Source organism: Juglans microcarpa x Juglans regia, chromosome 8D (genome assembly GCF_004785595.1).
Source record: "Juglans microcarpa x Juglans regia isolate MS1-56 chromosome 8D, Jm3101_v1.0, whole genome shotgun sequence".
Lineage (NCBI taxonomy): Eukaryota > Viridiplantae > Streptophyta > Magnoliopsida > Fagales > Juglandaceae > Juglans > Juglans microcarpa x Juglans regia.
In genome coordinates, this window is record NC_054608.1 from 12599285 (window position 1) to 12658286 (window position 59002).

Sequence of the window (59002 nt, forward strand, 5' to 3'; positions counted from 1 at the left end):
TTTCCTTCTTTGCATGTCTGACATCTTCATTTCCTTTCTGCTATTTTCCTTCCCCTTTTATCCTTTCCTAGCTTTTCTTCTGACATCCTCCCTTTTATTGTCCCCTCATTATCTCCCTTTACTCTCTCTCTCTCTCTCTCTCTCTCTCTCTCTCTCTCTGTGTTGTCTCCTAGTGTGGTCTTTAGGTGGGCTGGGCTTGGTCTTGGACTTGAATATTTTATCCCCTTCATATCTAATCCAGTAAAAGCAACTTCATCATCACCTACCGAAAGATGTATACTTTGTTATTAGAAGGATCAAAGCAATGATACCCTTTGTGCTTTGAGCTGTAAGCAAGAAATAAACAAGATTTTGAACGGCAAGTCAATTTATGAAGTGTATAGGGTCGAAGGAAAGGATAGCAGCGGCAACCAAAACTTTCGAAAAGAGAATAACCTACAGCTTTGGTATGAAGTCTTTTGAAGGGATTGGTATTGTGGAGGATAGGCTTAGGGCCTATTTAAGGTTGCGTTAGGATTCTTAAAAAGTGCTTAAATAACTTTAAAATTTCTTTAATAGAAACATTAGGCTGTTTGGATGTCACATATTAAAATACTTTTTAATCTCAAATAAGCTAAAAATTAAATTTGAGGAAAAGCATCATTTTGATACTTTTATGATATTTTTCCTCAAACGTGTTTTTCCGGATGATGTGGAAGGTAATTCAAATTTTAAAAAGATTGTCAATGGGCAAAAATACCGATACAACTTTCAGATAATTACAACTTTCAAAGATATGATCACAAATTTTAAAAAATCAAATAATCGTCATTTCTACTTCAGGAATCACTTTTTTAATTTGTTTCCAAACAAATATAACATGTTTGAAAGTGTTTTAAACATATTGTTACCAAACAATAAATAAATTTTTTATATTAAAACTTACTACTTAAGCTCTAAGTTATAAGCCCTAAAGATATAGTATATGTTTGGAGTTGTGATGGAAAATATTGCTTTAACTTAAGGCTTATAGCTTAGAGCTTAACGTAATAAGCTCTACTACTAAAAAGCTATTTACTGTTTGGGATTCATATGTCTAAAGCACTTTCAAACATATTAGATTTGTTTGAAAACAAATTAAAAAATCACTTTTTGAGTTAGCAATGACATAAAAGGGCATATCTTTGATAGAAATCAAATCTTATAATCAAATAACAATGAAAATAGGCTAACAGATCTTTCAGTAATAAAATCAAAATGCTCAACAAGAAATGGTTAATAGAAATCTGTTCATACTTTTCAGCTAACTATTTTGATCAAAATGCCTAACAAAAAATGGGTAGCTAACTCGTAAGTTTTTATAACTATGCAGACTTCTAAAGGGAGGAGGTAACCTATAAATAGCTAACCCATAAGTAACTAACCCATTGATCTGGAGACTTCGAGGAGTAGATCGCATTGAGAAAGACATCTGAAGGAAGGAGGAGATCAGAAGAGAGGAGGAGATTGCTTTGACTCAGCAGACTTATGAAGAGAATAGGATACGTGAAGTCAGAAAAATATTGATGGGCAAAGCTATCATTATGTTAAAACGATGAGGTTCATTTTGTCCATTAATAGCACGTTAAAATAAGGACTGTTGATGTTGTGTTTTGCAGCTTGAGCAACTCCGCTATGGGCGATCCGTTCGTGTGAATATAGGGAAATGAGGGCTCGGGGTGGTGAAGGAGACCTCTGATGCCTAAATTAGTTGGGATTCTCAGTCTATGATTTAAGGGAGCTCAAATGAAAGAAGTACTTAGAGAGTTTTATGCCCCTGCCGGGGGGGGGGTATATATCTGGTAGGGGTGGTCCTCTGGCAAGCTGATCGTGGTGATGTTGCTCTGTACTCAAGTTGTGCCATCTTCCAATGTTCTGCCATGCGACAGGCCATTCATGCTTGATCGTGGTGACCGCTGACAGTTCAAGATTCATGTATGGCATGTCCATCTCCGTCTTTCATTAAATAAGGTGTGGCCTCGGTCTGGCGCACCCACCTTCCAGGTCTGTCTAGCCATCGGTGCCCAGGGACTAGGGTTCTCCCTGACCCTGTGCATATGGGTTGTCGGCCAATAGAGGTGTTAGGCCTTCTGACTCAGGTCCATGTCTTGAGTGTGCTACTTTGCTGCTTCTTTCTGGGCTTCTTGGGCTAACCTCGCCCTTCTTGGCTCGACCCGACATATCCTATTCTTTCATACTGATTCTGCTGGACTGTCCTTAGACCCATCAATGCCTCGTGGGCTATGCCCATGTGGTTTGGCCTGACACTGAGAACAACCTCCACCACAGGGACCACTTTCTCTGAAGTGCGTCTGACAAAAAGCATCATTTTGTTGAAACAAGGTTTTTCTGCTTTTTCTTGGTTTAAAAGTACTTTGATGTAAAACTACCAATCTGGCAAATTTTGTCACTCAAGTACTTTAGACTTTCTTATCACACTTTTTAGGCCTCCCACCGCAATCCTAAACAGGCCCATAAGCTATATTTCTCACTGCAATCTCAAACATGCACTTAGGCAAGTGATTAGTAAGTTAAATTGATGTGACAAAGGCATCATCAACTCAAAACCTTAAAGGTAGCCTAGATTGAGCAAGAAGGGTAAGGCCAGTTTCGAGAATATAACGCAATTTTCTTTTGGCAACACTATTCTGCTACGATATATAAGGAAATGATTTCTTGTGCATAATGCCATGTTAAGTGAGAAAGTGCTAAAATTGGTTAGATGTGTACTCCCTTCACCATCAGTTTGAATATGCTTGGTCTTAGTGGTGAATGCATTTTCAGTTAGGCATTTAAGTTTGACAAGACTTTCATTGATGTGTAAGAGGAAATTCCACGTGAAATGAGAAAAGTCATTAATGAAAATGACATAGTAATGGCAACCATTAATAGAGGGGATTGGTACTGTTAAGACTTCTGAGTGTATGAGGTCTAAAGGATGTAGAGATATGCAAGAAGAGTGAGGCAAAAGGGTGTTTCTTGCTTTTACCAAGTTGGCATAATTCACATAGTATTTTTCCTTTTATTATGACTCAAGAGAGGCAAAGAATGCATCTTTATTACAGATTGAAGATAACATTTGAAGCATATATGCACTTAGAAAGAGAAGTTCTAATGCCTTGCAAAGCAATAGAAGAGGAGATACCTTTTTTTGTTTTAAGAGAAGTTGTCATATATGCACTCGATATAAACCATTCTTACTCTTGCCCTCCAAGAGCAAGGTTTCCGTTTGCATGTCCTTCACAAGAAAGTAGTTGGTAGCTAGAACAAAACAACAATTGTTATCTTCATAGAATTATTGTTTGGACAATAATTATTAGAAGTAGATGGTCAATGAAGAATATCTTTCAATTTGAACTGAAAATTGGAGGCTGTAAAGAGATATGAACCAATGTTTGCTATGGGAAGACCTTCACCGTTGCTAGCAGCCACAAAGTCTGCACCATGGAAGGGATTCTTGTCATCCAAATTGCTTGCAACAAGGGTGACATGACTATTAGTCCCATTGTCATCATACTAGGCGGGGCCATCATGAGCAATATTAGATTGAGCAACCATTGCTGCCAATTGTGTCGGTAGATGTCTACCTTGAAAAGCATAGTCCATGCGATGAAACAATCAAGAGCTTGATAGTTTTTCCTCCCAAAAATCTTGCAAAGGTGTTTGATGAGTAGTTGGAAGCATTTGTGGGAGGCTTTTTCTACTAGGCTAGGCGTGGCAAAACTTGTGCTGAGTTACTTGGGGCTTGGGATAAAATTGCAAGTGACCAGGCTTAAAAACAAACATGGCAAAATTATTAGATGGGACACTCTTTTGTTGATGTTCCAACAGAGTTTCGTGACTGAGTAATTCAGCCTGGAAGTCACCAAAAGTGAAGTTTTCGTCTCGGTTTGCAAAGAAAATGTCATGATAAAGGAATTGAAGGAAGAGTTTAAGCCACTGATAATGAAAGGTATAAGATCCTCATTATCAATGGGCTTGCCTACTGAGACCAATGCTCGGCAATTTGCAAATATTTGTAGTAGGACTTGAAGCCTTGGTGAACCATTTGTTATTGCCGCTTCAAATGGGTGATCTGGGAACTAGACTAAGATGTAAAATGACTCGCCAGAGATGACCAGACCTGTTTGAGAATGTTGAATCTATAAATGGTGGAGAGAACCTTCACAAAAAGAGTGGCATTAAGCCAACTAAGAAGGTCTTGGCCCTTCTCATTCTAGAGAATATATTCAGGATTAAGAATGTTAGTACGAACAAACTTGGATGGGCAGGTTTTGAAACCATCCACGATGCCAAAGAGTCATTGCTATGAAGGATCGGAAGGAATTGTGACAGCCCAAGTAGGTAGTTATTATCATCAAGTTTGAAGGAGATGAGTTGGTGATTTTTGGGAAGGAAAAAGGAGTGGAAGACATGGCAAAGTGTAAATGTAAAAGTTTGGTTAGGACTAGGTGCCTAAGTTAATAAGGTTGTATAGAATTAAGTGATTAAAATGATAGAGTCTATCCTATCATTAAGTTGGTAATTTTGTATGAATGAAAATTATTTATTAACTTTATCTATAACAATATTAAGTTTATCTAGGAGGTATTAGAGGTTGTTTAGATAAGTCATAAGTGAGAAAATCGAGTCCAAAGGAATCTGTACTTATCCAGAGAAGAGGTTGATCTGAAATCTGTTACTGCAGTGAAGAGTTATCGTGAAATGTTAGCATTCTGTTAGGAGACAACTTCGCGACCGACAGCAGAGTCCTACTGCAGATCAAATTCTTACCAGACTCATTCTGTCAGTAGAGTCATACTGCAGATCAAACTTCTATCAGATTTGTTCCGTCAGCAAAATCCTATTGCAATTGGAATTGATTTTCATATTGTTTATTTAAGGGATCCTATTGGTTAGAAGCAGTAGAGATTCAGATCTCTGCATATTTTCTAGAGCACTTTCCAGTGCATATTGTGGTGAGAAAATTAATTAGAGAATTTTTATACTGTTTCTCTTAGAGAGTGGTACTTGAGTGTCTTGAGAATTTTCTCAGTGTTTTATCTCTCTTTTTGAGCGCGTACATACTCCATGTTGGAGAATTGATTGGTCGAGTTTTACCCATTGGAGTTCTAGGAAAAAAACAATGTTTGAAGATCATCAGAGGTTATGGTTGCTATTGCAGTAGAAGACAAATAAGTCATTTGTCTGGTCAAGTAAGAGTGTCAATTAACAAAGGTTTTGTAATTGAACTTTACTTGTAATTGATTTTCAAATAATAAAATTGATTTTTCTGGGTTTGGCTGCTCTGTAGGATTTTACCTTTAAAGAGTTTTTTAAAGGGTTTCCATTCGATACCAATCTTGGTGTTACGCATTTCGTTTATTTTATATTATTGCTTAGTTAATAAATTAATTGCATGATCGACGACTAACCAATTTGTTGAGTGAATTGATAGATATTTCCGCTGCGTTACAGATGTACTTGGGTAATTTCATAAAGGAATGAGTGGTAGAGGAAGGAGTGGTGGGGTTGAGGGCGATATAGTTAGAAACAGTTGCAACCATGGAGAAGGGGCGGTAGCCTTAGGAGATGTTTGAGGAATGAGATGAGATAAAATTTTGTGAATAGTAGTAACATGGTTTGTGAATACCTGTGAGATAATTTAAGTTAGGCCTTGTTTGGTCACACAGTTTAGATGAGATGAGACATTTTGAATAGTAGTGAGATGAGATGAGATGATTTGTAAAAAAATTTGTGTTTGGATAATGAGATGAGATGAAATAGTTTTTTCTTTTTGAAATTTGATAAAGGTATGGGTCCAACCAATGACTAAAAATTATTTTATAATTATTGAGTAATAGTTATGAATATATTAATAAAAAACTAATATTTATAATTAATTAAAAAATATACCATAAATAAATTTATATCTCAAAATATATATTTTTTAATCGGAATTACTCTATATTCCAACCAAAAATTAAAATGGTGGGTTTTGGCAGAAGAGATAGGCGTGAACAGGGAGGAAGAACAATCTCGAAATGGGATGAGAAAAAAGGAAAAGTGCATTGTTTACATAACTTTTTACTGTTTATGTGAGTTTTGTACTGTTTATTTTATTGTTTATGTCAGTTTTGTACTGTTTGTTATACTGTTTATGTTAGTTTTTGTACTATTCACTTAACTTTTTACTGTTTATATCAGTTATTAATTTCAAAACGCCAATGAAGGCTAAAACGTAGAGATAAAATAAAAACATCACACTGGCCGTTTGGATACCCATATGAGACTTAATGTTTTATGGGAGTTAGAGAAATGAGAGAAAAAAATAAAATAAAAATATTATAAAGTTAAAATATTGTTAGAATATAATTTTTAATATTATTTTTAATTTGATATTTGAAAAATGTTGAATTATTTTTTATTTTTTGTTTGAAAGTTTGAAAAAATTGTAATGATTAGTTTGAAAAAAATTGTAATTATTAGTTTGAAAGTGTTTGTATTTAATTGATATTTAAGAAAGAAATGACTTGAGATGAAATGAGACGGAGTCGGATGAGATCGAAACTATTTCCAAACATCCCCTAATGGCCCTGGTACTAATAAAGAAAATGATTTTGGAAAGTTGGAGCAATTGTAGAGAATGAAAGTTTATTTCGTATATATTATTTTGAGAAATGATATCTGTAATCGTGAGTATGCAAGTGCCGTGCAGTCGTAAAAAAAATGAATAAATATGAAACTCACATAAAAATAAATTAATTTTTTAATGGTGAACCCTAATCTTTTTCAAAGTGACTGCATGGCATTTGCACATTTCATGACTGTATGTAGTATTACACTATTATTTTACACTCAATGCTAAGGCATATATATGAGACAAAAGTACATAAAGATTCCATGATTTATGGGATAACTAAATAAATGTAAACAGAGTATAGAAGGAAATGTAGTGCAGAAGGAAGCAAGCAATGTCACCTGAGGTGATTTCTACAACTGATTTGCTGATTGTGTGTTTACTCTATGCTGGAAATCCTTGCAAACTCCTGTTTGAATCTGTTTGGATATCGAAAGTATTTCATTTCATCTTGTCATTATAATATTTTTAATTTTTTCACACAAAATATAATAAATAATTCAATTTTTTTAAATCTTAAAATAATAATAATATTAAAAAATATTATTTTAATAATATTTTATTAAACTTTCAATTTTCATCTAAAACTATTTCATCTCATCTCAATATCCTAACCGCACCTAAATCGAGTTCCATGTCTAGAGTTGTTATGATCATAAAAGTTAAAAGATTTCTCAAATTAATATCTTAAAATTTTTAGGACTTATGGTTTGGTTGAATTTTAACGATTAGTATTGGAATAGAGAGTTTAAGTTACGTAGAGAAGAAATATAAACTAGCTAGCTTAAAATGTTTTAGTAGTACCAGCTTTTAAATGGTTGAATTAAAATGTTGTGGTGAGTCTTTTTAAGTGGGATTTCCAATATATGGAAAATTATATATATAAGATTTTCATCCTATTTTTATTTTATTAAAGTGACATTATTTATCAATATTTAAAATGAAAAATTAAATTCTCAAATCAATAAGTAGAATACACATAATAAAATATTTATATAATATAATTTAATAATTTAAAAATTAATATTTAAAATTTTAAATTAAATCTTACTATTTAAATAATATGAATAGTTTATTATACAGACTTACTTAAATAAAATAATTCATTTAAAAGTATCTCTTCAGACAAAAAAAAAAAAAAAAAAAATCATTTATATAAATTATATTATTTATTTATTTATTATATTTTTTTAACCTACTTAAATATTTTTTTATTTCAATATATTAATAGTGAATGAAATGATTATGATTCATGTTGACGTAAAATAATTGCCTATCAGTTCTCTTTTATCCTCCCCCACCCCGATGATCCGATCCTTCCCTTACCCTCCCCCTCATTTTTCTACCAGCGAGTCCCAGACCCCCCCTCTCTGCCGCCAAGCCGCTGCTCGCTATCGACTCCGACGTCTCCGGTCGCCGCTCACCGACAGGTTGAGCTGTTCTTGGAGATCGTTTTGAGCACACTGAAGCAATGTGGAAGAACGTGTTGGTTCTGGGTCTTACTCTTTTAGTTCTATTTGGAGGTTTCTCATTAGTTTATACTACTACTGCAAGTGGGGGAGGTTAAATTCCGTGAGTGTTTATGAAATGGTCGTGATCACTCAAAGCATTGAAAGCAACGACCAAAACAGGTATAGATATCCGGAAGCAGCTACACTTTCTTTGTTATATGTTCTGGGTTGTTGTCTTAATGGAGGGGTTCATGGAGATGTATTCTGAAATTGTGCGCTCTGGGACTTGTGTGTGCAGCGATTTCGGACAGTCCGATAATGAAGTTTGAGGGTGCGTATACTGTGGAGACGGACGGCGTCCGGCGACGTAGGCGTTAAGATAAATGGGGGGTCTAAGAATTATCTTGATCCTATTTATAGTCTTTGGTTACCAATACTGCAACACTCAACAGTTATTTAGATCCTCTCGAGATCCTAGAATAGAGTGAGCATCATTATTAGTTATACTCTTTCGTTATCAGTACCTCAACACTCAATAGCTCAGTTAGATCCTCTCGAAATTCTTAGAGGTAGAGCCCTGATGGCTGCTGGGTTTTGAGAAGTAGAAATTAATATTTGGAGTTTGGAACAAATATATGCTGCAAGTTAGACATTTGGATGGGATGGGTACGTATCTTCTCTCTCTCTTTTCTTTGAGCAATATTAGTTAGAGTTTTTGAAACATTATGGCAGATGTTGGAAATAATCCCATTCCCAAGTTGGAGATTGGATTTCTCATGAAAATTGGAATGGCCTTGAGGAAATTTTGTGCAGTATTTAAGATTTTGAATTGAGTATTACATACTTCCTCTTGTGAATTGCAAAACTACAAATGAGAATTCCATTATATTATTTTTTGATAAGTAACATTCCATTATAATTTACTGTTCACAAAACCACACCAGCAGAAAGTGGGAATTGTTCAAATTCCTTCATTGTGTTCTTTTCGATTGAGCACGATCAGGTAAGAGATCCCTGGTGATATCTTCGATGAGCCCACTGAAAACATGCTTTTCCACATCCCTGATAACATCGCCCTTTTCTAGCAAAGCGAACACCATGTCATTCCATCCCACGTCCCACATACAATTCACGTCAGGATCACCATTGTGGACGTCGATCTCAAGCATTTTAGGTAAATAATCTTCGATGTCAGCTTTGGGGTTCCCATTCCTTCCATATAATTTCAACGTCTCACAATCCTTATGCAACTGCTTGATCAAACCCTCCAAAGATTTTACTTTTGTGGCATGGATTGATAACTTCATGCAAGGATTAACGGTGAGCTCTTGTCGTCTTCCTTTGCGTCTCATTAATTCATACCCGCAATCTAATATGAGCTTGCTATCTTCGTCTTGATAGTCGTGAGTGCCACTTGCATGAAGAACATCAAAAGGAATGTTTAGCTTGAAAAGTGCCTCTGCTGTGTTGAGGAATAGTTCACTTGTTATCAGTATCTGCTTTAGGAAGTTTTCACTTTCTGTTAATGGCTCATGCATTCCTGATTTGGGAACTTTATGGTGATCTAGTAGTGAGGCGTAAGAGATGTCTCTGCTCTCTCCAATGGTTCCTGCAACATATAACACTAACTCTAAGTAGGAAACTCATCATTTTCTTTTCATGAATGCATGATGTGATGGTAGTTTATACACATTATGTATCTTGTTCCTGTTATTGTTTAAAGTAAGGATGTATAATGATTTTAGAAGTTGGCATGGCTTGAATATTATAGTATTATGTATGCTTTATGTGCTTATGCAATGGAAACTGTGTTTTTCTTTTCTATTTGTGGAGTGGAGTAAGGCGTTCCAGAAACATAATGATTGATGTTGCTCTGAGCTGATCTCTTGTTAAACCTTAACAAGGAAATTAGAAAGATTTGGTGGCTCTACATTGCAAAATTGTGCTGGAGAATGAACAAGAAATTATTAAAATGGGGAGAGGCGATCAACATTATGCTAACTATTTACTTTGCTCTGGGTGGATATGAAGGGCAAAGATTTCTACTTCTTGAAGGGCGATGCTTAATTAAAGTGTAAGATTTCACTTACCAGAAATTGAATTTGTTGTAAATTTGCAACCCTTGAGTCCATCTCCATCAAAAGCAGGCGCACGATCTTCCTGATCATAACTAATTTTTGAGAGCATGTTTTGACTCTGCATAAGACTCAATGAAACTTATGTGAGCTCGCTACTGAATTTCACAGGGGATGGCAAAGAAGTAGGTTGTAGTTTGAATAATAGATACATGTGTGGTTTACATGAAATTGAAGTTTGAGAACTTAATCATGTATTAACACTTACGCTTCCTTTTGGAGGTAGAACTGGTTCTTCTAGGCTTTGGCATCCATCTTCTGGAGGGCTGTACAATGGGAAAGCTTTTTCAGCTTCTTTCATTAGTTGTGCCACATTCAATGGTTGGATGCTTGATGCTGATTTGTTGGATTTGACAATATGTGATTCTGCTTCTTTAGACATGTTGGCTCTAACTTGTTCAACTCCTATATAATCACTGAATTTGTCATTCCTTCTTGGTTTCACTTCTTGCAAAATGGAGCTCTGATGTTTTGATGACCTTACAAAGTTTTGTAGTGTTCCATTTCTCCGGGTTGCTACTTCATCAATCTTTCTTGGGGTCTCACTTTTATGTGCTTTGGTATTTTTTTCCTTCTGTGTGGCTGGTACGTAAACAGGTTTTCCCTCCATAAATGGTGGAATGCGAGCTTTTTCCCTTACCAGTTGAGATTCTGGATCTGTTGGAGAAAACTTCTTTTCTGAGTTCCTATTCTCTAAAGCTTTCATGTGGAAGTTTAAGTCAGGAGAACTTTCTTCGGCAACCAGATCTTCACGGTGCCTGCCATTTGGAAATCCTTCGGACTGCGCCGCATGAATAGCTTCTGTAGAGCCTTTCTTACTTGATGTGGCCTGGTTCATATGTTGGTGTTTCTTTTGCAAATTTGTCACATCAGACGGGGGTTTTGCTGAAGTCTTAAATATCAGTCCTCTTCCTCTTTGTTTACTCATCTGCAATTTTTGGTTTGTACTCTGCTGTTCTCTCTCTTCTCCCTGATTCTTTTCTCCTTGTTGCTCTGGTTTCTGGAGAATATACGATTGTTGTAATCCGGGACTGTTCTGAGACTTTTCTTGGTTGTTTGAGAGAAGAAGCTTGTTCACATATCTCTTTTCTGGTTGAAGCGTGGATTCTTTGTACCCTGTTTTTCCTTGCAGTATTACTGCAGCTTCTGATCTTTTAAGTGCCTGTGCTTCCATCTGCCGCATCTCTTGCCTTGAAACTGGTTCCTTGGTTTTGCCCATTCCTGTGCCTTTCTGTTCCCTGTTCTTTATGTCATCCTGTTTTCTCTCTTTGTCCTGAATATTCTTTTGACTTCGGGCATTCTGATTTAACTGGGCTATCTTGTTTTGCTGCTTTTCAGTTTTTAGGGTGGCCTTCTCTGAGCTTGTCCCTTGTTGAATTTGTTCCAAGTCTTTCTGCAGTGAGTTCTCATTATGAATAATCGCCTCAATGCTGGAATTTCGTGTAGGCAGGTTTTTCCCTCCTCTAGACACAAAGGTTGGGTCCAGCATCGCATGATTCCTTTTAGCGTCCATCACTTTTTGTCTTTTGGGAGGTTCAAGATTAGTAGTATCTTTGGTCTTCAGTATTGCATTCTTCGTGTTTCCACGTGCCGTGTGCTGTAAGGGCACCCCTTCTGTTTTTTGCTTGGGATTCGAATCTGTTTTTCTGGTGATTTTTGTGTCTCCTTGATGTGGAATATCATCAAGCCCCATTAATTTTGCAATCACACTTGAAATCCTCCCCTTTTCTGGTTTGGATTGAGATGAACTTGAGTGATTCTTCTGTTGTGGGAATGCACTAAGAATCTTTATATCAGGGCCATAGCTAGCTGATTGCTTTTGAGAAGCAGATTTAAAAGTAATTAGTGCTTGACTTTCAAGGTTGTAGTTAGTAGCTTCTGTAGCGTAAGTCAGAGCTTTCAGCCTTTGCTTGACAGTATTCCTTTCGACTTCTTGGATGTTAGGAGAATGCCTTGAGGACTTGTCAAAGGAGAACCTTGGTCGGTCAAGCTGCTTCTGCTCAGCTACTCTGCTAATGTTGTCTTCATTGTCTTCATCCTCCTCCAGCAATACAATCCGATTTTTCCTGTTTGGGTTGACCATGTGTTCGGAAGCTGCTTGCAAGTTTACTAGCATCCGCAAAGACTCTTCCAAATCCATAGCCCCTTTTAACAGTTCCTTCCCAATTTCTATTGAATATCTATCAAAATTAAGGCCACCAGAGCAGGCTTTTAGAATCTGGTTTAGCTTCTGTGCCCCTTTCGATATTTCTTCAATATGGAGGTGAGAAAGAGTAGGGAAGCAATTACTGGAAGGCCTTTGTCTATCTGCATTGCTTCTCTCAATCTTGCCAATGTCTCTGGATCTCCTACCAATTTGGTGCAGAAAACCCAACATGGGATTATTGCCAGAGGCATCTGTTTGTAGAATTCTTCCATTCTCAATGGCAAAAGTGAGAGCCATGGACAGATTCCCTATTTGTTCTGAGCTCTGACCTCTTGCATAAGGAACAATCTGTTTTGAAGCTTCTTCAATGATGGAAAATCTATTGCTTCCACTAGATCTATTATGTATGTTTGTTGCTCTGGCACCATTCTGCAGAAAATCAACAATTGACTAAAGGAAGTTCCCGCTCTGCGACAATTATTACAAACAGATTGCACCGAAGTTAGGCATTATAACTTACAGTTTCAAGTGTTTTCATATCCCTGGATCCTTTATGGGTCTGCTTGGAGTAAGCATAAGCATCTGTACATACACAAGATAGAGTATAATTTTCAGCTTTGATTGATTAACTCAAGGTTCTATTGGCTAGCCAATGCTCGTATATTTGTGCAATCTAGTCCGATTATCCAGCCGTGTCTGAACTCTAAGCGGCATTGTGTTGATGACTATCGGCAATGGGGGGATCTCAACTGTAGAAAGTCTTTCTTTCTTTTTAGATTTTGGAGTTTCCCTAGTATTTTGTGTGTCTGTTGAAGGACTGATGTCTCCGTAGTGCACATGTGCATGCAATATACTGTTACACCCAGTTCTGTTTTGAAGAAAGAGAAGCAACCTCCCCTCTCCCCTCTTAGGGTGAAAAACTCTAATTCATAGGGTGAAAAACTCTAATTAATTATGGAGGGAGGAATCAGAGAAATTTTCATCCTATGGTCAATCGCTATGGATAATGCCCTTTCTCCACTATCTTCAATTCATTAAGTTGAAACATCTACTTTGTTTTCAAATATTAGCATCCAGTTAGTTAAATAGTCAGGATACTTTGATATTTAAACATCTCCACTATTTTCACACAATTTTATCAAAATTCTTGTTAATTGAAGCTAAGAATAAAAGTTTTTTGCACATGGGTACATGGTTTAACTTAATGGTATCCAATGGATGACTAGTCTGTATAATTTTATATTTCTTGTCTATAATTCTTTCAATCAGAATCATCTGAAAGAAAAAGAACTACTTCTTGTGGCCGGTAAATAATCTTTTATGGAACGTTTCATAAGTCATCGTGTATAGATGAGTAAAGTAAGTAGATATTGCTTTATCATTTTGTTTATTTCTTACTGAATCTGCAAGGTGCTTTATCTGATATTGATTTTTAGTTTCAAATGCTAGTTTAAACTTCTCATAAGCTACTGGTAAAACCTGCTCTTGTTATTGCTCTAGTTCATCAAATTATTAGCATCATACTTCATAAAGAATGTAAGAACTTTGTTCACAACTTCAGAAAGAAGACAGTACTTTGAAGATTGTGTTTCATTTTCTTTGCTTGCTTGAAGCAATTTAAATGCCTAAACTTGCCTGGACATAAAGATTATGTCTAAATGCAAACACTATACATACCTATAGCCTTTGGTTTTGAACGATTTGAGCTTTGAGATGTGGCTATTCGTTCCTTGCGTAGCCGGAGATCATCCAGCAGCTTCTGTGCAAAATCCGATCTCTTCGCCATATTGCTCTTGCAATTGGATGTCTCAGTGCAGCACACTTTTGGCAGCAAAAATAAAAGAATGTATGTACATTGCAGGCTATTTGTTTTGCAGAAAAGGGGAGGAATGTTGTGTTTCTTTGGTTTTTTTAGTTGGAAGGACTCTTTCAGAGTTGGGTGGTGGGAGGGGAAGTCCAGTCCAAAGCCAATCCAAGAGCACTTTGAAAATCTATCCTGAAAGGTTGACGTGAACGTTAGATCTCTCTCTCTCACATCTGGGTGTCCTTGCTTGTATTATAATCCAAGCAATGGCAGAGGTGCCAAAGGGCTTATATTCCAAGCTTCTTTGTGAGCAACTTTGTTCTTTGTTCTTTTCTATATTTTATGAACGTACTCATCACTATTTGCTATTTTCCTGAAAGGTATGCACATTTGTTGCCGCACAACTACATACTTGATGATGATTCTGAGGAGAATTAGAAATGTAGTTTGTTGGAAAGAAATCTAAGGTCGTTGTAAATTGGCATACATCGATGAAGTTGGGATGTATAATTTGGAGTTGGTGGAATGTCTTCCAAAGTTCCTGTCAGGAAATTCATCATACGACTTGTGGACTTTGTGAGAGAGAGAGAGAGAGAGAGAGAGAGAGAGAGAGAGCTTCTTTGCGTGAATGAATCAATTTGTATAAATTCTAGAAACTTTACTGTCCAGTGGCCTCCAGTTAAAAAAATAAAATAACAAGGATTGCCTAGATGATAGAGCTTTTATTATGGTTAAGTCGTCGATACATAAATATTCTTAACTCATTTTATCATTATAATTTTTTTAAATTCTCATATAAAATATATTAAATAATTTAATTTTTTTTAAATTTTAAAACAATAATATTATTAAAAAATAATATTTTGTTTAATTTATCTAAAATTATTTTATCTTACTATCCAAACGAATCCTAAATTTGTTTGCAAGCCTATTTATGGACCCTCTAAATTATTATTGGTGTAAAAGCTTAAACTTTATAGATTAGTTTTCATGAAAGAAGTATTCATGTTTGGATAGTACCGGCCACCCGTGAGCGTACCCTAATGCATTTTAAAAAACAATTTTTTTTTAATTTTTTTAATATTTTTTTAATATTCTTAACCATTAAGAAAAAAAATTAAAAAAATATTCTATTTTACTAATAGCCACTTCCTTAATTATTAAATAAAAAAAAATTAAAATACTCAAATAATAAATTTAAACAATAACTTTGAGAGACTTCTATAGCATTTTTCATTCGTGTTTTGATACTTTTTGTTAATATAATAAGTCTCACAGTAATTGAGCAATCTAGGACAATCTTCTCTTGACCGATCTGATCTGACCTGACCTTCACTTCCCTTCAAGAAGGAACTTTCTTTTAGAAATAGAAACTATCTTCTTCTCAAGAGCACCTTGAATTCAATCTAAGCTTATAAATACTATAATTTATCTATTTAAACTAGATAACATAGAGCGAGAGATACATGAATACCTGAAAATAAATGATATTTATAGTTATAGAATGTAAAAGCACTGAGCATTCTTTTTGAAAAAAATGAATAAATATAAAATTTATATAAAAAATTAATTTTGTAATGATGAATTTTACTTTTTTTATAAGAAGTGTGCGAGCTTATATAATCTATAATTGTTTCTAATATTACTGGATTATATATCTCCTAAATTCATGTATCTTTGTTTTATTTTAGATTGCTGAATGTGGATAAAATCTGAATCTTAATCCCAAAAAAAAAAAAAAAAGTAATCCTGAAAATGTACGTTGGATACCATTATGTAACTCATCTTACCAGGCAGGTGTTGTCTGAGTGAGCACCAACTCTCTTCAATGATCATGTACTGTTAATTATAGATTACAAATCATGAGGATTTCAACCTTTTCAAGTACATTAAAGACATCTGTATTAAAGTTTTAGAATTTTCATTCATCAAGTGTTGAGTGTTCATTGATTATCCATTGTTTCAAGTACGAACAGATAGAATTTTGGATAATTAGGTCTAACATTATTTTCAAATGAGTCATCACGACATGACAGATATTATATATATATACATATATATATATTAACTGTTTATAATTAGGGGAATAGTTCGTGCGCCTTTTTGCAATGTTTTCCAACCTTCGACTACCACACGCGTGAACAGCCTTGTTTGAATATTGAGTTAAGATAAATTAAATTTTTTATAAATAATAATAAATTAAAATAATAGAGTGAATTTTATAGAATCTATCTAATATGAGTTTAGATATGTTTAGATATTAAGATGAGTTTATATGTATTTATAGGAAGTTAAAAAAATTATGGATCTGCGTGTAAATAGGTGTTAAGTTGAAAAAAATTATAGGTCTTACATGTAAAGAGGTGTTAAGTTAAAAAAAATTGTGGGTCTCACGTGTAAAGAGGTTTTGAATTGATATGAGTTTAGTAATTTGAGAATTAAATATTTGGATGTCAAACTCAGTTTAAAATTAGACTGATCTTAATTCAGTTTAAATTCCAAACGGGACTCAGAGCATAAGGGGCATGATGACTTGATGTCATCTTCACCTTCCTTCGGCTTATCACCAGCAGTCTGCTTAGGGTTCCAGACTCAACGGTGGCAACTAAACACGAGGGTTGCGCTTATTGAGGGACTTAACCCAACATCTTACTACACGAGCTGACGACAGGCATGCACCACCTGCGTCCGCGTTCTCGAAGGCACCCCTTTCTTTCAAGAGGATTCGCGGCATATCAAGCCTCGGTAAGGTTCTTCGCTTTGCATCGAATTAAACCACATGCTCCACAGCTTGTGCGGGCCCCTGTCAATTCCTTTGAGTTTCATTCTTGCGAACGTACTCCCCAGGTAGGATACTTAACGCGTTAGCTACAACACTACACGGGTCGATACGTACAATGCCTAGTCTCCATCGAGGCTAGGACTACTGGGGTATCTAATCCCATTCGCTCTCCTAACTTTCGTCTCTCAGTGTCAGTGTCGGCCCAGCAGAGTGATTTCGCCGTTGGTGTTCTTTTCGATCTCTACTCATTTCACCGCTCTACCGGAAATTCCCTCTGCCCCTACCGTACTCTAGTTTGGTAGTTTCCACTGCCTGTCTAGGGATGAGCCCTGGGATTTGACGGCGGACTTAAAAAGCCACCTACAGACGTTTTATGCCCAATCATTTCGGATAACGCTTGCATCCTCTGTATTACTGAGGCTGCTGGCACAGAGTTATTCGATACTTATTCCCCAAATACTGTCATTGCTTCTTCTCCGGGAAAAGAAGTTCATGACCCGTAGGCCTTCTATCTCCAAGAGTATCTCAACTACTCTCAAACACTCTCACTACTATTATTTACTTTATTATTACTTTTTACCTACTTTTTCTACTATTCATTATTTTTCACCTACTTTTTATTACTATTCAATATTCTATTATTATTTATTATTATTTTTTTATTACTATTCACAAATATTCTTAATACTTTTTAAATATTCTCACTACCTAAACGTTAAACTCCTCACCTCCGAATCTTCTAGATCTCGATCTCACCGCCTAGTCCGTCGTTGTGTGTGGCCTATGCACGACTCCACCGCATGCAAGGGACCTGCCAGCTTGGGTCGTTTGGTTCTATCTATCTTTCTATGTTTTAGCTTTTCTTAATCAAGGATCTCAAAGAAAATGAAAATGGCGTAAATATCTTCGTCAACAATTCCGTAATAGACAATTGCAGTGCTTCCTTTGCGGATTTGGATCACAACTGTATTTAATAAATTCAGCAGTTAGATTTTACAAGCTTTATTATGGCTGTCCGTTCCTTGACTGAACAAGAGCTCGAGTCTAATTTATTGGTTTTATTGCTATTTACTTCTAGAGAAATGATAGTTACAGTCGTGAGTGCATAAGTATTATGTAATTATTTTGAAAAAAATAAATAAATACAGAGCACTCATAAAAAAATAATAATTTTTTAATAATAAACTTCATTCTTTTTCAAAACAACTATACAATACTTATGCACTATACGTTACATGCAGATTACTCTTATTTTTATTTGTAGTATTTGTATGCACTCCATAGAGTTTTGTCGAGGTCTCTCACCCTCATTTCTTGTATTATCTTTTTTAATTTTACTATGGAAAAAAAAGGCAATAACTAAAATAAACCAACAAAAAGTAAAAATAAATGATTGGCATTATCCTTTTACTCGCAGTAGCCTCATCGTTACATAGAGCATCAAGTTTGGCAACCAAATTTCAATCAATCAATAAAGATTATTTTGAAATTTTCTTCCCCATCTCATCACTCACTATGGTTACATAATAAATATGTACATGTGTAATTTTCTCATTGGTTGTAGTTTTGTACAGATACATACATAAGACCTCATTTGTTTTCACAAATAAGATGAGAAGAATTGAGATTAAAGTTAAAAATTAAATAAAATATTATTAGAATATATTTTTTTAATAATATTTTTGTTTTAAGATTTAAAAAAATTGTAATAATTAGATGAGATGAGTTAAGAGAAGTTGTAAAAAGAAACGAGACTTGTTCCATGGTTAGTCATTGTAAATGATTAAAGAAGAATAGGAAGTAGTGGTTTCTCTCTTATGTTGTATGGTATCAGAATGAATACCTTAAGAGGGTCCATTACAATGACTTCTCCTGCTTCCGTAATATGGATGATTTTGCCAACTAGGGGTGTTCATCCGAATTCTGATCCGGGAACCTGGATTTCAAATCCAGGCTGGAATCTGGATGGATCCGGGTTTTTGAAACCCGGAAATCCGGGTTTCGGGTTGTATTCAAATTATTATTTTCTTAAGTAAAAGTCTTTATTTTATTAAATTTTTTTTTTTTCTGAGAAGTTAAGTTCATGAAACGCATAATATTTGTGTTCTAAAAATATTAAATGCATGCAAAAGAAAAAATAAATCCAATATTCATCTATGCATGCATCACAATGCAATCCACTACATATTACACTATTGGTATTTATAAATTACATTACCAAACACAAAATTACAAGAAATGAGTTACAAAATCAACAACACGGTCTTTTCATAAGTGATTTAATCTCACACCAAAGAAGCTCCCCAAAGAAGCCTTTGATGACATTTCCCCAAAGAAGATCCCAGGGATGCCTATACCTTAGTGCCGATGACGTAATACCATCTAGTTCTGTGTTTTCAATTACATTCCTTATTTCATCAGGAACTTTTTCAAGCTTGCCTAACACAAATTTCTTTATTCTAACTGGGTTATCTTCTATCTCTTTATTTACAAGATAGATACATGTAAAAGAAAATTGTGACAATGCTAAGTGTAGATTCCAGTAGGGAAATATATGCATTACAGTTATCATGGAAACATGAATATTATTCATATGGAAATTGATGATTTTATGTATAAAGATTGCAACACCTCAAAATGGTCTTGAAATTAATGACGATACACCAGAATAATGTCAAGAAATGCATATATGATGATCTGTACCATGCAATTAATATTCATTGGTGATCAGTACTATACTAACTAGGTAGCTCATGTAGGACCGATCCACATGAATTCAAGCAATTATTGAATTGGTAAATTCATTTTTTCCTGCATCTACATGAATCGTTGTGAAATTTAAAGTCAATAATTTAGCATAACGAATATAAAAATACTTACTCTAGATTTTTTCAGCATGAATGGAAAGAGAGACTCACAACAGTCTCTATTGAAGATGAAGTTAGATGATCATCTAAAAAAATTAAAAATTGAGTTAGATATATAATAAACCGAGATAAATAGATATTAAAAAAATATTTCAAGTTTCAAACTTACCTTCAAAGTCCATTGATTATACGTATTCTTCTAACGCCCGGATGTCGACATGTTTAGTCCTTAACCAATTTTGAGTGCAAATGCGGACTTCGATAGTCTTTGGAGACAATGAACTCCTAAAAGGATCCAAGATGAGTCATCTAGTACTAAATACGGACTCTGAGGTAACAATGGAAATGAGGGTGGCTAACACATCACGTGCTTCCTCAGCAAGGATAGGTTAATTGATGGCATTAACTCTCTACCAATCCAAAACATCAAAACTGAGTGATTTTTGTGCACACACCTCCGATAGATCTAGTTCTAATCTAAACTCTATAAACCCTTGCTCCTGAAGATATTTTTCTAACATGATATCAAATTTAGTTGAGGTAGTAGTAGAAGTAGAAGTAGTGCTTGACCTCCCTTGAGCCACATTAGAACTCCCCTACTACCCACACGAAATTTGTTATACTGCTCAATCAAGCAGCTTAACAAGAGTTTAACCTTGACCTCTATTCTATCCGTCAACTTATCCCTTTTGCATTGTTTCAACCAAAATTTCATTACTATCGTTTTATATCGTGGATCAAGCACAAAAGCAACATATATCATCAAGTTGAACCTATTTGTTCTACACCAATACTTTTTATACTACTTTTCATATTTATACCCATAGTCCTAGTGATAATATCATGACTATTGCATATATTATTTAATGTATCTTCAATTGTGCAGAGTTCTTGGGAGTATACATTAGCCATCAGATACAAAGAACCAGAAATGTTCAATGTAACATAATAAAATATTTTCAGCAACTCTACAAAAATATATGTTTTTTTCCAATCATCAACAATGGGGTTCACGAATTCACTATCCACACACATACAATAGTGTTCAAAGGCTTGTTTGTGTTTTTAAGCGGTACTCAACATCAAATATGTGGAGTTCTATCTATAGAAACATCCAAACAAATCATCCTATTACTAATATTTTCCTTTAGTGCACAAGTCTTGAACTTGGCAAACCTTGATGGTGAAGACTTCATATATCTGACGGCATCTCTAATCCTTGTTACAAACTCATAAATATCTCTCAAACCGTCCATAACAATCAAATTCAATATATGGGTAGCACACTGCATGTGAAGAAACTCACCACCTAATATGGTACAATCACTATCCTTTATTCTCATCCTCGTGTAATAAACAACAATATCATTAAAAGAGGCGTTGTCAACTGTGATGGTCAAGATCTTATTAATCTCCCAATCATGCAACCCAAGTCTAAAACCCTCCGAATAGTTTCACCCCTATGGTTGGGAATTTGGCAAAACTTTATTATTTTTTTGTGCAATTTCTAGTTGCAATCAATAAAATGTGCAGTAATGCACATGTAGTTCATATTTTGTACTGATGTCCAGGTATCGGTGGTTAGTTAGATTCTCTGACCATCCAACAATTTTTTTAGTTGTATCTTCTCTTCATTATACAGTTTAATACAATCCATTTTTAAAGTGATTCGGGATAACAAAGTAAATCGAGGCTCTAAATCAGCCACAAACTTAACAAACCCTTTGTTCTCCACTAGCCCAAAAGGCAATTCACACCTAATGAAAAACTTAGCGATTGACATCCTAAATTTTTCTGCATCATAGTTCAGTAGATTTTGTGGGCTACACACTATTCCCTCCGCATCCCTCTTAACACTAGATGATTGACTTTTTTCAACTCCTTTAAATCTAAAAGAGGAAGCTTTACATGCATTCTGGAGGTGGTGTATTATAGATGAAGTGTCATTCTTGTAGTGGCAACTGTATAGCTCATCGCAATAATTGCACTGAGCTTTTGAGTTTTTATAGTATTCCCAAACTATCGATTGGTTACTAGGTGTTATTTTTATTGCTTGGGTAAAGGTGGGGATGGAATGGGGAGGCTGTTATGTATATGTGGATGAAAGGGTTGGAAGACTTCCATGCTCCTCCATATCCACTAGAATAGACGAGGAGTCACTACCAACTCCTTAGGTTGTACTGACATTACAACTCACATAATCTTCTCCTATTTGTTATTGAGTAATAAAAATCACTAAACACAATATAATAAATAATCAAACACTAATAATCAAACACTAATAAATAATCAAACACTAATAATAAGATATAACAAAATATAACAGAACTTACAAATCATCAAATACCTTTCTGACCATAACACCAAACCACCATACAAATTCAGCATCTAGACTGTCAAATAATGCTCTCATTATGCTAACAATGCTCACAATCTATAGATTAGTCTTTGCTTCCGACCCAATCCAACCCAACATGGATCCCCACCCCAGACCACAATTACAAGTCTACAAGCGTCAAGCAGAAAGCAAATTTGAAATTAACAAGAACACAATCCAGAATGAAACAAAACCCTCTAAATGGTTTCGAAGTATTTGTTTAGTATTTATTTTTCATACCACAATCACGAGCATATATCTTTGCAAACAATACCCAAAATGAAACAAAACCCTTTAAACAATCACTAACCCAAAATGAAAAAAAACCCTCTAAATAGTTTCGGGGTAATTGTTCAGTATTTATTTTTCATACCACAATCACGAGCATCTATCTTTGCAAACTCAATACGCAAAATGAAATAAAACCCTCTAAACAATCACTAAGCTAAAATGAAACAAAACCCTCTAAACAGTCGCATACCTCACACAAAACTAACCCAACACAGACCTAAATTGGAACGAGAGAGATGATGGGGTCATGAGAAAATGCCTCAAGCATTTGCAAATTCAGTCATGAAATTTGAGCATAAAAAGTTAAAAATAGACCCAAATCAGAATAAAAAGAAGAGGACAAACCTTGGAGTCACAAGGATGACGACGACTTGGTGACGACGATGGTGGGGTCACAAGGATGATGGGGTTTCTTTGATCGGCAATTCGACACTGAAGAGGGAGGCTAGGGTTCCTTCGCAGAATTTGGGAGAGAGAGAGAGAGAGAGAGAGAGAGAGAGAGAAGGCTGAAGAGGGGGGGTGATACGGGAATGGCAAGGTTTTTAACCCTTGTGGCAAAATGACGCCATTTTGGTTCATCAAAATGGCGTCGTTTTGATATTGTGTTTGATTTACAAAAAAATACAGGTACCAGGTTTAAAATCCAGAACCCGAGTTCTAAACCTGGTACTCGGCCTGGGTTGACACAGGTTTTGCAACACGAGTACTGGCTAGGATATGATCCTGGCCAGAACCCTAAACCGGAACTCGGTTTCCTAGGTTCCAGAGTGGGCCGGGAAAAAACTTAGCCCGGATGAACATTTAAGGATAATAGATGATGGAAATGGTAGCGATGGATCACTTGCATGTTTGGAGGCTTTTTGGTTTTGACTAAGGGTGCATGAGATCGATGCGTAGTTGTGGTGAGTGTGTATGCATTTCAGAGAATAACTAGAATTTTCTAGTTATTTTTCTCTCATTGAGTGTGATCGTGCTCCATTTTTGAGATAGAGTGATTGTGATTCAACCACTGGAGTTCTAGGTGAAAAGCTAATGTTTGAAAATCGTCAGAGGTTCTTGCTGCTACTACGGTGGAGACATCTGGTCAAGTAAGAGTGTCAATTAACAAAGATTTTGTAATTGAAACTTGCTTGTAACTAATTTTCAAATAATAAAATTAACTATTCTGAGTTTGGTTGTCACGTAAGGTTTTACCTTTAAAAAGTTCTTTAAAGGGTTTTCCTTCGTTACCAATTTTGGTGTTATGCAATTTATTTATTCTATGTTATTGGTTTATTATTAAATAATTGCATAGTTAACGACTAATCAATTTGTTGAGTGAATTGGTAGATATTTGTATTATGCTATAAGGACATTTGGGTAATTTCACTTCATACTCTTTTCATATATATTTTTGGTTGCAGTTGACTTGGAAGGAACTTTGGAGGGGGTGTTCTAGGGCAGTAAGGAATGTTTTGGGTACATCAGGGACAAACATTTTATCCATTTGTAACATGTCATGCAATCCTACTAAATCAACTAGTATTACAATACTGTTTTGCCGCATTATAGATCAAAGTAATGATCCAAACTTGTGTTACCTATGGTGTTGAGTAATGCCGCGTGGAAGGTAAGGGATGGTCGTGTCTTTTTTTGGAGGGATAACTGGTTGTCATCAGGTGCTATTATAGACTCTTATGAGATCTCGGATCTTCCTCTTCTCACAATAAGGGAGTGTCGCATTCATAATGGGTGGGATGTGGACCTTCTCAGATGACTGGTGGGGGAATCCAAACTTGAGGAAATCTTGACATCTTTAGGTGAACATAAAGATGGGGCAGATATTCTGATTTGGAAACTGAGTTTAGATGGTATTTTTTCTTCGAAGTTGGCTTGGGAATGTATTCATGTTAGGGCCCCAAAAACAGAATGGCCTCATTGGATTTGGCATTCTGCGCTACCAAAGAAGAATTCAGCTACAATGTGGAAGGCTTTGAATTTTTGCCTAAGTGTGGATGTGCGTATTAAAGAGTTGGGCATTCCAATGGTTTCTAAATGTGAATGTTGTGTACGGGGTTGTCTGGAAAATCAAGATCATGTCCTGCTCACAGGTACTTTAGCAGCAAAAATTTGGCGCAGAGCGTCTTTGTGTTTGGGGATGCCTTATGACCCATCCAGACCTTGGAAGAATACTATGGAGGTTTGGTTTCGATGGGCCTCACATTATCCCAAAAAAGTACGTTTCTTGGTTTGATTCCTATTATTTTAATGTGTTCTCTTTGGGTGTGGCGGTTTAAGGCTCGTATGGAAGGGAAACATGGTTCTATGCAGTCGTTGTGGAGTGCGATCAAAGCGGCAATTGCATGGGTAGGATTACGTCTGAGGGCAAGTAAAAACTTGGATAATGGTGATGTAAAACTCCAATCCCGATGGTCCAGAGAGTTAGTTTTTAATACTTAATATCAACTTCAATAACACAACTATAAAATCCAGAAAACTCATAAAATGTTAATCCATTTAATTAACCCAAATATCTATGTTTCTTCATGGGGACAACAAAGAAATTCTTAATAACATAAATTAAAAAATCTCCAAAAACTCGAAAATATCCTTAATTCATCAAATAAAAAATAACAAAAAATAAATCAATATACTAACTACGACTCTCAAATAAGCACTTGTACACTCAAACACTTATTCCACTACAAGCATCACATCTGGCTAAAACTTCCTACTCTTGTTCTCCAGCTGAACCCTCAAACTTATCTGAAAAATATATGGAGATAAGGGATGAGTTATCAACAACTCAGTAAGCAGAGGACATATACTAGTGTGTAAACATGAGCCTTTACAGAGTTTAGAATGCAGAACAAAATATTTTATTCAGAATGCAGAATCAGAATATTTGCTTTCAAAATGCAGTGTTAGAACATATTATCAAAAATATCAGAGTGAAAGTTCAAAAATATTCATAATTAAAATCCCTTTGGCATAGTATAAACTGAAACATCACATCACATCTTATCTTATCATATCAGAACAGATACCATGTTTAATCCCCATGGTAGGGTTGTTCAAAGATCTAACCGAGCAGAAACAAAATGTGAATCTTCCCCTTATTCATTATCAGAGCTCCAAGTGTGTACATAGGAAAGACCACGTAAAAAACCACTTTGTTTCCAAAGTAGGTGCACCAGAAACAGAAAAGTTGGTACCAACCCGAACAGATGCCACAGTTTTACACTCGTGGTAAGGTCATAACGGAACAGAAACAAAATGTTATGCTAGAAGTTTTCAGAAATCATATCATATCATATTAGAGTACAAAACATCTTCAAAACAGAACAAAATCAGACTACAAAAATGTAATTTATGCACAAAATTTCATATTCGCTCTCTTTTGCACAATTCAGAAACAGAATGTCAAAAATAAGCTCATGTCTACACCAGTTATGACAGAAAATACTTTCTTCTTAAACATAATCTCATGAGTAATGCGTAACAAATAACTGAGCTAGTTCAAATTTCTTTTCATAACCAAATATGTATATTTTTCAAAAAATCAACCTCAGCTAATTTTATTTTAATGCAAAGTCTAGCATAGGAACCCCACTTACCTGGACTTCTTAGTTTTTTCAGAATTTTCCTAAAAGAACAATAATTAATCGCCACCTATAACATAATAATGCAATTTTCATAAATTTTCAATTGAATATATATTTCAATATTTAAGGCTAAAATGCTAAAATAACTATTTTAATTTTTCAAAAACCTAACTTCACGTAATCCTAAAATATCGCCACATTTCTTAAATTCATCAATGTCCCAATATTCAGTCCGAACAAAACACAAAATTTAACTTATTTACTTATGAGATTAAATTATTAAATAATAAAATTGTATAACATAATTATATAAAAAAAACTATTAAAGTAGACAAAGCAAAAATACCATTTAATTAAAATAGACTTAATTAGTCTCTCTTTAAAGAGTTCAAAATAAAAGTCTTGCACTACATTGTACTTCTAAAAATATATTAAAAAATATAATAATACTAATACCATATTACAAATCTTTATTATTATCATTATAAAATCATGTATTTTCCTAAGTAAAATTAAACCATGACCATTTATTAAAAACATAACCTATTTAAACCAAACCCAAAATAACTAAAATAATTTCTGTAAAAATAAAATCTAGCCCATAGTAATTTTAAAACACAAAACCATCTGAAATAAGTCCAACACAAGTTAAGCCTGTGGGCCTTAATGGAAAACTTGTAATATTGAAATTCTTTTTTTATTTTTCTTCTTCTTCTTCTTGTATCAGTCTTACATAAACTAGATTTTCTCCAAAGTTGTGCTACGAATACTCACTGGAAGAGAGCAAGTTTCAACGGATGAAGAGCTGGGTGGTGATCGGGACGAAGCGCTGAGAGAGAGAGAGAGATACACGGTGAGGAGATGGAGAGTGAGGGAGAGACAGAGAAAGACTGAGAGAAAAGAGAAAAAATAAAAAGAAACGACGTGGGCTCACCAGGGCCTGAGGCAGCGTGCGGTGGACTAGGGTGACGGAAAGTCTTCGCCGACAGTTTCTGTATACACTTGCTGTGGCTGATGGCAGTGAGAAGGAGCTGAGGATGGTAAGTGGTGGCTCTGTTTCGGTGTGGGAAGAACAAAGGACAACGGGTGGTGGCTTTCCATTCGGGGCTAGTGTCTTCCATTGTGCAAGGGCCAATCGTGTGGGTTGCGGCGTGGAAGAAAATCAAGGGTGGTGGTAGTGGTTCACGGTGGCCTAGTTTATGGGTGCAAAGTTCACAAGTGCTGAGCCGAGAACGTGGAGAGGCAGTGGTACATGATTTTGTTTTTTTTTTCCTGGTGGACGGCCAAGCAAGGCAGTGTGCACGGAAGGGATGGCTTCGAAGGAGTGTAGTTTAGGGTTTTCTTTTTATGCAGGGGTGAGCGTAGAATAAATAGGCCTTTAAAGAAAACCCTAGATATAAATAAAAAATAAAAAATAAAAACGTGCAAGGGAGGGGAAATGTGCCAAACTGATCCTATAGTTGGTTTTCAATGATTAAAACAAATGGGTGTAGGCTTGGGTATTGGACTTTTTCTTGAATCATTGATCACGACTCAATTTCTAAAAAAAATAATTCCACTAGTCCAAAAATAATTCGGGCTTGATTGGGTCCGGGTGTTACAGGTGACGCTAGAATATTGGAGGCCTTCTCAATTCCGGTTAAAGCTCCTTTACGTAAGTCGGTTTGTTTGGTAAAGTGGTGTAAGCCAAATAGGGGGTGATTTAAGTTGAATGTTGACAAGAGTTCGTTGGCAATCCAGGTTGCATGGGGTCGGGGGGTGTTATTCGGGATGATCGGGACTATTTGAGGTTGGCTTTTGCTAAGGAGTTGGCTCATGGCTGTAATAACGAAGCGGAACTATTAGCTCTTTATTATGGGCTGAAACACTGCAAGGAGTTGGGTTTGCAAAGAATTGAGATTGAGCTTGACTCTTTGCTTGTATTTAACTAGTTGGCAAAAGGGAGATGTGGCATGTGGTATCTTGAAGACTATTGGGATGAAATCCAAGAGGTCTTGTCGAGTTTGCAAGTCAAAATCAACCATGTTTGTATAGAAGGAAATCTAGGAGCTGATTTTCCTGCTCGTATGGCTTCAAATCATCAGTCTGATACGTGGATAAATTTTGATGATGTTCTATAGAAGCTCAAAGGTATTTTACAGATGGATAGATTATGTCTTCTTTCTTTGAGGTCTTAGGTCTTCAGAATAAGCTGCGTCTTCGCTAATTTGCATTCACGCTGCATTCATGTTAGTCAGCTGTGTTTGCATTCACGATGATTTACATCACGTTGATTACACGTTTGGCTTAGGCTTGTTAGAATTTGTTTTGATTTTGGCTTATTTTGACACTTGTTTTTGGGTTAGTTTATAACGTTTTATCCTATAAGCTTCCAAGTGTAATAATGTTACTATGATTTTCCTCCGTCATAAGTGAGGGTTTATTAATAAACTTGGGACAGGGCCACTATAAGTGTGGCTATCGGTTCTTTTTAAAAAAAAGAAAAAAAAATAAAAGAAAAAAAAAGATCCAAACTCTCATGAATGGTCCATTCATATGCAACCATACTAAACTTATTGAATTCACTACAATCTGGAGGCCAAATCAATTTATACTAGTATCCGAAAAACTCGCTTAAACATAATTAATAAAAGAAAAATATACAAAACCCTAATTCACTTCATAATGCAAAGTTAAGACACCTGCGACAGACATGTAAATTTCCCAAAACATACAATTCATTCAAAACGAAAAAAAAAAAAAAAAAAGAGAATAAAAGAAGTTAATACACATCCACAACCATTAGGATCAATAGCCTCCAGTTTGACCCTAATTTGTTGGATGACACGTTGCCAACCAGGCTTACAAGTACACCTATAACTCTTACCACTACAAGAAAAAAGGTTTATTCGTGACTAGGGATTTGCAAAAACAACCATCGATCTCTTAAGAAAATCAGTACCATAACCAATCAGATCAGATTAACACCATGATCACTGTCACTATCATTTTCTTCGATTAAAAGCATCTCAGCTACTTGGCTCATGCTGGGTCTTCTATCTTTCTCTTCCTCTACGCACTGCAGAGCAACTGCTACTAGAGTTTCCATCTTACCCATGTCATAATTGTTTTCTAGTGCTGGATCAACAATCTCTTCAAGCAAGGAAGCCATTGTAGCCGTTCCATTCCTTTTTTCCCTCACCCAAGTAACCAACGTTTTGGGTTCTGCCTCCCCTCCACTATCTATAGCATGGACACCCATTGTTGGTCCCTTTCCTGTCACCATCTCCAATACAACAATTCCATAGCTATAAACATCCACTTTGGAGGTGATAGGAAGATCGAAAACCCACTCTGGAGCCATGTACCCTCGGGTTCCTCTTATTCTTGAGAAGCTTGAATTCTCGAGATTTCTATTTTGTAGCTTAGAGAGCCCAAAATCTGCCACCTTTGGTTGATAGTTAGAGTCTAGGAGTATGTTCTGAGGCTTTACATCACAGTGTAAAACCCACTCTAAGCACTCTTCATGCAGATAAGCTAGGCCTTTCGCTGTACCAGCGGCAATGTCAAACCTCTTCTTCCAGTCAAGTGCATGAGAGGAGAGGTTTTGGGCCAAAGAACCATATTCCATGTACTCGTACACCAAAAGCCTGTGCTTTCCCTCTGCGCAATACCCCCACATCTCAATTAAGTTCATGTGGTTAATCCTTCCAATGATGCTTACTTCTGCTAGAAATTCACCTTCTCCTTGGTTAGGTTCGTTGAGATGCTTGATTGCTACAGCTCGCTTATCAGGCAATACCCCTTTGTATACTATTCCTCCCGCACCTCTTCCAATCTCCTCTTTAAAACCTTTTGTTGCCTTCTTGAGCTCAGCATAGGTAAATCTTCTGAACCCAGTGACAGCAAAAAGATATCCTTGCTTGTCTGCACCTGAACCTTGATAGGTTCTACTCAATAGACACCACACCAAAAAGATACAGATGATTTCAAATCCGCCTACTCCACATGCAAACCAGAGCATGAATTTCACTATCCCATTTGCACGACTTTTATAATAAGTTCTGTCTAGTTGCACTGTACCTTTACTTGAGCAAACCAGGTTGAAATCTTGTACAAACTTTGCGAAGGAGAAGATATTGCGTTCAGGCAATCTCAAATAGAGGTCACCAATGAAATTTGGGGAACGATATCCATTAAGCAACAACGTCTTGGGGTAGCAGTTTGAAGAACCACCTTTCTTTGAGAAGGTGAATTGGAACCCTTTGCAATTGCACATTTGCAAACATAAATTCTTACATCGATCCAACGTGTAATTAGGGAAGAACCCATAATCATAACCGAAGAACTCAACACGGGGTAACAGTAGAAAGCCAGACTCATTTCTATTGCAAGAAAGATGAAAGTTGGGTTCGCACCCGTAAGACCAATCCGTGACATTTTTCATCTTAAATCCTGGGAGGCAAGAACATTTCCTATCAGAACCAACAATATAGCTGCACAGACTGTTAGCTCCACAAATACCATAAATATTGCAAGGTCTCTGAATGGCCTGCCAGGACACAACCCACTTCTCCCCCACCTCGTCCCAGCTGTACAATCGAACATCACCATCGTAATCAATTTTTAGTCTTCTATGAAGCTCCAACCCATAGTCTGCTGCCATGAAAGTAAAATCATCAGAAGAACTGAAGTTCCCGAATGTATCAAGCACTGCGATCCTACTACTGTTGTACGTGGACCTTTTGGCTTCCCAGCTCACGAGCGACGGGTCTGGCCAGTATATGCTGGAAACATCAAGACCGTCATAAAGAAGGCGGAGGAGGTTGTCATTATCGAAAAAGAGCTTGTAAAAACCAGAGGAATAGTTGGTCTGGCTTCTAGAGGATATGAGCCTTGTGTTCTTAGTGAGCAGTTGTTGGGGAAGAAGGGTGTCTGTTGGGAAATCAAAGCTTTCCCATAAAGTAACACCTTGCATGTTCTGCAGGACAAGATTACCGGTGTTGTAGAGAGATAAGTGTACTGAGGAGAGTGACTGAGTATTTGTGGCCCAAACTGTGAACTTCCCAGCGTCGGTTAAGATAAGATTTCCATTTTTGAGGAGAGAGAGCTTGGAGCTCCTTCCATTAACTGGCTGATCACGGTTTGCCATCCAAATTACAGTCTGGTTCTTGCCACGGGATGGCTTATTATTAAACCATATGGCATAGCAATAGGCATTATCACCCACAGAATAAAAGCCAGCAGAGAAAACTTCATTAGCTGATTTCAGAATGTCTTTCGATTTTTCAACCGAGAGGGATGTGCCTTCATGAATATTATCCAAGCTTGAAGATGAGAACGGGAGAGAAAATGACAAAGACAATAGAAGGAACAAAACTGGCGAAGCCATGGTATCCAGACCTTGGCTACCAACCTTGGCAACTACTGCTATAAAAACTTGCTTGAAACGAATATATAGGATGTGGTGTGCATGTGGATATATATAAAACTGAGGGAAAGAATGAAACGTTGGTCGGGTTGGAGAAAAATGAAGGGAAATGAAAAGCAGGTCAGTGGCTCTTTTTCTTAGATAACTTTAATGAAAATAATTTATGTGTATCAAAGCAGGTCTCCAGGTCGCCCCCCCGCCCCCCCCCCCCCCCCCCCCCCCCCCCCCCCCCCCCCGGCGCCCGCGGGCAAGTCCCCTTTTTCCAAGGATGCGTCAGATAATATAAGATAAATTAATAATATTATTGTTTTAAAATTTAAAAAGATTTAATTGTTTATTATATTTTATATAAAAATTAAAAAAAAATTGTAATGAATTTAGATGAGTTGATATAAAAATAGTTTCAATTTATCTAAACTCATTACAATTTTTTTTAATTTTCATATAAAATATAATAAATAATTCTATTTTTTAAAATTTTAAAATAATAATAATATTAAAAAATAATATTTTATTAAACTTTTAACTTTCATGATATAGTATTAACTCACTGTTAAAACCTCGCAGTCTTTCCTTCATATTAAGAAGTTTGAATCACAGGTTCGGTACTAATTGGATTTGAAACGCTGGCGCACGACTTGGGTTTTGCGATCTAGTCGAGACTTATGTTGGTCTAAGGATTCTAATTTAAAATGAGACCTACATATATAACATCGTGGATTATAAATGTGATATATTAGTTATTTTCCTATTTTGATAAAATGTGTATTTAGGTAAAAAGTGTAAAATCACCGCTCACCACATGTCCCCTAAAAAAGTTTCACATCCTCATTTATTTTTACAAATAAAATGAAATGAGTTAAAATTAAAGTTAAAATATTATCATAATATATTTTTATATAAAAATTTAAAAAAATTTAATTGTTTATTTTATTTCGTATAGAAACTTGAAAAAATTATAATGATTAGATAAGATGAGATGAGATGAGTTAAGAGGAGATGTGAAAACAAACGAGGCAGCGGGTTTTAAATTCAAGACCTCTACTATGATATTATGTAAAATTGCTACTTATTTTAATAGTTTAAACTGATTAAAAGAGATAGATTTTACTTCTTGCATTATATTCTTAACAACAAAGAATAAAGGACAATAAAAAAAAAAAAAAAGAAGAAACGAGGAGTACTTCAAAAATCCCTGCAGATAAATCTCAACAAAAATTTCATCAGCTTGATCAATGTGGACAACTAATGATCATTAAAGTGTTAAAAGCTACTATTGTTTTCGTACTACAGTCTACAGATAACGTTTCAACTTTGATTAGAATATGTTAATGATCTATTTCTCAAGGAAAAGTCATGACAAATAAGTCTGGGGAGTCTCTAATTACAGCTTCTTAAAGAATTAAATCAAATGCCAACATTAACCACGAGTACTAGCTCGTCCCAAATAAACAAATTAGGCTTCCGAATGAAAACCAAGAAATGCCATGTACTATTCAGCACCAACATAAAAACAAGAAGAGAAAAACACAACCATGTTTACAAGCAAACAAGGAAAAAGGACTATTGCCGATCAGAGATTAACAGCATGATCACTTTGACTATCATTTTCTTGACGCAAAAGCATCTCAGCTGTATATTTGGCTCGTGATGGGTCTAATTGCGTCTTTTTGTTCCTCTCCGCATTGTAGGGCAAGTACTGCTACCAAAGTTTCCATCTTACCCATCTCAATCTTGGAAAAGAAATGAATGGAGAAATGAAGAGCGGGTAAATGGTCGTGACGAAGAGTCTAAAGAAGAGCTAGAAAGTCTATTTCTTTTAAGATTATATATTTGGATTCCAATCCGAGAACTCAAGTATACCCAGACCAAAATACGGGTTTTAAATTCGAGCTGAAACAGGATGAATCTAGATTTTAAATCCGAAACTCCCTTTTTTCTTTTCATTAATTACAATCATAATTTTATGGAATGAAGATTAGTTTTGAGTAATAAAGTAAGTTCCAATTAATGACTAAGAGCATTTTCTTGGGTATACTGCAGACAATACGCAATGCATGTAAAAGGAAATGGGACTTATGAGGATGCAGTACTAACTCGTGTGATTGTAACGAGGGCCGAGAGGGACCTGAGGTCCTTAAGGACGTCAAGGAGCTTTACTAGTCTTTGTAACGAGGTTCTGGTCTTGATTTGTTCTACGCCGGAACCTGACGGGCTGGAAAAAAATCCAATCTGGATGAATATTTTTCTAATTTCTTCCTTAATTCTTGAAATCGAATGTCGTCTCATTCTAATGAGTATACGTATTCTTCCACTAAATTATAAAGAGATCAAATTTTGATTTCTAAATATGATTGTAATTATAAAGATTTCTAAATATCAAATCTTTTAGCTAGTTTTGATTTATAAAAAAGGGTAGTCATAGGGTTATTACTCTATTACTATTCATTTACTACTAATATATATTTGAATTTTTTTTTATCATTTTTTAAAATATTTTTTTTAACATTATTAATCACTAAAAAAATTAAAAAATATATAATTTTACTAATAATCACTTCTTTAATTATTAAGTAAAATAAAAAAAATTAAAAAAAAAAAAATCAGTAGTAAAAAATTAATAATCCAATGATTCTCCTTTAAAAAAATAATACCTTCCAAGAAACGAAAAGCAGGTCAATGGCTCTTCTCTCTAGGAGAAGTTTTTCTCCCTAGGAGAAGTTTAATGAAAATAATTTATGTGGATCAGAGCAGATCTCCTGCCTGTCGGTCAAGAAGAGCGTGTCCGTCGGAGTCTTGGACCCCCCAAAATAAGTTATACTTTTCCAATAATACATTAAAGTCAAGTAAAAACACGTTCCCCTCTTTCAAGGATACACGATCCCATTTATGGCAGGTTTGGAGAGTAATGTGGGAATTTTTAATTTTAAATAAAAGTTTAAAATATTAATTTTTAATATTATTATTATTTTAAAATTTAAAAAAATTGATTTAAATTTTAAATAAAATTAAACTATTTATTGTATTTTATGTAAAAATTAAAAAAATTATAAAAATTAAAAAAATTATAATAATGAAATAATATGAGATAATTTTATACTGTCTTATTTATATTCTTTTCGCACATTACATTCAGTCTTTCCTTCGCGTTGAGATGTTTGAATCACAGGTGCAGTACTAATTGGGTTTGAAACACAGGTGCACGGCTTAGGCTTTGCCACCTAGTCGAGACTTATGTTGTGGAAGGATTCTAATTGAAAAAATTTATCGACTCAAGGATCAAATGAGACCTATATATATAACGTCGTGGAATATTATAAATTATGGTATATTAGTTATTTTCCTTTTTTGATTATAAATCTGGTATAATATTTATTTTCCTATTTTGATTATAAATGTGTGTGAGTCAGGCTTGGGCCAGGAATCCAAATTTTTTTGGGTCTACTGTTGACAATACGCAATGCAATAAAAGGAAATGACACTGATGAGGATGCACCGACTCGTGTGATTGTAAGGTGTTATGGTCAAGCTCTGATGGGTTAGAAGGCGCAGATCCAGAGTAGGCGAAGGTGGAAGAAGCAGTAGGAAGTGTCAGGCAGAACTGAGAAGTGCCGAAGTGAAGTCTCTAGAGTTATGAAGCTAAGACTGATGCGGTGCCGTTTTATTGCCAGCCATACGGTGCCGTTCTACCTAGAATAAAACTAGGCGTTTTGCTTTAAGTTTTCTTGTTATGCGTTTTGTAATAAAATGTGGTCCACGTCTCTTTTATTTGGTAAGTTCTAGAAGCAGTTTGTTAAGGGTCAAGCGTGTCTTTTCTGTCAAATTCCGTTAGGATGATGGCTGTAAAGGGGGTGCAGGGGCTGGGTAGTGGGCATTCGGACAAACATTGAGCAGTACTGTAGTTGTTTATTTGGAGGAATTGGGACCTCGAATCCCCAAGGCGTGACCACCTTTTTCATCTTCTTCATCTTGCTATTTTTCAGTTCTTCATTTTTAGAAACAGTTCATATGCAAACTGCCATAAATCATAGCGTTTACAGACCATCAATCCACCATCCTTACTTACATCTTACCCAGACTCAACAACACCCTAACAAATTGGTATCAGTGACCACCGATCCAATGGCTGAGGGAACACGGTCCAACCAACAATAAGAGCTTCTGCAACAACAGCTAGACACCTATGAAGAGCAGCTCCAGGAAATCCGGGAAAGACTTGGTCAAATGGCTGATATGATGAGGACTGTTGTGGCCAACCAGAATCATCAACGGGAGCAGGATAATGAACAGGAGCTTGAACTTCATGATGGACGGAGGAACTTTCACAGGGGAGTCTGCATGGAGTTTCCAAACTTTGACGACGGAAATCCTGCAGCATGGGTATTTAAAGCACATCATTATTTTGAATATCACCAAACACCATCTGCACAATGACTATTAATGGCATCCTATCACATGAATAGTGAGGTCCTGATTTGGTATCAAGATGCACTTGAGAGTGCTCTCTTTAATAACTGGGAAACATTCACTCGGGCGATACAAATACGCTTTGGCCCTACAGCGTATGATGACTCCATGGAAGCGTTAACACGCTTAAAACAAACCACCACAGTAGCTGCTTATAAGGCTCAATTTGAGTCTTTGTCTAATAGGTTAAGAGGCCTTCCTGATCATCATAAATTAAGCTGTTTTCTAAGCAGCTTAAAGGATGAAATCCGCCTCCCTATTTGGATGCTTAGTCCTATTAACTTGAACGCAGCCTTTGAATTAGCAAAAATCCAAGAGGAATACTTACTGAGTACTAGAAAACCATGGAGATCATCGGGTGATTCACATCAGTTTGCTCATAAGGAAGGGGGTAATTTTCGTGGACAGCATAGTGATAACTCTAAAGCATTAGTTCCTTATACACCAACAAAGAAAGTATCATTGATCCAAATGGATGAGAAACGACGAAAGGGCCTATGTTACCATTACGAAGAAAAATGGAATCCTACTCATGTTTGCAAGCAACCTAAGCTCTATTTACTTCAAGGAGAAGAAGTGACTACTGCTGACAAAGTAGAAGAAGAATTTTATGATTCTAAAGACATCGATGATAAGGGAGATCCTAACTCAGATGCTGCCCCTGAAATTTCACTCTATGCAATAGCAGGAACCGCAAATGCTAACACCATGCATTTGGCTGGACGGATCAAGGGTATTTCAGTGGTGGTATTGGTTGATTCGGGGAGTACCCATAACTTCCTAGACTCATCCATTGCCAAACAAGCTAAGCTTCAAGTGGAGGGATGGACACAACTTTCAGTTCGTGTAGCTAATGGGGAAATTATCAAAAGCACGGGTCTATGCAGCAAGTTGGATTTGTTAGTGCAAGGTAACAAGTTTTCCTCTTCATTTTTTCTGTTATCATTGGGTGGTTGTGATGTTGTAATGGGAGTACAGTGGCTTAAAACTTTGGGCCTGATTATGTGGGATTTCTCAAAACTGTTCATGAAATTTTTCTGGGAAGGCAAGAATGTTTGCCTCTGGGGTATTCTACTTAGCACTTTGTCGTTTGAAGGAAGTTCTAAATGGTTGAAAATTGAAGTGACTAAGGGCAGGGGGTTATTCTTACAATTATTGTCTGAAAATTATGAGAAATCTCAAGTTAAGCTAAGAGGAGACTTACAAGCAGTGCTGGGCAGATTTTCTACAGTATTTGAAGAGCCTAAGGGTCTTCCACCCTCACGGCTACAAGATCATAAAATAATTTTAAAAGAAGGAACCCCACCAATTTCTACTCGACCCTACTATTACCCCCATTACCAAAGTCAAAATTGAAAAAATAGTAAAGGACCTTTTGAATTCAGGAGTCATAAGGTTGAGTTCCAGCCCTTTTTCTTCATCCGTTCTGTTAGTCCGCAATGCGGTTGGAAGTTGGAGATTGTGTGTTGACTATAGGGCTTTAAACCAGCATACGGTAAATGATAAATTTCCAATACCAGTCATAGATGAACTGCTGGATGAGTTGTTTGGTGCTGTGGTGTTTTCAAAATTAGATTTACGATCCGGTTATCACCAGATTCGTGTAGTACCAGATGATGTTGCAAAAATAGCGTCTTGCACGCACGAAGGACATTACGAGTTCTTAGTAATGCCCTTCGGATTGACCAACGCCCTAGCCACTTTTCAAGGCTTGATGAACGAGGTCTTTAGACCATTTTTGAGGAGGGTTGTCCTTGTATTTTTTGACGACATACTCATTTATAGCAGATTGTGCGAAGATCATTTAGTCCATTTGCAATGGGTTCTTGACTTATTAAAGGAAAACCAGCTATTTGCCAAGCAATCAAAATGTAGTTTTGGGGTCAAGGAAGTTAATTATTTGGGCCATGTTATTTTCGCGGAAGGGGTGAAAACCGATGGTTCAAAGATTAGTTCGATGCTTGAATGGCCTATGCCAAAGAATCTGAAATCCTTAAGAGGGTTTCTTGGACTAACCGGTTACTACCGGAAGTTCATAAAAAACTATGGCATCATTGCAGCACCTCTTACTGCCCTTTTAAAAAAGAATTCTTTCAACTGGTCCAATGAGGCAGCCCAAGCCTTTAGCCACCTAAAAGAGGCAGTTTCACATCCTCCTATTTTAACACTTCCTGATTTTTCTAAGCATTTTACAATTGAATGTGATGCTTGTGGAGTGGGTATGGGTGTTGTTTTAATGCAGGAAAGAAGACCGGTGGCTTATATGAGTAAGGCGTTGAAAGGGAAAGCACTATTGTTGTCCACATATGAAAAAGAACTACTAGCCTTAGTCACGACAGTGCAACAATGGAGGCCTTACTTGTTGGGTCAATCTTTCATTATTAAGACTGACCAACAAGCTTTGAAGTTTTTACTGGAGCAGAAAATAGGCACGACAGCCCAGCAAAAATGGCTTACCAAACTCATGGGGTATGATTTCTCCATTGAATATAAAAAGGGCACGGAGAATAAGGTTGCGGATGCCCTTTCAAGAAGGGATGAAGATAAGGAACAAGGGGAGGGGTATTTAGCCATGGTGCCATTTCCCACACCAGATTGGCTAACTGAATTGAAGCTGAGTTATTCTTCCTCAGCTGCGATGGTGACTTTACTGGACAAGTTGTAGAACAAGTTAGAGGTGCCTAAGGGATACTCTATTCAGCAAGGTATTATTTTGAAGGGGGGTTGTATTGTATTGGTACATGATTATGATTTCAAAAATAAAGTCCTCCACTACATTCATGTTAATCCTCATGCGGGTCATACCGGTTATCTCAAGACATATCAAAGGGCAAAAATGGATTTTTTCTGGCAGGGAATGAAGAGGGACATAAAGAAGATGATTCAAGAATGTGACATTTTCCAAGCAAACAAGACTGAAACTGTGCCTGTTCCTAGGTTATTGCAACCTCTACCCATACCTAGCCAAGCTTGGTCAGACATTGCACTAGACTTTATTGAGGGTTTACCCCTCTCTAATGGATTCAGTGTTATCCTGGTGGTAGTGGACCGCTACACCAAATATGGACTTTTTTTTTAACTTAGCACATCCCTATACGGCACAGCAAGTGGCTCAAACTTTCTTGGATGGGGTATTTAAACTTCATGGTCTACCTAAGACGATTGTTTCAGATCGTGACAGTATTCTTAAGTTCTTTTTGGCAGACTTTATTTACACTCCAGGGGACCACACTGAATTTTAGCTCAGCTTATCATCCTCAGTCGGATGGTCAGACAGAGGCACTCAATAAGTGCCTTGAGACTTATTTAAGGTGTTAAACTGCCACTAAACAGAAGAACTGGAGTCATTGGTTATCTATGGCCGAATGAAGTTACAACATTTCGTATCACACAGCAACCAAACTCTCACCTTTCGAAGCATTATATGGGTATTGTCCTCCGAGACTGTTATCGTACGTACCAGGAACCTCCTCCACTGATGCTGTTGATCAACTGCTGAAGTCTAGAGAAAAGATTAAGGAATTGTTAAAGGAAAATTTAGAGTGGGCTCAGAATCGCATGAAACTGTTTGCTGACCGTAAAAGAACCGAAAGGAACTTAGAAGTGGGTGATTGGGTGTACCTACGCTTGCAACCCTATCGCCAGAAATCAGTAGCCCTCAGCCGGAATCTAAAGCTCTCGCTGCGATTTTCCGGGCCTTTCCAACTGTTGCACAAAATAGGAACAGTGGCATATTGTCTGGACCTACCACCATCATAAAAAATCCACCCGGTATTCCACGTTTCATGTTTGAAGAAAAAGCTAGGGTTTCAGACCCAACCTTTACCAACCTTTCCTCTAGTTGATGAACATGGGGATCTTCAACCTGAACTGGAGACCATAGTAGATCGATGCCTAAAACGGCAAGGGAACAGAGCACTGACCGAGGTACTGGTGAAATGGTCGGGGGCTTCATCCGAGGATAATATGTGGGAATCATTGTGGAAACTTCAAGAACTTTATCCCCACCTTATGGGCAAGGTTCTTTAAGTGGGGGAGAATGTTATGGTCCAGCTCTGGTGGGTTAGAAGGCGCAGATCCAGAGTAGGCGAAGGTGGAAGAAGCAGTAGGAAGTGTTGGGCAGAACTGAGAAGTGCCGAAGTGAAGTCTCTGGAGTTATGAAGCTAAGACTGATGCGTTGCCGTTTTATTGCTAGCCATACGGTGCCGTTCTACCTAGAATAAAACTAGGCATTTTGCTTTAAGTTTCCTTGTTATGTGTTTTGTAATAAAATGTGGTCCACGTCTCTTTTATTTGGTAAGTTCTAGAAGCAGTTTGTTAAGGGTCAAGTGTGTCTTTTCTGTCAAATTCCGTTAGGATGATGGCTGTAAAGGGGGTGCAGGGGCTGAGTAGTGGGCATTCGGACAAACATTGAGCAGTACCGTAGTTGTTTATTTGGAGGAATTGGGACCTCGAATCCCTAAGGCGTTACCACCTTTTTCATCTTCTTCATCTTGCTATTTTTCAGTTCTTCATTTTTACAAACAGTTCATACGCAAACTGCCATAAATCATAGCGTTTACAGACCATCAATCTACCATCCTTACTTACATCTTACCCAGACTCAACAGCACCCTAACATAAGGAGGGCAAAGAGGCACTTGAGGTCTTGAAGGACATCAAGTAGCTTTACTTGTATTACTACCACTACCAGAGGAATAATGCTATCAAGAACATTAGTTTAAGGGTGCAGTAAATAGGAATTGACTATTGAGTCTCTGATCTAAGGCATCAATTGAGAAATTGTACCAATTGGCATGAAATTACGCAAAAAGGTATATATTCAGCATCCAATGCAAAATATTCAAACTGAAAAAATGGGATACCTGGTGTACCCGGGTTTTGCACCTGGAATCGGAATCCGATTTTTCGAGTTCTGGACCATGCCGGAGAAAAACTCGACCCGGATGAATAGTTCTAATTCCTTCCTTAATTCTTGAGATGTCATCTCTTTCTAATGAGGACACGTATTCTTCCACTAAATTATAGAGAGATCAAATTTTGATTTGTAAAGATGAAATGTGAACATAATCTTTTAGCTAGTTTTGATTTATAAAAAAAAATGGGTATGTTTCAAGAAATACTTTTAATAAATATAAAAAATAATATAAAATTATTAAACTATAGGTGGTTTAATTTATGCAATAGGTGGCGGGTTTGGTATAGGGGCCCAAGATTTGAAAAATAAGGGAAATGATACACATAAATCTTTACACACTTACATTTTAAACCAGAGATATATTTATAAAATAATTTATAAAAATAATATTATTTTATAGAATTTTCCTCAATTTAAAATATGGTTGTATAAGGCTCTGTTTAGATACAGAAATACTCTCAACTCATCTCATCATTACAAATTTCTCAAATTCTCAAACAAAATATAATAAACAATTCAACTTCAAAATAATAATAATAATAAATAATATTCCAACAATATTTTACTCTACTCTTTTAAAACTATATCATCTCATTTCACTATTCAAACGAGCCCTAAAAGGTTGTAAAAATAAAGTTATAGTATTGTAAAGACATACATAAACTTGGTGGATGATCATTTAGATTCGACATCATAGAATTCTAGCCAATTAATGTATCAACTATTTCAATTCTTAAATTCATCAATGTATCTCATTAATTTACAACATTAATTTATTTATCACTTTTTCATATTCATTATCTTCCAATGCGTATGAAATGGTGCATTTTGAATCATTTGTAGAACACAAAAATTAGAACTGAATAATATAGAGCTCCTGAAGAGCTAAACTTATATTGCAATCTTTCAATTATCTTGTTACTTCTTTTTAATTTCATGTATTATCAGCTCGATACTCTAACCAACCATTTCGTTCCTTTGCCCTTTGGTAAGACACTTAGGTAACATTTTCTGAACTATAACTTTCTCTTATATAAATATTGATATTTTTTTATTGTGATATAAATTATTTTATAAAATCTCGATATAATTTATCTGATATTAATAGAGTATAATATTATTATATCAATTTGATGAATAATCTTATCTTTTATATATTAGTTTGATTTTAAATACTTTTTCGCATTTAATACTGAATATATTTGTTATAGATCATGTCAAATCTTACAAAACTTGAATTTGTTGCCCTCAAATGTTTCTCACAACAATTATTTCTCATGGGTGATTGATGCTGAGATTTATCTTGATGCAATGAATCTTAGAAATACTATTAAGGAAGGAAATGAAGCATCCTTGAAAGATCGCGCTAAAGCAATGATTTTTTTTTGCCTCCATCTGTATAAAAAAACTAAAAACTACGTCCCCCACCATTGAAAATCTATTAATTCTAATGAATAGTTTAAATGACCCTACCAAAAGCTCATTAACATTGGATGTACCTGAAGTTGCAAGATTATTAGTGAATAAAACTCTACATTACAAAAAAAAAAAAAAAAAAAAAAAACACTTTACAATTAAAATTGTGTAGAGAAAAAGCCACTAACAAGGATATGTTCAAAATGAAATAAATACATATTCATGCCTCCCAATGTGCTCTTACAACAAAGAATATCGAATGTGAAAGCTCACTAGTATTCTAAAATAATATATTGTTTACTAGTGGCTAAAGAAAATAAAGAGCAGCTAATTCAAAATCAACAGTCTCGTTCAACTAGGTCTATTCCAGTCCCTTAAGCGAATCAAATCTCATTTCATCGTAATAAAGGAAATAGTGGTCATGAACATGGACGTAGTAGAAAAAGCTATAGAAATCAAGGGGAGTGTATTCAAATTTTCTCAAAAAGAAATTCTACATACCACCAGAAGTGAAATCACATTGCAATAAAGCACGATGAAAACAAAGATTTGCAGAATTAACCTATAAAGAAATATGAATATAAATATCACATATGTGGTATGAAAGGCATTGGTCACGTGATTGTCGTATATCTAAATATTTGGTTAACCTAAATGAAGCATCTTTAAAAGATAAAGAAAAATGGTTTGAAATGAATTTTCCAACCATAAGGATCTAGTAGATCATCTAACTTATTTTGATAATCTAAATGTGTAATGCCATTCCTTGTGGCTGGACTTTTAACAAATAGTTTTAAAAAATGAGACGATAATTACTGAAATTTTTCAAACCTTTACTTTCCTCTCTAAGATATCAAAGATTATATGGTTAAAGTATAAAACCTGTTTATAAATCTAAAAGAGAGTTTGCAGCGAAATTCATTTAACTAAAATATATAGTGCTTTTACAAAATGTGAGTTCATATATTTAATAAAACCTGCCTAGGCTTCTGTCATATTTTTCCTTTGGCCATGTCCTCCTATTGCTTGGTCCTCATTTCGTTCCTAGGAAGGGCACATAGAAAATAAAATAAGTCAAATACTTAGTAAGCATTACTTTATACTGTGAAAATATACTAACATAGGTTTTCATTTATGGATTTATCATTCCTCTATATATTTTACATAAGATATTTTCTTTCTTTTGAAAGCATTACAAGGTGGGGTTTTTCTTTAAAAAGAGTTTTCATTCCTCAAAAAACATTTCCTACATCTTTTACATTTCTTCATAAAGAACTAAATCATTTCATACATTCAATTAACTCTTATAACTTTCTATTGACCAATACACACTGTTATGCCTCGTGTGTTGGGGTTAGCGGTCTTTTAGACTCAGATTCTGCCCATGGCCACAAGTTAGGAATCCCTTTCAATCGGGGGTAGCACTGGGTGCACTACCAGTACTACTTATCAAGCATCGCAATCTGCCCAGTCTATTGGTACCATTATTCATTCAATCATAGCTGTTATGTAGCTTCATACATTAAAACATTCATTTCATTTCATTTCCTTTCCTTTCATTCATTCCTTCATGTTTTTTCCTTTTATTCATTTCATTTATTAAACCACTTTCTTTCATAAAACATAAAGACAATATGTACTACAGATAACATCCATTTCACACGCTTACAACTATTATTGGTGTGCATAAAAAGGTGTTGCCAAAGAAGGTCATTACATGCATATATTTTAAAATATTATTACTTTAGTATACTTTTATAAAACATCATTTGATTTCTAAGAAAATATTTTCTTTTCTTTCATCGCATAAAAATAGCATTTTTTTTATAACAACATTTCATTTCATTTTTTATAAAGAGAAACATTTCATTTTTATTTTAATATCATTTAGAAAATCTGGAGTATGACCATAGTACTTACCTGAACTCCATGCCATTTTCATTCCATACAGTCCATTTATGTGCATGTCATATGACAACCAACATTCATACATAACCTTACGTCATTCCCTTTTCATTTACACAAGAAACTAAGTCATTAAACTTGAATAAAACTATCATTACTTAAACTTCCTTTACTTCGATTTATGCTATTTTCCAAATCCATCCTACATACATTCCTTCCATTTTACTTGTACAAGTCACCATTCAATATTTGAAACATACCCCTTTTCAATTAATTCTAAGCCTATCTATGAGCCTAAAAGCCCAACTTCATTTCTAACTCATAAAGTGAGCTCCCATTCTTCACTTTAACCTCCAAAGCATCGCTTAACATGGCTTAGAAACTAATCACACTTCACCATAAACTCCAAACTACAAGTACATTACCCTTCCTCCATAGATACACAATCCAAACCCCACATCAACTCAAGTTCCCGTTCACTTCTTCACATATGAACATATAATACAATCCAAACAAACCAAGCATACATATACAATTCACCACACATACACATGTACCATACCTCTTTATCACCTAAGATCCATATACAATCCATCTATGTATCAACTTGTTCTTACAAGCTCCATCCATATATACTACATTCAAAGTACACAAATTTGTCCAATATATGCAACTAATCAATTTACACATGTACCTTACCATGTTTATCACATCAGATCAATATACAATGCATTTCAAGCACTCATTTGTTTTACAAGCTTTATCCATATACAACATGCATAATAACTACAATTATGTCCAACCCTCAAATTGAATCAATTTTAGCTCACTAAACAGCCCATTGGCATCATAAATAACATGACAATACACCAAGATAGCACATAATATAAATATGTCAAAATGCATATCACTCACTCCATTGCAATCCAAACGAACAAGTCACTTCTTCTTAGTTTGTTATAATGAATACATTACATGTATAAACTTGTCCACACTACAATCATCAACATATATACATTGTTTTCCAAACTTTAGTGGTTGCTTCAATACATGATACACTTGACTACTTAGAACCAATTCACAAATTCCTCTTCATACTTCCATATGCACTGTAACACCAGGGTCCAGCACCAAGTTGTTTTCTAAAATTTTTGGGTTTAACGAGTACTTTTTTTGGAATGGATTACGGGCTGAAATTTTAATTTTTGACGGATGTTGAATATATTTTTATTGGACTTGCTATTTAGGTTAGAATCATTAAATATTTTTGAATTAGGTAAAATCTTTTTATGGCCCATGGAAAATTGGTGGGACAAGTTAGATCATTTTAGAGGTTGAATCGAGAGCCCAAAACTCGAAGAAAAAGCCCAATCAAAGCTCAAAACCCAAGCCCATGAAGCCAAGAACCAGTTTCCACGTTAGGCACGTTTCATGTTTCATGCCATGCACATCTCTCATGCACGGTTACTCTCTCTTTTTTTCTTTTTGTTCTCATCTAGGTTTTTCAATCAACTCTATAAATACATGTTTTTCTCTCCTGCAAAAGGAGTTGTCGCAACCTAGTTTTCTTTTTAATGAATCATCTTCTTCACGTAACTTTCATTGTCTTCCACTAAAAAACGATCGTGTGATAGCCCCACCACCCAGCCCATTGGCAAACCGTGAACCCCACGTCTCCCCATCGCTACGTCCCAACACGTGCTAGCACAGCCACACACGGTTGCTTCACGGAGTCATCTCTACACCTTTCAGCCATCCCGGTTGCCGTCCAACACCCTCACAGAAGCCCAAATGTGTGTGTCACCACTGTCGCCCGGTTTGTCCACCCCAACCTCCATCTCCATGTAAAACCGATGCCCAGAGCAACCACTGGAAACCACGTTCCACAACCATGGGAAATAGCAACCCACGGCTTTTGCCAAGCCAAAAGCCTATATTTTCTATAACCAAAACCAAAGCTTTTTTCTCCAATCTGCAAGCTTTTCTTTGCCAACGTTAGTGAACCACAGTGCCGCCGCCAACTGCTTAGCCTCAAGCGGAAACAACCAGAGTAGGTCGGTTGTGCATCGAGGTCTGCCGGGACCACTGCCTAGTAAGCTCACAAAGTGCCACGGCCTTGTTGTTCTCTCCCTCTCCCTATCTTTCATTACTTTCTCTCTCACTCTCTCCACACGTTTTCTTTCACTTCCAAAGTGCACTCTCGTCGTGCCCAGTCATTGGCCACCGCTCGTTGCTGATCATGGTAAGCCCACCGCTGCCCTCTACCCACCACGAATGGCTGCTTGGTGTTTTTTTTTATTTTTATTTTTTTAACTAAACTGTTTTTTCCTTAGGCTTTTACACAAATATTAGATAGAAGAAAAGTTTAGTTGTAATTACGATCTTGCCCTACCAGTCATGATCTGTTATTGTGTTGGGTTTGCTTGTATGATGGGTCGGGTATATCGAAATGGGCTGGTGTGTATTTTCAGTGTTGGGCCGTGTATATTTTGGGGTCGAGAACACGTATTCGCTTAGAAAATATTATAAGACCAATTTATGGAGTAATAAGATCATAGGCGTTAATCATCTTTTTTGTTTGGAGAATTTATATAAAAATCAAAATACTTTGGGAAGAGAAGATAATTTAGGGTTCCAAGGATTTTAGTCATTAGGAAAATAGAGATTTTTCTTTAATAATTCTGGTTGAATTATGAAGTACATGTTCATTCAGTACTTTTTATAGGTTAAGTGTATATTTTATAGGCATATTTTATAGATTTATTAGAGAAGAAATTTATGGAAGTTAAGTGTATATTTTATAGGTGACGATTGATTTTCATTCAGTACTGTTGTGAAGAATCTCTAAAAAGCTAAAAAATTCCGGTAAGCGGGGTTCCTATGCTAGACTTCGCACAAAAATAAAATAGGCTAAGGTTGATTTTTTAAAAATATGCATGTTTTGTTACGAGAAGAAATCTGAAACGAACTTAGTTATTTGTTCTACATTACTCATGAAATTCTGTATAAGAATAAAGTATTTTCTGGCATGACTGATGTAAACATGAGCTTATTTTTTGCATTCTGATATTGAATTGAGAAAAATGAGAGAATATGAAAATTTGATAATTTTTGCATGTGACGTGAAGATGTTTTGAATTTGTTTTGAAAAATGTGAAATGATTTGAATTTTAGTACTCGGTTTTGATGTGATGTGGCATCTGAAAAACCTTTGGCATGACTTTCTGATTCTATTGTCTCTTATTCTGATTCTGGTTTTGATATGGTGATTCTGATTCTGTTTTATTTTGATATGTGGCCCTGTCACGGGATATAATAGTGACCTCTGGCCCTGTCACGAGATATAATAGTGAACTCTAACCCTGTCACGGGATACAATAGTGACCTCTAGCCCTGTCATGGGATATAATAGTGACTTCTGGCCTTGTCACGGGATATAATAGTGACATCTGGCTCTATCACGGGATAGAATAGTGGTCTCTGCTCTGAGTGCAATCGCTTTGATAACATGGTGATTTATGTTTTGCTTGGCTTTCCGCAGAATGTACAACTCTACCACGAGAGTTAAACATGGCCTCTATTCTGATATAATGCTCTGATATGATATGATATGATAAGATGAAAATGTTCAGTCATGTTGTGCCAAAAGGGTCTTTGAATGTGAAAAGTTGGTGTCTGAATATGAAATGTTTGAAGTGTCGCTCTGATTTTTTGATAATATGTATTTTTAAGATTTGCTTATTGAAACTGAAATTTTTGTTTCTGCATTCTGAACTTTGTGAAAATGCTCATGTTTACATACTAGCATAATGTTCTCTACTTATTGAGTTGTTGATAACTCATCTCTTATCTCCATAACGTTTTTCAGATATTTTATGGTTCAGCTGGAGAACAAGACTAGGAAGTATTGGAAAAGTCTAATGATCATAAATGAATGAGTGCTAAGGGTACAAATATTTTTTTGGGAGGATTATATTTAGTAATTTTATCTTTAGCGGTTTTTAGTATGTTAAGTTATGAATAATTTGAGTCTTTGTGGTGATGTTATTTTATTTTATTGAGATTTTTGTTCAATGTTTCTGTCGAGGGACACAAAGTTTTAGATCGAACAAATAAGTTAAGTATTATGTGGAGTTTTTGTTTATTTATTATTGATTATTGGAGATTTTTTAATTATTAGGAGCTAACTCTACGGACCTCCGGGAACGGAGTGTTACATGCACAATCTAATTTATAAAATTACTAACATGCTTGTTGCTCCATGTAAACACCATACACTAAGTTCACATAACACAATAGAAAAATCTCTTGGAATCCGTACACATATTCATACTCAATCCATATATCAATTTTTCTGTTTTTGAGAAATGGATCACTTTCATTAAAATCTCCTATGGAGGAGATTGTGAATACAAGGAGGAAAATCCTCTGTAGAAATGATCTCATCAGGAAGAGTGAGAGCCTTCTTAGCTAGGCAATGTGCCACTGCATTGATAATCTTAGGAATATGGCCAACGTATTAGCTTTGAATATAAGTTAAGAAAATCTTAATATCTCTAATCAATAGACCCACCGAGCTTCAGTTGCTTGTAGTACCATTGATGGCCTGGACCACACAAAGAGAATCACCTTCTAGTATGATGTTGGGAAGATTCAAGTTTGAGCAGAGAATGACTGCTTTCAAGGCTGCAAATGCTTCAGCCAGCTGTGGTTCAGGGAAAAGATCATGAGGGGACATTAAGGTAGCAACTACTTTCCCATTCTAGTCTCTTATCACAACACCAACACCCGCTTTACACCTAACTTTGTCAATGGATGCATCCCAATTATCTTTGAAGTGATTATTGGGAGGCAAACACCATTGCCTGTGGGTCGAGGTAGAGTGGACTTTCTATGTTCTCTGGTCACAGCATATGTTAAATTCAGCTAGGTTCATTGTGACTAAAGAGGAGACTTGCCGAGGAGGAGTGAATTTGGATTCAGAGACCCAAGTGTTCCTACGATGACATATGTGCTTAGCTGTCATGGCAAATTTAGTGAGTTCCTCCTCAAAAAGAGTAGAGAAGAGGTGGTCTAACACTTCCTTAAAAGAGGTATCCATGATGCAGCATTTCTAAATTCTCCTCGAGCTTAGACTCCATACAGCTTGGGCAGATTTACACCACCACATGGCATGAGCTACAGTTTCAAGATGGCATAAACATATGGGACAAATAGGGGTTTAAACCACTTTCCTCTTATGAAGGTTGAGTTTAGTAGGAAGTATTTCCTTGGCTGCTTTCCAAATGAACATCTTGACAGAGTTAGGTCCTTTTAATTTCCAAATGCTTTGCCATAGACCTGTTGTTGGGATGTTCCAAGAGGATTGACCCATCTTGTTTTTTGAAATAGCTCCTTGAAGGTGCTATGCAGATTTCACTGAAAATATGCCATTAGGAGTGCCTCTCCAAGTCAGCATATCTGGGCTTCTACAAGGGCTAATAGGCATTTTAAGAATGATTTCTACTTCAAAATTGCTAAATACTTCCTAGACCAAATTAACCTTCCATTGCAGTGTGTCTTGATCTATTAACTGAACCATTTTTTTCTCGTTCCTTAAGGATTTTTGGGTTGGATTGGATCCTATAAGAGCTAGGGGATGGAATCCACTTGTCTTTCCAGATTTTCACCTTGTCTCCATTCCCTATCTTCCACATTAGTCCTTTAGTCAAGAGGGGTCTAGCTGAGCTGATACTCCTCCAAACAAATGAGTCATAACTTTTTACCTTAGTAGAGTAAAAATCAGTTTTGGGGTAATACTTGGTTTGTAGGACTCGAGCAGCCAAAGAAGAGGGACTTTGAAGTATCCTTCATCCTTGTTTAGCTACTAAGGCCAAATTAAAATGTTCACAATCCCTGAAGCCTAGTCCCCCCTCCTTCTTGGACTTACCCATTTCTTTCTACTTCATCCAGTGCATCTTGGCTTTGTTCTCCCTTTGGCCCACCAAAAAGTTTGCATCAACTTATTAATGCCCTTGAGAATACTTGGGGATCTTGAATATACCCATGCTGAAAGTGGGAATAGATTGAACAACTGATTTTAGGAGGATCTCTTTGCCTGCTTGGGATAATAGGTTAGTTTTCCAGCTTCCTAATCTTGTCTTGATTCTATCTAGTATTGGATTGAAGGCTCTAGCTTTGTGTTTGCCAACATAAGATGGCAGCCCCATGTATTTTTCAAAAGGACCCAAGGCCTTTATACCTGTTGTATTCAGGATGTTTTGTTCAGTAGCTTGCATAGTATTCTTGCTAGAAAAGATTGATGTTTTGTCAAGATTAAATCTCTGACCAGAGGCCTTTTCAAAAGTTGCAAGGATAGAATGCAAACTGGTCCATTCAGCTGGGAGTGTCTTACTGAATATAAGGTTGTCATTTGCAAAAAACAGCTGATTAATCTTGAGGGAATTTTGCGCTATAGGAATGCCTGAGATGAGCCCTTGATGTTTTGACTTGTTGAGTGAAAAACTGAGTATTTCAGAACATAAAATAAATAGGTAGGGAGAAAGAGGATCCCCTGCCTAATATCCCTTGAAGGAAGAAAGAGCTCTTGAGGAATACCATTTACCATAAGGGAGTATGATACTGTAGTCACACATTGCATGATCAAATCAATCCAGTCACCTTCAACGCCCTTTTTTACCATCACAGCTCTACGAAAAGACCACTCAGCCCTATCATATGCTTCACTCATGTCAAGTTTGAGGGCCATAAAGCCTTCCTTCCTCCCCCTCATTCTGTTTTGCATGGAATGCATTAGCTCATAAGCCATAATAATATTACCCGTGATCATTCTCCCAAGAACAAAGGCACTTTGGGTGTTTGAGATGAGGTTATGCAGAATAATCTTTAATCTATTAGCAAGGACCTTTGCAATAATTTTGTAAAAAATATTGCAAAGGCTAATGGGTCTAAAATTTGTGACTAGAGTGGGAAACGTTTTCTTGGGTATAAGGGTGATATAAGTGTCGTTAATAGCATGGAATCCTTGCTTAGAATTGAGAAGTTCCATCACAGCAACAACTATATCAGTTCCCACCACAGGCCAATGATCTTGGTAGAATATTGCAGGGAATCCATCAAGACTAAGGGACCCTAGTGGATTCATCTCAAAGATTCCTTTCTCTATTTCCTCCCTTGAGTATGCCCTCTTTAGTGTCTTGTTCATGTCAGCTGTAACAGTAGCCTTAACATGTTCAAGAGTTTCAATAATGCCCTCTGGATTGGATGATGAGAATAGATTTTGGAAGAATTCTCGAAACAATCTGCCCACCTCTACTTGACCAGACATAGTGATGCCATTCTCAGTATATAGTTCCTTAACAATATTTTTTTGATTTCTTTGAGTAGCACACTTGTGGAAATACTTGTTATTTCTGTCCCCTTCCTTCAACCATTTCATATCTTCCTCTTCTAGAACTTCATCAATTTCTTTTGTAGAAGATGCACTTGAGCATTCTGGTGGCCTGAGCTGGACTGTTGCAGGGATTTGAGTAAGTGTATTTTTTGAGAGACAATGAATTTCTGGTGAGTTTGAGTTGATCAATGCCATTCCCCTAATTGGAATTTACATCTCTCAAGTCCTTTCTTGGTAATTTCTGCTTTTGTCCCAGACCTGAGTGCACCATTCCAAGCTCTCCTTACAAGTGCCCCACAACCATCTCTCTTAGTACAGTAGGATTCATATATGAAATTCTCCTTCTATTAGAGGTAACTTCATGTTCATTAGTAAGATAGCTGATTACAAGAGGATTATGATCAGAGCATTGGATAGGCAGTACAGTGACCAAGTTATTATTGAAAATGAGATGCCAATCACAATTAATAAGAGTCCGGTTTAGCCTTTCTTTGATGAAATCTAGACATTCGCGGTTATTGCACCCTGTGTATTTAGATCCCTCATGGCCGAGGTCTCCTAGTTCACAATCCACAATGGCTTGTCTAAAATCCTCCATCTGGTTGTAAGGCCTATAGGAGGCACCCTGTTTCTCATCTTGTGACACAATTTCATTAAAGTCTCCCATTCATATCCATGGTATACCAGGGTCAAGTTTCAATAACCTCAATAAGTTCCAACATTCTCTTCTTCTACTCACAGCAGGTTGACCATAAAAACCAGTTAACAACCACCTTTTGTTTAAGGGTTTAGAGTAAACGTGAAGAGAGATGTGATTGAGTGAGTAAGAGTGCAACTCTGCATTCAAGTATGTTTTCCAGAAGGCTGCTAGTCCCCCACTTCGACCAATGCAGTCAACTATAAAACTAGAATCGAAGCCAATTTTATTCCTGATGAGTTCTAGTCGATCTCATTGACACTTGGTTTCACATAAGAAAACCATATCTAGGTCCTTTTCTCTCACCAAAAGAGGTGAAGTTCTTGAACTGTCCGAAGGTTCCCAAGCCCTCAGCAGTTCCAATAGATGAGTTTCATAGGGACTGTCAGAGCTATTCCAGAGCCACTGCCATTTTAGAAAATTTTGTCTCTTGAGGGTTAAGTTGGTCTCATCCTCCACCCCACCCACTCTTTTCCTACGACAACAGGAATCATCCACCACCATGTTTGTTTCCTTGGACCCCTTAGCTACTGAATTCTCCCTATTCCTAGCCATTCCTTTTCCAGTTAGCAAGTAATTTCTTAGTGGTTTGTCTAGTCATTGTAGAGTTTAAACCATTAAAAGAGACTCTAACCTGGCTGCCTTCACGTGTAGACATTATATCATGGTCAGCTGGCTTGTGAGTGGGAGGTAAGGTGCTGAGAGTAGGTGGACTTGACAGAGCTGTGTTTTCCACAAAATTTTCTGCTGCATTGGATGGGATCTTGAAGCTAGAGGACAATTCTTCATTAATTAGGCCATCCTCTCCTTTATTCCCTTCATCTGGATTATTACCAAAAGTGGAAACATACCTCTTTGGTCATGTGGTGAAGTACTGAGGACACTATTCTCTACTCCCAACTGTTCTGCTGGTAATGGACCAAGTTCTTCTTCCCCAGAACCTGACCCCTTACCATTAGAGTTGTTGTGTTTAAGCTCCATTGAATCCTCCACTCCTTCTCTTTTGTTTGACTGGACATGAGCATACTTTGCCTGATGCTTTGCTCTAAGCCAGGCACCATACTGCCTTTGAGTTTCTTCATGTGATCTTCCATCCCATGCAGACTTATAACATCTCAACTTTGAATGCTAGATTGAACCACACTGAAAACAGAAATTGGGCAGTCTTTCGTACTTGAAGGATATCCAAATTCGATGATCCCCCATTGAGATGAAACGACCTTGAGCAAGTGGCCCCATCCCATTTTCCCTATCAGTATCAACTAACAAGACTCGACGGATGGTTGCACCTAGCTTTTCACCCATATTCTTGTTCATACCTGCAAAAGGCGTGTTTTGAAATTGTATCCAGAATGGTTCCAATGTGAAATCGATGTCTTTTGGATTAATGTTGCCAACACATTCTTGTAAGCATACAAGATTCCTATCAAAAGACCACAGGTGACCCAACATCACTCTATGCTTCTCTTCTGGCCCTTGGAATTCTACCAAGAATCTGTTTTTTCCAACCTCTTTGAAAGATATTGATCCCTCTGCTCTCCATATTTTGGAGATGGTGGCTTTGAAAGCGCCCTTGTTGATAACTTTCTTTGAGACTACTTGTGCTACTAGGCACTTTTTACTCTTATCCTCTGAAAGCTGCATATCTTCGGATTATAGTCTCACTAATTGTTGTTCATCTTCAGTCAGACGTAGACCTTCATACATGTTAGCGAGTTCCTCCTCCATACTAGACTAGGTTGATTTAAGGATGCTATTGACTCTTCAGAAAAGGCTCCTAAGAGACTCCTGAGAGGCTAACCTCTATGCTCCAGAAGAGACATAGAGATGGAAAACCCATTCTTTCCTAGGGAGAGAGGGCAATCCATATATCATTTAACTCAACATACGACAAATTAACACAATCACATCACAAACTGCACATGAATCAACATCACTTCATACATCGTATAGCCACAATACAAACTACACATTTAATCCCATCACTTCGCATAGCATACAACCACATCGCAAACTACACCCCACTTCTTCTAAGTCTATCACAACCAACAATACAAACATAAATATAAATATGCCCACGTACTCAAACATAACACCATCAACATCCATACCAACTACATAAACATAATACTACTTGAGATAATGAGATAGAAATTATGCCACAAAGTAAGGGGCTGAGCAGTGAGGGAAGCATGTGGCTTGCTCTATTTCAGGTGTGGCAAACAAAGGCTGCGTAAGAGTTTGAGGCTTGTTGTAACAGTGGGGCTGGTTTATAAGCATGGAGGGGAGCCTATGGTGGCTTGTGGCTGGGCTTCATGGTGGCAGCTGGCTGCTAAAAAGCTTCAAGGTGAGAGAGGCAGCAAGTAGTGGAGACAGATAGGGTCAAAGGAAAAGAGTGCGAGGACAAGGTGATGTGTGTGGAAAGACAGAGACCGAGAGGAGGAGGAGCCCATTGTAGTGGTGTCGGACAAGGAGGAGCATGGTGGGGGTGGTGACTGAGGCTTGGGTTTCGACCCCAAAATGAAAAGCCACCCTGATTCACATCCCTGTGTAAAACCCACCCAAAAGCAAACCATCTCAGACTTCCTCCCTTTGTAGTGTGAGAGGTAAAGCCACCCCGTGTGCTGGGAAGCACCCCCTTTCTAGATTGGAGTCCCAATAAAGTCCAATTACTATCCATTGGCGAGGAGATCACATGCACCTGCATCATTTCAGTACTTTGCAATGTGAATCTCTGCCCAAAACTTGTCCATTGTCGTGCGAATCTTTGCCTTACCTTCCCTTTGTCGTGCAAAGTTCCAATCTATAAACAACAATGCATATTTGGCCATGCATTGTCCAGTGGATGCTCTGCCCTCTGCCAAGACCTACTAGCTCCGTGTGGTTTTGTTGAGATTTTCACAATTTGCGTAGGGGACCCTTGTTGTCTGTTCTAGAGGAAAATGGTTTATAAATTGGGATGCCCAAATGGAGTAAACCCACCCATATTAACCTCTACAAGCCACGCACCTCTGTTCCCAGGTCTGGGCATAAACATTGTTGCACCCATACCTCCTACCAGGTAAGCCCTTTTGCCCTCACATTGGTGTTTTTGTTGCTCTATATTAGTTTAGGTTCTTGTACCTTTTGGTTTATGTTAATTGGTGTTAATTTGCTCTATATTTGTTGCCCTTCTGCACTTGATGGATTCCTAAATTATTAGCATTTTGTGATTATTGCTCTTTGTGTGGTTTGTGTCTAATGCAAGGTTTGTGTCTATGCCTATAACTTTTGTTTTGTGTTCAAAATGGCATGTATGTATTTCTATTATTGTCATAAGAGCGCACTAGTGTCCGGCTTTTGTGGGCATTGACTTTCTTTGCTTTTGAAAGCATTTCGTGATTATTGTTATCTATGTGGGTTTGTGTCTGTGTCTGTGTCTGTGCCTATGATATATGTTATGTGTTCCAAAATGGCATGTATGTATTTCTATTATGGTCATAGGAGTGTTGTGGTTGCTCATGTTAAATTCATATCTTACATTTATTACATTATTTTTTTATTTTTAAAAATAATAAATTTAGAGTTTGGATGAATAATCATTTCATATAGAGTATTTTCTTCTATTAATATTGTTCCTTCTTTTTTCTTTTTTTTTTTTTAATGGGACAAATGCAAAAATTAAGAAGCCATGAAAATAATTGAAGCTACGTATAGGGAGGTTGCATGCATGTTGGGTTAGTACAAGGGTTGTCTCTGAGGGTTGTCCAATTTTGAATGATGTCTCGATCGCTCTATTTTTCATGAGGCTAGAGAAGGTGGTAAATTGGATTAAATTCAAATAGGAAAATGTTCAAAGAATATGTATGCATGGTAGGTGTAAAATGAAGTTTATGGTTGAAATTAAGATAGATAAGAGAGAATGCAATAACAAGTTTGAGTAATTTATCCTCTAAAAAACAAAAGGGGTAAGAAATTTTCTGATCACAAGCTCCAAAGTACTTACTTCATAGCATAGCAGATGTAAAATGAGACCTCGAGTGAAATAAAGGTAGAGAGAAGACTACACAAAGATGGTTAGAAGCATGTTTGATTAACCTTGTGGAAAGAAAGGGGTGGGGAAAGTTAAATATATATGATAATGTCGAAGGGTTTGGTGGGTGTAAAAGATAGACAAAAATGGGGAAAAGAGTAGAGAAAAAAAGCATATGAGTTGTATGGCCATTTGTCCATGATTCCATGAAAGCATCTAGGGGTGTAAGAAAAATCTGAAAAAACGGTTGAACTGGACCGGATCAAACCGAACTCACCGATTTGTAACAAGTCCAGTGCAGTATCGGTTTTCATGTTTTGAAAACTGATTTAAACCGAACTGGTACATATATATTTTTAAGTTTTTTATATTATATGTAATTTTTATATTATTATTTATATATATATTATATGCTACATTTTTAATTAATATAACATGAAATTCTAATTTTATTATTCAAGTCTATTAATCTTATAACATAAAATTAATATACTAATATAATTAGACACTAATTATACTATTTTAATCTTATTATTCAAGTTTATTAATCTCACTAATAAGTTTGACACTACTTGTATTATACTACTATACTTGAACATTAAAGAATTAGTAATTTTTAATAATAAATAATAAATTCTCACAATTAAGTTTCGTATTAAAAAAATATAATATTAAACATATATAGTGTCGCACATGTAAATGGTAAACTTGGAAAGCAAGACTGGACCAAAACTGAAAAAATCGAAAGTTTCGATTTTGGTGATGAATCAGTCCGTATCGGTTCATAAATTTCCAAAGTCGGTATATACCGGTTTGGTTCCAAAATTTCTCCAAAACCGAACTAAGTTGGACCCGTTATACCCCTAAAAGCATCCATGCACTTTGCCCTTCCCATCTCAACCCCCATTAAAATAATTCCCCCCCCCCTTCTCCCCTCCCCACACAGCTATCCATTTGCACAATGAATTTAGATATAGCACAGACAGATATGGCGATTAAGAAATCCCTCTAAAGATCTCTTATCTATCTCTATGAAGCCTTTATGGCATTATAACCTAGGTACATAATATATATAATCAATCATTTAATATCATGCAATATGTCTACCTCTCCATTGTTCAAGAATATCATTCAACCACTTCACTTAAAAGTTTAAGGTTTTGAACACATTTCGAATGGCTCCAAGACCTTAGTACCAAATCAGACCATAGGTTCCATCACTCTCTTTGGATTCTATTTCACATTTTTTTTTTACTCCAAGACCATGTTTGCTTTTTTAATTTTAGAATAGGGTGCCCTGTTTAGATGTTGTATGTGGTGATAATATACTTGAGAATTTTTATGACAATTTTTCTTACAGTATTATAAAAAAAACACCAGAATTTACCTGCTTTGCTACTTGTCCAACCTGTTATAACATATATGCAATACAAGTGTCCCAGTCCCCTTGGCCACCCAGCATGGTCGATTCAAATCCCGCCTAGTTTCATAGGTAGATGCTCTGTGCTCGAACCTTGGCGACAATTGCCTTCCAACGCGGCCGGTTTAAGATCCCGTCTGGTTCCTTAGGTTGATGCTTTGCTCTCTGCCTTGGCGACGAAGGAGGGAAACACTTCTCCCAAGTGCCCTTATGCTCCTTCTCTGCTCAGTGTGGTCGATATAAGATCCAGCCTAGTTCCCTAGGTTTATGCTTTGTTTTCGAACCATGGCGACCAATCGCCACCCAACATGGTCAATTTCATATCACACCAGGTTCCTAGGTCAATGCTCTGCCCTCGCACCTAGACGATGAGGGGGGGGGGGGGGGGAACACCTATCTCAAGTGCCCCAGTCCCCCATCTCGACTCAGTGCGGTCGATATTAGATCCCATTTAGTTCCTTAGGCTAATACTCCATGCTTTCACCTCGACAACTTCGGCCCCGGGGGGGGGGGGGGGGGGGGGGGTGGGGGACACCTCTCCCAAGTGCACTAGTCCCCTAGTTAGCCAACACGATCGATTTTAGCTCCCGTACGTAAATGCTCCACGCTCGAAATCTAGTGACCAGTTTTCTTCCAACATGGTCGGTTTCATATCCCGCCTGGTTTCTTAAGCCGATGCTTAGTGCTCGTGCCTCAGCGACAAGGGGGAACACCTCTCCCAAGCTCTCCAGTCCCCCATCTCCATTCGGTGCAGTCGATATAAGATCCCACCTAGTTCCCTAGGTCAATGCTCTGTGCTCGAACCTTTTGGACCAATTGCCAATAGCGCGGTCGATTTCAAATCACTCCATGTTCCTTAGGTCTATTTTAGATCACTACAGGTTCCTTGAAGACAAAGGGGGAGAACACCTCTCCCAAGTACCTGAGTCCCCCTTGCCACCGAATGCTGCTAATATCTGATCCTGCCTGGTTCCTTAGCCTATACTTTGTGCTCGCGCATCGATGAGGAAGTGGGGGAACACCTCTAGCAAGTGCCCCAGTCCCCCTTACCACCAGGTGTGGTCAATTTCATATTTGCCCTAATTTTGATCTCACCTGGTTTGCTTGGTTGATATTACACTTTCGTGCCTCGACAACGAACGGGGCAACATGTCTCACAAGTGCCCTAGCCCCCCTCGCCCTCAAGCGTGGTTGATACCAGATATTGCCTGGTTCCTTAGACCAATGCTTCGTGCTTAAGCCATGGCGATGAAGGTGGGAAACACCTATCTCAATTGCCCCAGTCCCTTT

General features: G+C 36.6%; 2 protein-coding genes and 1 long non-coding RNA gene across 4 annotated transcripts; 1 reads left to right on the top strand and 2 right to left on the bottom strand.

Annotated features, from left to right (window-relative positions):
- The first annotated feature begins 7905 nt into the window (after window positions 1-7905).
- LOC121242729 lies at window positions 7906-14692 on the top strand. Of its 2 annotated transcripts, XR_005935951.1 has the most exons (3): window positions 7913-8268; window positions 8387-8754; window positions 14231-14692. It is a non-coding gene; the product is annotated as an uncharacterized LOC121242729 (long non-coding RNA). The 2 variants fall into 2 exon arrangements; XR_005935950.1 differs by lacking the exon at window positions 14231-14692 and having other exon boundaries at window positions 7906-8268; window positions 8387-8891.
- Window positions 8959-14300, bottom strand: LOC121242728. The gene is made up of 5 exons (XM_041140672.1): window positions 14047-14300; window positions 12890-12951; window positions 10432-12798; window positions 10179-10284; window positions 8959-9697 (listed from the first exon to the last, which is right to left on the bottom strand). Exons 1-5 carry the CDS (start codon window positions 14153-14155, stop codon window positions 9060-9062), a joined length of 3282 nt encoding a protein of 1093 aa, XP_040996606.1. The 5' UTR covers window positions 14156-14300; the 3' UTR covers window positions 8959-9059.
- Window positions 14693-28712: 14020 nt separating the features above from the next.
- LOC121241953 (putative receptor protein kinase ZmPK1) lies at window positions 28713-31445 on the bottom strand. Its single transcript, XM_041139813.1, has one exon. It carries the CDS (start codon window positions 31443-31445, stop codon window positions 29025-29027), a length of 2421 nt encoding a protein of 806 aa, XP_040995747.1. The 3' UTR covers window positions 28713-29024.
- Between the last annotated feature and the right edge of the window lie 27557 nt (window positions 31446-59002).

Excerpts from the sequence above, each read along its gene's own strand:
- LOC121241953 (XM_041139813.1), bottom strand. The coding sequence starts at position 31,445 with ATGGCTTCGCCAGTTTTGTTCCTTCTATTGTCTTTGTCATTTTCTCTC.
- LOC121242728 (XM_041140672.1), bottom strand. The coding sequence starts at position 14,155 with ATGGCGAAGAGATCGGATTTTGCACAGAAGCTGCTGGATGATCTCCGG. Across the intron at positions 12,799-12,889 it reads ATATGAAAACACTTGAAACT|AATGGTGCCAGAGCAACAAA; the intron begins GTAAGTTATAAT and ends GATTTTCTGCAG. Across the intron at positions 10,285-10,431 it reads TTCTACCTCCAAAAGGAAGC|AGTCAAAACATGCTCTCAAA; the intron begins GTAAGTGTTAAT and ends AGTCTTATGCAG.